The 61,226-nt window shown below is 24.1% G+C and overlaps 1 protein-coding gene across 2 annotated transcripts; it reads left to right on the top strand.

Moving 5' to 3' along the window:
- The first annotated feature begins 30,892 nt into the window (after positions 1 to 30,892).
- On the top strand, positions 30,893 to 38,506 carry LOC145844265 (uncharacterized). 2 transcript variants are annotated; one of them, XM_082951656.1, is made up of 9 exons: positions 30,893 to 30,989; positions 31,570 to 31,711; positions 31,831 to 31,879; positions 32,009 to 32,167; positions 34,462 to 34,572; positions 35,190 to 35,490; positions 36,749 to 36,936; positions 37,901 to 38,027; positions 38,246 to 38,506. In XM_082951656.1, exons 1-9 carry the CDS (start codon positions 30,924 to 30,926, stop codon positions 38,366 to 38,368), a joined length of 1,266 nt encoding a protein of 421 aa, XP_082807782.1. In that variant the 5' UTR covers positions 30,893 to 30,923; the 3' UTR covers positions 38,369 to 38,506. The 2 variants fall into 2 exon arrangements, with proteins under 2 accessions (XP_082807782.1, XP_082807776.1); XM_082951650.1 differs by having other exon boundaries at positions 31,819 to 31,879.
- Positions 38,507 to 61,226: the final 22,720 nt, after the last annotated feature.

Below are 61,226 nucleotides of genomic sequence, written 5' to 3'. Positions count from 1 at the left end.
TTAAGCTCAAATGATTCTACGATCTTAGGAAATTATAATATTATTATGTCTTTGATTTTTTTATTTACATACAACTTTATTTTATTTAAATGTTCTTTAAGACACTTTATAGAATAATATAAGTTTTATCTAAGTTGTGTATTTACAAAAAGTGTTTACACTAATTAAAGACAAAAATACTTGTACGACACAATTTTTCTTACTAACACACACATGATAAGTAACACCCTTTAGTTGAAATAATTATATTATTTTGTAAAACCTACTTGACCACTCTATTTAAACTAAAAAGAATTCGAAAAATTGCAGTATAATTTTAAGAGCTTTTCAAAAGTGTTAAAAGCGCTGGTGTATAATGTTTACTAAACAAAATAAGTTTAAGTTTTTTGTCTTACTTTTTAGTAAAACTCTAACCAAAATTTAGAAAATTTATACTTAAAGTACGTGATCGAATATACTTTAAAACTTTTATGAGATTAAAAATTTGCAAAACTTTTAGGTTAAGTTAAGTTTCCAAAGATATTTCAAATATGAAAAATCATATATCTAAACTTATAAACAGGATTTTCGTTTAGTTTATGTTATGATAGCAATATTACTGAAACTACACTGAGATCTTTTATAACATGCAAAACTGTTGCTTGCAGATAATTAGAATTAGACTTATAATCTAATCAAAATTTAACCTTTTTATATTATGTACTACATTCTAATTAAAAGAAAAAAAAAACTTTTTTTTTTGTTAGTTTTGATAACAAATTAACACGTCTATTTATTAAGCTTTTAAAGTTTTAGTTTCTAAGAAAAAAACTAGTTCAGATAATTATATATTATGGGGTAATTTAAACATAAACACAACTTAAGAAAAAATAAATAAATAAATGATATTTTATTTTATAGCTGCTACTAATACACTTTAAAACATACTAAAAAACGTAAAATATACTTTAATTTTGACTCCAAGAGGCTTTTTAGTTATAGTAATGAATATTACTATTAAAAGTATATGGCTTGTTTAGTCTTGTATTTTTTGGTTTTTTATAATCTACGTGTTTAAATCTTGCGCGTTATTAAAATAAAATTACTATTTTTTTTCTGTTTGTTCGTTAGTACTTTCAAAGAGCATGTTAATTTATTATTAATTTAAGAACTACGAGATTTTTTGGCGTCTAAAACATAACTAAACCATGTTACAGTTTTTTGATAAAAATAAAAAAAAACTGTTAAAAGTTGTTTACAAAACAGTGTTTTTCTTAAAATAAAATAATTTATATGGTATTCTAACGACTTTACATGTGATTTTAAGGCAGTTTGTCTATTGATTTTAAATATACATTTCCGTTGGGTAAAGTTACAAGTTTATATATGAACTTTAAATTAATGAATTAAAGCATCAAAAGACACTCACATGATCGAAGAAACTTTTATTAGAAATTTTTTTTTCCTTTTTCTAAAAACTATATAAGCTTCTAAAAATTTACTTTTAAATTATTTAAAGTTGTTAGTAATGGCTGTGAACCATTTGCTGCTTACCATGGTTCTCCTTTCCATGGTCTGGCAATCCGTTCAAGCATCGTTTAATGTTCAAAATGAAATCGTAGTTAATACAAAAAAACTGCGATTTAATCTTAAACAGTCGAAACTTTTATTGCAGGTTAATAAGCGTTAAAGATTTAAAAACTTAATTATAAGCTCAAACTTTTTTCATTAAACCAATATATGTATATGCATTTTTTAGAACAAATACTTAAAACAAAGCCTAATTTTAAAGATTGTAAGGTTTCTATTTTTTTATAGCCTCATCAGAGACCTGGAGGAAGAAACTGTGCATTTAAAGCAACACCAGGGGTTGATTTTTTATTGTTAAATTTTTTTCTTAATCTTTTAGTTAATGAAGTGCTTTATTTTTCATACAAAAGTATTATTAAATAACTTAGCGATTATTCAAATTAAAAAAAAATAACTTTTCATGTACCTATCTATAAGTTTAAAACTTCAATTTTTGCTAGTTTCATAGCTGTTTTTTCATTATTTTAGGACAGAACGTCTAGTCAGGTTAAGTACATTGAGTCTGTGTTGAGTAAGGTAACAAAATGCACAGACACCCACCAAGACATAGTTGTACATGTCATCGTGTTATTAAGAGAGTATAAAAGAAGAAATGTAAGTAAACAAATCTTTAATGATACTTTTAATGAATAGTTAATTATACTGTATTTAGGTAAAGTAAATAATTTTGACTATCGAAAGTTCATTTACAATCTTGTTGTTCATTTAAATTAAATAATAAAACTTTATCAAAATACGGCATCAAAAGTAAATATCTCTTTTAAAACAACTCATACTAAAAGCTAGCGAAAAACTAATATATTAACAATGAAAGTTTATTCTTTCAATAAGTTGCTTATTTAGTAATTATTAACTTAATTTAAAAAAACAATTAAAATAGCTTTATTACTCTTTATAAATAAGGAGTCGACAGCTTTTTATAAGTAACGGACCAATTTACCAAGAAAAAGTTGCTCGCAAGTCGTACTGTAAAGAAAAAACTTCTTCTGCTTGCAAGAGTTATTTAAAGCAACTTTAGTAATTAATAAAAAAAAATTTTTTACCGAAATTGTAATAAAGTAGACAATAATAAACTACTAGTAATTGGTAACTGTTTAAAGTTGGTCTACCTGTTATTATTCACCACAATTATTTTTTATTTTAAAAAGTAGATTTTTTTTACTGAAAAGTAAATCGTGAGCCGGGTAGACTTGTTGGCAGCAGTTTTCTAACTTCTGCTCTAAGTAAAAATATTAGCATTTTTTAACAAAGTTAAATGTATAAAATCGGGAAGTAGATATATAATTTTGGTTAATTATATTGTTCAACATAAATTCTTGTTGTAATTTTTACTTATTTTAAACCATTAAACTTGTTTCTAATACTTACTTTTAGAAGCTTTAAGCTGAAATTTTATTACTCGTTTTTAGTAGTTAAGTAGTAGGCCGTAAACACTTATAAATAAGAAGATCTCAAAAAAAACTTTGCAAGCGTTACACCAAAATAAACTGTTTTACTTTAAAGATTACTTAGCGGTACATTTTAATTCGTCTAATTGTATAAAATCAATAGATACATTTAAAGTAATCTAAAATTGGTTGTTGTACAACAAGTAATATTAAAAACTAAAATAGAAACCATCCTAAAACTTTATGTATGTTTCAATAAAACTTAACTCTAAATTTTATATTAAGTTTTAATAACAAATGTAAAGTTTAAAGGCTTGTAAAAATTTGACACAATTTGATAAAGTATGAAGTCTAGAGTAGATTATATTGTATGTGATTTTTATGTGTACACATTTGATTGTTGCAAACTAACTAACTGATCTACTTTAAAATTGAAAGTGTAAAAGATATTCTTGAGTTTTAGAATTTCATCAAACTGTATAATAAAGTTTTCACTTATTTAAAGAGTTTAAAAAAGGTTTAAATGAAACTTTAAATTTATCGTAATTCTGGGTTAGTTACCAAAAATAATAGATACTTTAGTATGTTTTGATAAACAAATAAAAATTAAAAAATCTTTTTCAATTCAACCTACTAAAAAAGTAACGATCTCTTAATTTAAGTTTCAAAAACCAAAAAAAACGATTGTTTGTTTATTTGAATAAATCTGTTTAAAAGTTTTAAGTGTTACTGATTTTTACTTTTTAGCTATTAATTTTAGTAAAAGTCAACATTTTTTAGTATTCTCCTCCTCCAACTCTAATGGCATCAGTCAATCAAGCTACAGTTATTTGTCAACTCCTTAAATGCGAGTAAAAGTTAGTTTTGTATTTTTAAATAGTACTTTTACAAAATTAAAAAAAAAATTTGGTTTTATTACACTTCCTTAATTTGATGTAACAGGTTTTATTTATATTAAGCTCTTAAAAAATAAGTTTTGTGTTATTTTTTTGATAAAAGATACATTTTAGTGTAAATTTTAGGGTTTAATACTAACGTTATTTTTAAATTTGGTATTAAAAAAAGAGTTTCTATTTTCATTGTAAATGTTTTAAAATTTTATAAAATATTCGAAAACTATTTTAATTAAAACACAAGACATTATAAAAATGCATATAGTAAACTCAATAACTTCTTACTTTAAACGAATTTCTGATTTATTTTTCTTATTAACAGATACTTCAAAGCTCCAATATGGTTATCTAGTGGTTTAAGTTTTTTTTTTCTACTTGATTTGATTGGAGTTCTTTCGATTGACGATTAATAAAATTTTTATGATAGGCTGTAGTTAACTATAAATTAAGTTTTGATTAAAACCTAAATAAAAATGTTTTAAATACTTTATAAATAAAATTGTACTAAATATCAGTGTTAACCGTTTTAATGAATTTATACAATGATTCATTACAATCGTTAAAAAAATACTAATACTAAAGAAAAAAATAAGGTTTTGTTTTAATAACATTTAGTTACATTCTTTCATTTAATTATTAGAATAAACAATACATCTTAGAAAACAATTTATATCTCATTAAAAAGAAATTACAAGGTGTTTTTCAAATAATAATAGGCACTTTGTTATAGATTTTTATCATCAAAAGATTTTTATTTAATATATTGAAAAACTTAGTGGTAGAAAGACAATTAGTTTTACGACCGATTATGAGCAACTAATTCCAATAAAAGTAAAAAAATATTTTTTGTCGATAAATTTCTATGTATTTCAATAAAATATTATTAATTGTTTTTCTAAAAACTAAAAATATGTTTTTATAGGTTTAACATTTTTTATTGAGTTTTGTTACAACAAAATTTAAGTTTGATAAAAGTAATATTTAGCTTAGTTTTTTATTTTTGTGTTAGTTCTTATCTAAAATATCTATAAAAAAGTGCATTAAATGTTTTAATTATTAAAATGATTTATATCACAAGCTTTATTAATTAAGAAACTTTGTTTATTTAATAAAAAAAGATTTAAGTTTTGTTAACCTACTTTGTTAGCCACATATAAGAAAAGTTAAACTTTTTTATTTTAAAGAACTTTGTTTTAAAATGATTTAAAAACATAGCCGCTTAAGTTTCAAGCTTACAAAAAATTCAATATAACTTAAATGAAGATAAATAATTTACAAAGGATAACCCAGTATTCGTCAGTTTGAATGAAACAGTTATGTTTACTACAACAAGTTATCTGTAGTAGATTTCGGTACGAAATATTTAAATTTACAATATAAAAAAATAGTTGAGTAAAACTTTATTGCTCCTGATTCTTACTAACTCTTTAAGTAAGAGAAGCGTTTAAGCTTAAAATTACAACAATGAGTTTAATTTAGGCTCTCTTATGCCTAATAGCTAAGAAGCAAAGTATGTTAAAAATTTTTTTTTATAATAGTTGAACTATTAATGAAATTTTTAGTAAGTAGACGAGATGAAAATTTTTTAAAAGTTATAATTATAAGTTTTTATATGAATTTTACGTATAAACAGTAAAAAAGCAACAATTTTTTCACTAAGTTTCTAAACAAACTTTAAGTATTAGTAACTTATGAAAAAACAACTTTAGAAAATACCTAAAATACAATAAAAAACAAAATAGGCAACTGTGTTCAATTTTCTATTGTGATATGTGCAATTTCCGACCAAAAAATTCATGTCCTCTTAAGAACTTATGCCGTATTTAAAATGTAGTTTACAAAGTAACGGTAATAGCATTAAAAAAAAAACTTTATGTCACAATAACGACATAAATACGCAAAGGTAAATACAATTTTATTATTTATGGACGAAACTATTTCATTATATACGGATGTAAAAAATAATTAGTTGTTTAGATGTTGCCGTTTAATTAAAAAAGAAAAGTGTCAGAATTTGTATTGAAGTAATTTGATTTGTCGTGTAACCATCCCTGGCATATATAAGTTTTGGCAACATATTTGAATTTAAAATAAAATTTTTAAACAAAAGTTGCAAAAATGTACAATAAAAGAGTTGTTTGAGAAATACATGTTCCCTACTTATTGACCTTAAAACTTTTCCTTAACTATATTTTATATATGAAAAAAACTAGTGCTTATTTAAATATCACTTTAAAAAGTATATAAAAACAAGATACAGAATTTTTAGTAATATGTAAAACGATTTTTTGTACATATCTAAAAAAAATAAAATTTAACTTTTACCATATACTATGCCCTTACATTCTAACAGTTCTTAAAATTTTGGATACGTATGTTCTTTTTTTCCCCGATTTTTGAATGCATACGGCTAGCATTAAGATAATACAACCTTTTTCAAATGGTCTCAAATAGAAAAAGGTGTACTAGTTGTTTTCAATTAAATTTGCTAGCCACACGTTTTTTCTATGGGAATTAAATATTTTTTTTTATATCAAACAGACTTTTTAATTAAGTATTTATTTATTTTGGTTCATTTCTGTTGCATATTTGCTTGTGTTAATACAACTATTTTTTAATTATCAGGTTGCTACAGTATGTATTTCTTATTTAAATTATTAACAAAATTATCTAAGTATATGTACTTAGTTTGTTTAACTAGAGTATTAAAAGCTAAAGATTTTCTTTATATAAATTTAAAATGTATTAAACATAGTTTAATTTATATAACATATTTAAAAACATGAGAAAATAAAGCTTCACACCTACTCTTATTTAAAAATGCTTAAAATTTAAATTAATTTCTTTTTTAATTTGAGCCGAGATTTTTTACTGTTGAATAAAACAGATAAATTTTGATTCTGTATAAACAAATTAATCAAGTTTTTATATTTATTTAGTATGTCAAAACTTACAATTCCTTTATAAACTACTTTTAGAATTTCGATTAATGACTATGGTCAATACTGATAATATTTTTTTAGACTTTTCATTTAGCTAAGTATATTTTCCTTGTTAAAATTCATTTAAACTATATTCCACTTTTTGTACAAAATGCATAAATTGATTCGTCTGAATATAAAAAATTCACTTTAGAAATATTTCCTAAACAACTATGGATATTACTTATAAAATTCAAATAAAAATACAACATATTTTAAAATTGCATAACGCAACAACTGTTTATTTTTTGTATCACGCTTAAAATGGTATTTTATTTAATGCTTCTACTTTAGCTCTTTCAATACAGTCTTGAGTACATTCTAATGTTCGACTACTTGGTCCGACACATTGTTTACCTCCATTGACAGGTCTGAAATTATTTTAAATTGTTAAACTAAATTGCTTTATTAAAGTATAAAACACTATTTAAAGCAAGGAAAATAAATCTCACTTTGGATTGTTACAAAGACGAGTTTGCAAAATTTTGCCATTAGCACAAGTGCTTGGACATCCGGGTTCTGCAGAATAAGAACCTTCATCATCAGTCCAACTGCTCCAACCTCCATTGATAACTTCCATTTTGTTTGTCTCATCAATGCATTTGTTGTTTAAACAAATCTTTAGTAAATTATAGTGTTAGTTAAGTTTTTACATTTGAAGTTTTACATTTTGATAATTGTTTTCTAAAACTAATGAAAATTCTTAAAACTAATTATAAAAACTGTTATGATATTAGATGAGTTCTTCGGAAATTTTTTAAATATGCTTATATTTAAAAGCTCACTACAACCATTTCGAAAAATAAAAAACAAAAAATTAGGTTTAAATTTTCAATATATATATTTATAAGTTTAATCTATACTTTTAATAAGTTTATCCAGTATATGTCCAAAAAGTTAAATAAAAAAAAAAAAAATTAAAGTGTTTAAAGTACTTGTGCATGGCAGGCCATTTTTTTTAAATTGTAAAAAAAAAGCTTAAATAACAAACTAAAAAGGAGTCGCTGTTTATATCTTTTAAATTAAATAATAATATTTTTATATTTAGCTTTTTATCTCAAAATAAGAGTTTAGGATAATAAGTAATCTTTATCAGTAGATGGTAGGCTTAAAAAACAATTTAAAAAAATATTTTTTTACTAATTCATATGTGGTGTACGACTTGATAACCGAAAGGTTTCTTTGTACACCAGGTCCTTAGACCAAACTTTTTGAGTGCTTTTTTGATCGTTCAATAAACAATAGTCATAACACAAATTTTGTTAACACATATTAATCTGAACGACAAAATACGTTAAAAAAAAATTGTAATTTTTCAAGACAAAGGTAACTTTAATATCATACTCACATAAATTGTAAATAAAATGATCAAAAGTATAGGGTATTTTGAAATTATAAGTTCTTCTACAAATAAAAAAGCTTTAGAAACTTTATAATTACAAAATTACTAAATAAAATCATAAGATATATAGTATAAATTTACAGATAATAATAACTTGTATATTTTTGTCGTTTTTTTTCGTAGTTGGTGCTCTTAGAAAAAAATAAAAAAAGAAGCTAGACGTCTATAGATAAATTAGTTAAAAAAGTTTTTTATAATCTCTAAAAATATTAATTTTTTGTCAAAAAAATCCAAGCATAATTCATATTAAAAGAAATATCCATTGCATTAAAATTATTTGTTAGCTTTTTAGGAAGTTCATTTTAAACATGGCTTGAACTAAACTTGTTTAAAAACTAACATTAAACTTTCAATTAAATATACATAGTTTAGGTCTTTCCGAGGACGAAACCACCACAAACTTAGTAAAATTATAAAGCGTTGTTAAATTTAGTACTATTGTATCAACAGCAACACACGTAAATAAAAATTTGTGACCAACTTGTTTTAGTAATAGCTAAATTTAAAAAAATTATTCGCCGTTGAAAAATACATAAGTAATATAAAAACTAAATAAATTAATACATTACCGTGAAATACCATAATCTTACTTATATTTAGACAAACAAATCCCATTTCACATTTACATACTTATTTGTATTTTAGTGCATGTCAATACATACATCAATAAGTCTAAGTAAACTTAGCTTGCATTTAAAATCTAAACTTATTGTACCTGCTATCAGTCTATAATTTACTCTACATATACGAATTAAGTGACTTATTTTTAAATGAAATAGTTATTCTGTTCAATTTATTGGAAAAAATATTAATCTTTCTTATTAAGTTATTAAAACAAAAACAATTAGTCTAAATCCAAACCGCATTTGATCCACATCTAGTTCCAGGTAGTACATCAGTAACTATACTTGTCTTTTCATAATCGGAAAAAATAGTCCAAGTTAAAAACTTAGTTTTTAGCTCTTCATAACTTGAGTTTGAAGCATCTTTTGTTTCACATATAAGTTGAGAACATTGATTAGTCTAAAAAATACACCTCTATAAAAATACCTATTGTTCTTGTATGTGTACGAGATTAAAACAAAAAAACTTTAAGTATAAAAAAAAATAATCCACACAAAAACGCATACAGTTTAAAAATGTTTATCAGAATTTATAAAGTTTCATTATTACTAAGTTCTGAACTACTATTTCTAAACATTTACTTTCAAACAAAAAAATGAATAAGTTTACTTGCATTATATATAGGTACATGTAACTCAACGTCTGCACCATAAAAACTTTCTCCAGCATATTTGCACTGCTCTTCAAGAGAATAGTTTGTTCCTGGGTGCTCTGTTAACGGTGACAGTCTATTTTGATCGCTTGTAAAAGTTGCAAGCTCAGCAAAGTGTTTTCTAAAACGTTACTACATGTTTAACTATATAACTATATTATAAAGGAAGAGAAAATTTTGTTCAAAGAAATTTATGTGTTTAAAAGCTATTCAGATAACAATATATGTTTTTTTTATAACACGAGGTTAATAGGATTCGAAATTTAGATTGAGAGTTGTATTTGGTCTATTAAAAATGAAGTTTTTATCTTAAAAAATATCCATAAAATAGCTGCTTTTTGTCTGAAATAGTATTTGTCATACATTACAGTGAAATTATAATACCTTTTGAAGATCTTAATTTTTATAGTAAGTTTATATATAATTTCGCAAATGTAGTAATCATTTGGTGTATCACAACTCAAAATCTATAAATACTATATAATAATAACTATAAGTTCAGGCAAAAGATACGTTTTAATATAAAATAATACCATGATATTTCTTTTATATAAATTTACATAATTTTAATTATTTTTCATACAGGGCTAAATCAAGTTTTAAACTTACTAAGATATATTTATTATTATAAAACTTTTTTTTTTAATAACTTTTATCGATTTACTACTATGAAAAGTTTTACTATTTAGATCTAATTTATATTATTTTCATAAATAGAAATAACTTTTAGAGATGTTGCCTAACGAGTACTTTTATAGTACTATTAACTATTTAATATTTATCTATTTATTAACTTTCAAAATTTAAATAGTTTTAGTAGTATGATGACGTAACAGCAATCACTAAATGTTAGTTTATGTTTTAAATTAGTTATACTTTAAGTAAGTTTAGCAAGTAACTGCAAGTATTAAAACTTATAAAACTAAAAAGTAAACAAAACTTAAAAAGTTTATTTTTGATGTGCTTTGAATTTTTTTTAAATATCTGAACTAGTTCATAGAGACCATAGAACATATTCATTTAAACTTACTGAAGGAAATACGCTGACATAACTCGGTTGCATGAAGACCAAGTGTGCTCGGCAAAAGCTCCAGAAGGTTGAAAATTATCCATTATGTATTGTGTACCATTTTCTCGAGTTTTTAATCCACATACTTCAAATGTGTGATGCAGTCCTATCCTTTTTTAGATAAAATACTTAATTTTTTTAGGTGGAACAAAAATAAAGATCGAAAAAAAAATTTTTAAATAAAACAAATGTTTATCTATTTTTCATTCATTTTGTTATATTTTTGTTCCTAATAACTGGCGTAGAAAAAGGAAACCTTAGTAAAACATTTTGCACAATCGAGTTTAAAGAAGTTTCAAAACTTTTAGAAGTATTTGAATGTATTTTGTAAAGTTTCTAAAACACATATAAGTGAAGGGTTAAGTAATTCTGAAAATTAAGCTTCAGACACAACTAGTTCAAGCTATATAGAAATTCGCTAGCTTAAATAAACTACTTTGTAAGCAAATAGTTTAGTTGGCTGATTAATGTTTTGTCAGGTACCTAAGGAAAGTAGAAAAATAATATTTTTATTATTGATTGTTTTTTAAGTAAATAAGATTATTAGAGTAAGTTTAATTTTTTTTTAAACAGTTTTAAGAGCTACAATGAACATTAAATTGAGTTTGGTTTATATTAAACTAAAACCAAAAAACAAAGTATATTATTATGAAAACCATGATTTAAAGATAAAACTAAAATTTACAAATGGCCTAATTCATGAGCTAGTGTTTTAGCACTCCAAAAACTATTTTTATTTGTCCCTACTCCAACAATTCCACAAGACAAGTTTGTTCCAATCGTATCAAGTTCAAGAGCTATTCCTAAGAAATATTACAAAATAAGTCTGTATATACTAATTGTACTGTAATAGAAATAAAATCTTTGAAACGAATAAATGTACAACTTCAGTAAAATTTTCGTTCAAACAAGTATAAAATTTAAAATATAAAAGAATATCATATACTAATAATAATTAACGCCAAAAATCTAACCGAGGCAGTTTTCTTTTAGTTTATAAAAATACTTAAAACTTATTGATTAGTTGTAACTTATGTACCCTTAAAAAGTAAGTATTGGCATTTTTTTATGTTTTTACAAACAAGTTAAACGATCATAATGTATATATGTTTCATGTATTATGACCAATATATATTAACCGCTAAAAAATGTTTCAAAAATATACAAAAAAAACTATTTTAGTATGACAATTAGAGGGTGTTTAGTATGTAGTTAGTAAACTTTTGTATATAGTTTTAACAGAAAGTTTTTAATGCTTTATAAACTTTTTAAACTTCTATTGTTTTATTGTTAGAAAAAATCTAAAATGAAGCTTATTTATTTACAGACAATAAGCTTGTTCTTATTCACATTTACCTCGTTAATTAAGAATTTATTCTTATTAGTTTTTTAAGGCGACACATACTTGTTTATAAATTACTTACCTTCGGTATTCATTGTTTCACTAGATAACAAAATGATGGCATCGGCAGTTCCGTTTTCGAATGATTTTTTTTTCTTTAAAAAATTATTTAAAACAAATAGTTGATAGTTACTCAAATATTGGCGTCTAAAAGATGCATCACCATCTCTTTTTACTTGTTCCTCGTCATAGCCATCAAAATAGAAATAGTGGTCCTCTTCTAGCTCTTCAATAGTTAGTCCTTCGAGTACTGAAACTGCTTTTTTCATTAGTTCGATATCATCAGTAACAAATTGTGAGGACTGGAAATAGTTTGTAACAATTAAATTGCAAAACAAAAATAATTAGGAAATACTCAGTTTTGAATTTTACTTTAAAACTTTATTTACTGAAAGAAAAAAATTATGATTATCAAAAATATCTAACTTTTAGTAAGTTTTAAAACTTCTATTAGCCATAACTCAAAAAAAAAAAATTTAACTGAAAAAAAGTTCATGCATTTCAACTTATAAAAAAACTTAAACAGTTATTTATCAAAAGGTGTTACTCGCAATAACTCAGAATTATTATAATTAGTGGTGCTGGAGTTTGAACTTTTAGAATTAGAATTTATCGTGCGACCGTTTTATGCAAAAAATGTTTATAGCAAAATAGGTTAAATTTCGATGTTATACGTTCTTACCTCTTCTTCAGTCAATAATTGAATATTTTCAACTGATAACTTTAGTGGATGACCGAAACCTCTGCTGAAATAGTAATCCGCCTGAAAAAGAACTTAAACATTAGAAAGTTTTAAATAATATTAACACAATAATTTATTGAAAAGTATAACTTAACTCAAATCTTATTTAATATGTTACAACATTTATTTTTTATTACTAATATTTGCTTTTAGATATAACTGTACCAGATAAATTTTAGCTAATTTTAGATAAAATTTACAAAAAAATGAGGAAATAGACTAACGTTCTTAAAAGATTAAAACTAAAGTATTTAAAATAGCGGTCATCTATGTGTTTAATATGTTTAAAAATAGTTTTGTTCAACATATTTATGGACTTTAATTCAAATAACAATGCGTATATGAGTTTAATTAAAGATTAAAATATCAAAGCTTATTTTAAATACAGGATAGTTTAAAAATAAATCGTATTTTTGCTAGTTTTTAAATTATCGCAATTCTTAGTTTGAAAACCAAAATAACTTTTGATATCGTAAAACTGAGTCGTTACATACATGTACATATTAATGCAATACATACTACAGTTTACAAATAGAAATGTTACACTGTACTCTTAGACAGAAAATTTCTTCAGATTGTTTGTTATATCTTAAAACAAAGTATCGTAAAACAAATCTTAACCAAAACGTGCATAAAATTAAGCAAAAAACTTTAAGGATTGTTACGTCGCTAAATAAGTCATTACAATATATACGACACTAAAAGTTTGCATAAACGTTCAAGACTATTTGAAATAAATGCTTAAAAATGTTTAAAAATGTGTACTAAAAAGTGTATTTCGTTTATTTAAAGCTAGATTTTAGTTTAGTTATGAGATTTCGTTTTTTTTATATTGCAGAGAGTGCAGCCAAGTTTTAAATGGAATTTGTATTTTGTTCGTGCTAAAATTTTCCTTTTAATTCTCAAATGTTTATTTCTACCTTTCAAATCCCAAACATATCTATAAAAAACACATTTTAATAAGTGGAAAAAGACTATTTAACTCAGAATTTATTTACTCATACGTTTTTTTTTTGAAAATTTTGCTTTATATCGGTATATTTAAAAAGGGGAAAAAGAATATTTCACTAAAAATTTATTTTCTCCTACGTTTTTTGAGATAATTACCGGAAACGATTAGGAAATGTTCCTTGCCATATTTAGAAAATTCTGTATAAACAAAGTCTAGAGAAAATGAAAAATAAACAAAAAAAAATCAGTTAGATTGTCTTTTTTTTACTTGTTTAATAATTTATTCTATTTTCATTTTTTTAAGCTTTGTTTATACAGAATTTTCTAAATATGGAAACAAAAATTTCCTAACCGTTTAAGGTAATTATCTCAAAAAGCGTAGGAGAAAATAAATTTTTAGTGAAATATTCTTTTTCCCCTTTTTAAATATACCGATATAAAGCAAAAATTTAAAAAAAAAATTTGCTCTAACAGGGTTAAATCTAGAAAGCTAATTTTTTTGGATTTTCTATTTATGTGATTTATAACGTCAAAAAGTTTTACTCAGCGAAATTCCAAGGTCGGGGCAACAGATGCAATCCTATCATATATACTGCATGGTTGTTTTTTTGTTAATCTATAACTAAAAATTATAACAACTGGTTGTATTATAATCATTACAAAAAAACTTTAAATTTATTACTCATATAGCAATATATATAACTGAGATAGACAATTTTTTATCTTAATAAAATTATATTAAATTAGTTATTCGCAACTGATTCAAGTATGAAAAGTAATGGTTAGTCTACTTTGAGGTGTTAGACCGAAATAACAAAATTTTAAGAAGTATTTGAGTTAAAATATATTTTAAAACATTAAACCGTTGTGTCAATAGAAGTCTCTGTTATTAGTTAATAGACTTATAAAAGAAATCATAAAACTAATACTAGAAACACTTATTTAGAAAAAAAAAATTAACTATAAAACTAACTTAATTACATCAACTCAAAACCTTTATCGAATTTATTCTACAGGTTTATGTTTTTCATTCTACAAGTAGATGTAGGTATAACAAATAAGTTTTGATTTCATTATTAATTGTTATTTTTTGATGTTAAAGTTGTAGGACTTCAACTAGATGTACTCATATCGATATAAACTAAACAAAAAAAAACAACACTTAATTAACACGTAAAACTTATTATCATATGTAGCACAAGTGAAGTTTTAATATTTAAAAAAATTAAACACTATTTTTTGTGTACATTTTTACAGATTTTATAAATTTAATAGTATTCTTTAAATGACTTATAAAATTGTTTTATTCATAAAATACGTTTCATTCACTTTGTAATCAATTGAATGTGTTTTAAACCGTTTTAAAATATTTTTAACTTTGATGTAGATATTTCAAAAATTTAGTTTGCATATTTCTTTCAAGACGTTTAAATGTTTGCCTGAAAAACCAAATCTTGACTCAATTCATAGAACTGACTAAAATTAAACTGTAATTGTTTTACAAACTTGAACATGGACAAATTAAATCAACAAAAAAGTTGTGTTTAATCTGTTAAACTTGATTTATGCAGAACAAAAGTTATTATTGATTTACACAGAAAGTTTCAATCGATAGTAAATTACTTAGAAAACCTTATTTCTAAGATGGTTTTTTATATGTAAAAAACTTGGTTTACTGATTAAATTTATTATTTTTATCTTTTAAACGTTAAACCAATAAACTAATGAGCTGTTTAAATTAACCTGCCCATGAATTGCAAATATAAAGTTAAATAGCTCTTCTTCAGTTTCATAGGCTTGTTGAGTTTTGTAGTCAACTAAGTATTTTATGTCCAAGGTAAGGGTAGAGTTTTGTTTTTCAAAAAACCTTTCTGCATTTTCGAGGTCCTCAGCAGTAACAAAATCAAACTTTTTAGCTGCAGTTGAAAGTTGTCGATTTTTAATAAAATAATGATTATGGTAATTTAGTATATATAAACACTTATACAAATTAACTTTGGTAAAAATATAGATTACATTAAATAGGACAAAAAATCGTATACTACAAAATAGCTTGTTAATCGAAATATTTTTTTATATTCATAACGTATGCCTTATCCAAAAAAAAAATTACAGCAGACAACATATTATACTAATTAAAGTTAAACTACAAACTTTTCAAACATATTCATAACTACAAAAAATAAGAAAAAAAACTTTAAAAAACAAGTTTAAAACAACAAAGTTCGTTTTACCGAGTATGATCAACTAAGTTGTTTTGCAATAACTTAAATGTATTTGAAACAACTTAAAGTAAATTGTTATATATACTATTCCCTATACAAATATGACACTTTATAGTATTCCAACTTTTTTTACTTAAATAAACAGCACAAGGTTTTTAATTTTTACAAACGCAGGTAATAAGTTTTAAAGATTTAATTAACAAGTTCTAAACCGAGGTTTCCCAAAGTGGGCCTAACATATACTCAGGGGGCCACGAACAGCAAAGGGGTCAGAGTGGGGCCATGAGCAGTAAAGGAGCCACATGGGGCCATGAGGACATAATTTGAAACTTACACTAAATATTCTTGAGTTGTAGATGAAGACCAGAAAAAATTGGTCTTAGGTGTTTTTCGTGGTAGTTTATAAAATAATGTTGTTGAAGGGAGCCATGGCTTTTTAAATTCCTTTTAAGGGGGCCACTTTAAAATAAGTTTGGGAAAACCTGTTCTAAACTTATATGTGTTCTGAACAAAGTTATAAACTATACTGTAAAACTGATATGTTTGCTATATAAATAATTTTATAATAAAGTAATTAATTTTTAAACTGAAGAGAAAATAATTTTAAATTTATGTACATGCTTAGAGGTAAATTTATTAGATTTAATTAGCAAGTTTAAAGCAATGCTTATTCATGTAGAACTATTCCAGAAATATGTTTGTGATTTAAATCTGATAAAAGTGGATTATATAAACAAGTAAAAAATACCATAAAAGAAAAAAAAAAGAATCTAAAAGAAGCATTCAAACAAAGTTACTTGTAGTATTAAAAAAAACTATCTTTTTACTGTTCCCCCGTATACTTACCTTTATAATGCTCACATATCAATTCAATTTCGAACAGTTAAAGTTCTAAAAATTCTGAAAAGTTTGAGATCATATCTCAAAAATTAATATTTCAAAAGAAAACTTGGAGATACTATCAATGTCTACGAGCCATTTTTCATTTTTATAAATTTATATTGTTAGATTTGTAAAATTACTAAAAAATGTTATATTTCAAAACTTGCTTTCGCCCTATTTTAAAAACAATAAAATTTGGCTAAATATAAAAATAACTTGTTTGTAGTTATTAATAAAACCTACATAGGTTTTTTTTTCAGTATATAACTTATTGAGATTTAGTCCATTAAACATCTATTTAAGTCAAGGTTTCCCAAACTTTTTTTTTCAAATTGCCCCTTTGAAGAAATTAAAAAGGCTATTGCCCCCTCCAACAACACTACCACTTTTTTTTGCTCTTCATCTGCAACTTAAGAATATCTAGTGTAAGTTTCATAATTTTAAAATTTCCAAAATTTAAGATCGCCCCACCCCTTTTGCCCCTTTACTATTTATTGCCCCCAACTTCTAAAATCGCCCACAGGGGGACGGTACCGCCCACTTTGGGAAAGCCTGGTTTAAGTGTTTAAATTGTCGGAATTTAATTTGTTCAAATTCAAATAAAGGTGTACCCCATCATATTATACAATTGAAAAAACAAATAATTGTCCTTTCGGTAAATTATTATTAACTGAATAAAAAAAGTATGTAAATTTTTTTTTTAAAACATTACCTGTTTCTGTAAACAATGTGTTTTCAGTATCAGTTTCTCTTCTGATCCTTTTGGGGTTCAATATAAAACTTTTGCCGTTGCTTGAATGTATTGCCTTACGTTTGTAAATAAAAAATAAGTTTATTAAAAAGCTACAATAACTATTTTTCTAAAATATTCTTGAGAGATAGTTTAAAAAAAAAATTGAAAATTTCCAAATAGTTTTAACAAATAAAAGTATATAAGTACTTTTTTTCTTTTTTAGCTTAGAATAAAAACTTTATAGACTAACATCAACGACTAGTTTCCAAAAATTCTGATTAAATATTTTGAAATTTTTATTATTACTTAAAAACTTTTATCAAAACTTAAAACTTATAATTTCGTTTAAGTAGTTAAAGTCAATTCAAACTCGCTTTTAAGTCATTGTTTTTAAGTTAAAAATATAGAATAAGCAAATGTTAGAACTTTTAAACCTTATGAATTTTTAATAATTCACAACTAATGTTAATAAAAAAATGTTTAATTAAATTATCTAGACAGCACTTTAATTGTTATAATGCTTTTCAGTACTACTTACTTTTAAAAAATGTTAACTTGAATTTTGTCAAAACTCAGTACTTACAACTTTTGGGCATAAAACAACTTTAACAGTTGTTTCCGAATCATCAACATATTTTCCATTGAAATTGCATGTTTCATTGTTTGAAGCATCTAATTGTAGAATAAAGGGTCTAGCTTGTCTAACTCTCACCGAAACATAAACTCTTCTAACCTAGTAAATAAAATGACTTTTGCATTTAAATAAAGTAGTACAATAACTCAGTGATTCAAAGTCTTTTTACTAGGTGCATACTTTTAGAAACACTGCTATAACTTGCAACTTTAACGTATAAAAAAATTAAAATAAATTGTTTAAAATATGTATCAAATTGAACATTTCAAATCTGAAAGTTTTTAACGTTAACTAAATATATTTACACATGTATATTATTACTTTTTTAACTGACAGTGAATTTTTTATATTCTAGTAAATCACAGATAATTAAACTCTTACTTTGAACGAACGGTTAAATTTTTCCATATAGTGCTGCTGTGTGACACTCTTAGCATTAAGTAAATCTTTACTAATCATCATTCCGTTTCTAGTTGAAACAAAAATGTCTGAAATTTCTTCATTTCTCAGAGAAGCACAAAAGACAAACTGTAAAAAAATTTTTAGTTATAAAAGCTTAAAACGTAAGCGTTTTTTGTACCTTGTTAAGCACAATATATGCACAACTAAAGACCTTTTTTCATTCAAGACAAAAAAAAGTATAATATTATCAAAAGCAATTAAAAGTTGTACCATTAATAACTTAAGCTTTTACCACACACTAAAGCAAAATACCAATTTAAAATAAAACTTCAGAAAAATTACAAAAAAGTCAAGCACTAATACTTTTTAATGGTATTTTAACTATCTAGCAATTATGTCATTTATATTAGCTTTTTATTTTTGTAAAACTTAATTCAATTTTACATTTCATCAAGTAATTTATAATAACTAAAATTTTGTATAGTAAAATTAATAAGCTGTAAGTTTTTTATGAAAGTTTATGCGAAATTTGTTCTAGAAAAATTAATTATTGGTAGTTATGATTTTTAATTTATTTCAGAATATATATACAGGATTGGCAAATTTTTTTGGCAAATTTACTCAAGGTCTTCAAAATTTCCTTTATATATTTAAGTACACATTTTTGGGTCTATTTTTAGTTTGAAAGTTATTTTAAGGTAAAAAAAACTGTGTTAAATAGAATAAAAACATTGAAAAGATACTTAAAAGATACTTTAAATGTATTTAAAAAAAAAATTTATGAGGACAAAAAAATTTTAACAATATGATAGATTTTTTGTGTCAAACCGAAATTTTATTACTTAACATGTTAAAATTGTTAAAAATTCCAGGGTTTTCTAGTTTTTTTTTCTAAACTTCTCAAATTCCAGGTTATTTAGCCTAAGTTTTCAAATTCCAGGTTAATCCAGGTTTCCAGGTTTTTTTTGCAACCTTGTTTATACTAAACAACTAAGGTAATAAATTTTTCATTAAATATGTGTGTTGAAAATAGTTTATGAAATACAAAATTTATTAATGTTCAAATTAAATTTAACTTTCAAACTAGGTCATCTTATTTCAAATTTACATTCTTTTAAATAAATGTTACAGTACTGTAGTATAAAAACGAGTGTCCAAAAAACTTACAGGAAGAAGTATTGCTGATATTAATAAACCAATGCTAACACGCATTTTGAAGATTTTTTAACAATAACACTCCAATAAAAAACTGCAAAATAATAAACAACTTTTTGTAAATTAATTATTTAAAACGTGTTGATTACGATGTTGACAACTTGATTACGATGTTGATAACTTAAAATTTAATTAATTAACTAAAAATTAAACTAATGTAACATGCTAAACTTTAAAAAAATATTTAAAAAATTAATATACTAGTTTAAATATAATTTCGATTAAAAAATATTATTTTACTTTTTTTGTGCACATTGTATACTTGGTATTTTATATAAATTAAATTAAATTATTTAAACATCTTTATAAGAACAAAAAAAAGATTTTAAAATTTTAATATCAAGTTTTGTTGAAATTATAAAGCATAACTTATAATAATTAGACGCAGTTTTTTTTTATATTTTACTATGAATTGCTAAATATTATTTTTTTGCAAGAGATTAAATATGAAAATTTCTGCAATTAAACTTAAACTTTATATAGTTTTACTATTGTAATTTTTAACTATATATAAGAAATTATTTTGTTTAGTATCCAAATAGTTATGAATAATTATTCCTTTGTTTTGATGGAAAAATCCAATTGTTTGTGTTTACAGACATTTTCTTAGATTCATTATTTTAAACAAGCATACAACATTATATACAACTACATACTTTAATATTACGCAATTAAATGTTGAAAAGTAGCTATTATCGAAAAAATAAAAAGATTGACATAAATTTATTTTAAAACCATAGAGGATCAAAAACTTCTTGCGGGGAACATACTTTAATTAAATAAATGTTAACTAATTCTTTTTAAATGCTAGTATAATCTGCAATTATGCATTTGAACTAAATCTTTAAGGTTACCCAATAATGTTTTACTCTAATTAACAATGGCTGTTTAAGAACTTTATAACGTTTAAGTTAAATGTCAAATTGTTTAAAATGTATAAAAACTCTAAATAAACTTTTGATTTGTAGTCATTTTCTAATACAAACCTATGAAACCGCAGTTTTTATCGTCAATTATCTTAGAGCTTTAATTTTTTTTCCAAGTTTTTTTTAGTTCATTTTTGATTTAGAGACTTTGAAACAGAATTTCCCAAATGTTTTCTATATGCCACCATTGATTAGAAAAGCAATGGTCCTCCCAATACGGTTACTTAAAAAAATGCCTACCTTATATTCGCCTAAGGCCCTTATTTGTATTTTTGCTCTTAAAATCAACTCCAGAATATCTAATGTAAGTTTCAAGTTAATTCCCTACGGCCCTCTATGGCCTCTTTACTAGTCACACCCAACTTTTTTGCCCCCCTAATTTCTAAATTGGCCCCCATTTTGGGTAACCCTGCTAAATGAAATCTCAATCAAATTTCTTTGCAACTTTTGAAAATTCTGCCGTAAAATATTTTTTGAGTTAAGAAAAAAAAATTGTTAAAAAATTAAAAAGGTTTATTTTTTAGTTTATTTTAAAAATAAATATTAAGTTACACTTATTAAAAATCCTGATAAAACTGATCTTTCTCTAATTTTGTAGAGATTAGACTGAAAATTTTTTAATAAAAAATTTCTCAAAAGTTTCAAGAAGAAATAGATTTAGAATTAAATTGATTAACACCTTTATAGCATGCTCCTTTTATTAAGGAATCTATAAAAATCTCCAACTTTGATCTTTTTTAAACATGAAACTTAGAAAAAAAAACCTTTTTATGGCCTATATTGATACTTTTATTACTGAAGTTCTACAAAATAACTAGTTATATGTTTCTTTATATAATATAGAATAACAAGAAAAAGAAAAATTAGTGCTTTTTCAATCAAATAAAAATACATACTTTATGTTAAAAAACAGTAAACATTTTTATGACATAAAAAAAAACTGAAATTTCATACAAATTTAAAATGTTATTCTTAAAAAGTTTTTAACCTACAGCGCCTGATATAATTGTATTAAGGTTTTTCAACTTGAAAATCATTAACAAGGCTGTAAAACAAAAATCAACTTATATTTTCAAAAGTAATTAGATAGAGTATAACTAATCAGTTTTAAAAATATAAGTTGATTTTTGTCAATTCTTTTTATTTATCACTTAGAAAAACATCATCTTCTTTTAAAAGCAAAATACTTAATTCAAATAAACTGCAAAATCATTACTAGAATGCAGATAAAAACAAAATGCCTTACAAATAATAATTCTGAATATTATTTTCAAATCAATTTTTTTAAGGACATCCTTAGGTTTATAAAATTAGAATGTGCTAGACCAGAACTTTCTAGAACTTAAAAGCAATATCACAAAAATAGTTGTTTATTTACAAGTAAAAGCCATATTGGTTCAAAAATTACAGACTTGAGTTAAACCTTAGCAGCTAAGGCTTAGCTTATTAAACTATGTAAAACAATTTTGTACAAAACTATTTTACTTTTTCTTATAGAAAAACATTATCAGAATTGCATTTTATTAAATTAAATACACAAATCTATCGTGATAAAAAAAAAGAACAAATTCAGTTTTTATTGAGTTTTGTAGTGCATTTTTATACCTATACTTCTTATCTCAATTAAATAGTACGTCGGTTCTAGTTTTCTTACGAATAATAAGGAATAGCAGGTAAACTATCATAAAAGATAAATTATAAGCAGAAAGTTCACCTCGACTTTATTAGTCGAGTTAAACCAAATTAAACAGTAAATTAGAAAACGCTCTTTTAGTTCTTAAGATTTATTGTATTGATCCTTTATTTTGAAATTTACTTAAAACAATCTGCAATACTTTAGAATTTCATCTAAATAACAAACTTTTTTATTAGAATTTAGGTGAAATACTTACTAATGGTTATTGAAAGTTAATGTAATCAGCTACTCTCTAAAAATTTATAACAGATGTCTTACTATTGTATGTTTACATAAATATGTAGTATGTACATACAAGTGTTAGTTGGTGAGAGACCAGAGTTTAATGTTTTAGCGTTTATTATCTTTAGTTCATTCTGGTATTTACCTGACACATTTTTAGAGCAAAGCCGTTATAAATGAAGCTTACGTTAAATCTATCTGTTCAAAAATATTTTTACAAAATAAAGTGTCAATATAAGTATAAGAAAATGTAGATATTATTTCAAATCCAGTAAATTTACGCTAAACTCAAGTTGTGGCAAGTGACAATTATAATAATGGTTTTATATTATTTTTCAATCATGGACGTATGTAAAAACAAAACAAAAACTTTGATATAACTTTAATAAATTCTTATTTCTTTTAGGCACAACCAATCAAAAGCTTTACTTTTGCAACTGCAATAACATCGCAACATTTTCACAAACTGTTACTAATTATCGATTCAAAACACACTCATACAATGTATATCAAAAGTCATTTAACTATTATTTCATATAAAAAAATAAATATTACTTTACAAACTTCAACTGGAACGGTGTTTTACAGCTAAAAATTTTCTTTTGATTTTTTATCAAAAACCAAAACAGTTTTCATGTTGTTGTTTAATTTAATATTATTTAGAAAAGTTCGCTTTGGTAAGCTACAAATAATAGAAACTACAATTTAATATTATATATAAAAATTCAATAAGATTATAGATTTACTATAAAAAAGTTTCAAATTTTATAGTGTTTTTATTTGTAAAAATAACAGTTTTATGTAAAAAAAAGATTCAGCAAGTTATAACGTCCTGGTCAAGACATTAAAAGGTATCCAAGTGGTGTGCGACTCGATAACTGAAAGGATCTTCGTGCACCAGGTCCTAGAACCAAATATTTTGAGCGTCTTTTTGGTCGTTTTAAAAACTATTTTTATACAAAAGTAATACTAATACTACAAAATTATTAATATAGGTTTAAAAACTAATATATAGACAGTTTTCGTACTAAAATATTTCAATATTATTTGTATCATCTGTAAAATATAAGGAATATTGTTTACTAGATTCTTAAAAGTTTGTTTATACAAAAATCACAGGTATCTAAGTTAAGCAATTGTTATATTATATTAGTTTATAAGCACTCTAACTATACGCGTAAAGTTTTTTAAACTTATTCTATTAGAAAAACTAACAACAGTTTTCGTTTAAAAGAAATTACATTTCTAATATGATTGTAAGTATTTAGTAATCTTTTTCACAATTATAATAGAGTTGTATCTAAAAATACTTTTTGTACAAAAACAAAATAAAAGTTAGGAGTAAAACAAGATAATATGAGCAAGGTAAGACTTACACTAAAAAATGTCAAAATAAAACTTCAACATGTAAAACAATCAGTGGATAGTAATTTGTAAGTTATAATTCTTGTTTTTGAAAATTGCTCATTAAAAAACCTTAGCTTAGTGTTTAAATTTTATAGTAAATTATATGTTTTAGTATTTTGGTCATTTTTTCTGCATATACAGTTTTCGTTTTTCTTGCTTAAGTTAATGTAAAACGATTTTTAGATCATATTTTGTTTGCTAAAACTAATTTTTTTTTCAAGAGTTAATTTTAGTGGTAGTAGTGATGTGATTAAATTAACTAAACTTTGTGCAGTATTTTGCAGTTTGAGTTAACAATTTGTTTATCTTTAATTTTTTGTCGAGCCCTTATCTTATTAATTTATACTATTATAGGTTAGTCAACGGTGGCTTGTTTATAATTAACCTAAACACATAAAAGTATTATGTAATCTTTTTTTTCAGTTGCTTTCAGCATTTATTTAAAGTAATAATTTAAAAAATTTTTAGAAAATATTTTAACTGTTTAAATATTTTGGCTTGTAGAAATTTACTTTCAAATATAGGTTGAAATATAAGGTTTACTTAAAAAACGGTTTATTACTATGATGATGAATTTAATAATAAAAAGGTACAAAAAAAAATCGATTTGAAATCATGACTAATTTTTTTTGGTATTCCATTTTTTATGTGTAGTCTAAAATTATCGACCGAAGCATGCAGCGTTTTCTATTTTAACCCATTCTCTTGGATGAGAAAGCATCAACACTATTTGATTAACAAGTAAGAGCTTTGATTTCAACATAGACCACACTCGATAACAACTTAATTCAAAACAGATGATGTGGTAGATTGCATCTCCTTCCTAAAAGTTTACAAAGTTAATGTTTTTAATTGTTTTGAACTTTTAATTAAGTTTTATACGGTGCTTTATTTTGTTAGTAGGTAAAAAGCTGATATTTGAAATATAACTTCACTTCTTTAAAAGTTGAAACCGCAACAACAGATTAAGTAAATCTTTATCAACTTTTATCTCCTCTTTAAAAAATGTAAAGATGACCTAAAAGACTAAAATACTGCAGGCATGATAGATCGAGATATTTTTTGTTGAAGATTTTTTTACAACTGGAGCTTATGTAATTAAAATAATTAAAATAAAAAAGTCTACGCAAATATTTCGCAGTCATTGATTAGTCCAAATAGAAAAAATAGTCGACCAAAGATAACATGCATTTGCTAAAGGTGTGGAAGTGGATTTCTTCACGCCACCCTTGAAATATTATAGAAGAAAATTAACCTTGTAAAATAAACGATTAAGAATTTTGATAAAATAACTTTTTTTATAATCTTTCTTATCGAGGTGACACATACTTTTTCATTATTTTCCTTCAAAGTCTTTTGATACTTTTCTTCTCGTTGCCCTTTCCTGCAAGCATAACTAAACTGCATTGATCGCGTAGTGCGTGCTTTTCTTAGGGAAACACTTGCCATTTTATTTTATTTGAATAACAAAATCTATTTGAATTGCAAAAACTATTTGAAGACACCATTTATTATATAACAAACAAATGTTTTTTAAGTATTAAATGTACAGTTGGCGTAGCTGAATTATTTTTTGAAAGTCCTGCCTAAGACAGTATAAGTTTACCAGGCATTTTATATAATAATAAAGTAATACTGTCAATTTATTATTCCCGCACAAAGAATCTGCACTCTTGCGGCAAGAGTCTTGAGCTTGACTCTTTTTTCTAATAAAATTTATTTTTTTAGATGTTTTATTTAAAATGATAAGAAAAACAAAGAATTTAGTGTGTTACTATAGATGCTACTTTAAAGAATAAACGTTCACATGAAGTTACTTAAAAGTTTATTTGAGAAAATATGTTATTTTTGAAAAAAAAAATGCAAAGTATAATCGCCTTTAGTGAATTTAAAGTGAGTAATTTTAGAGAAACAAAACAATTTACTTAAAAAAAGTCGATTATTAAAATTCTTGATGTTTTATAGATTTTACCTCTAGATTTTAAGGTTACTTTAATTTTTTTCTTTATCTAATATAGAATTTAACTTTTCCCAAAAGCAGTATCGTTTCCTTAAACTTGTTAGTATTTCTATTTTATATTTTTTTTACAAATAAAAATAGTAAAAAAGTGTTACACTCTATATATACATAGTTCACTTATTTATCTTTCAATCTGCGTATTGGTTTTTTGTGTAAAAAGTTAGAATATAGACTATAGATTCCTAACTTTGGAATGCGAAACTTTTTATTATGGTAGTAAATATCATAATGAAAACTATTTTTGGTTCCTCAGGAAATATAATTAAAAGACAATTTGTAGCCAATAAACAACACTTCAGTTGATATAGAATTTCAAATGCCATAGTTTGAAAAATTCAACTTAACTAATTTTATCAATTTTATTATAACAATTTATATATGCAACACAAACTTTAGAAATTATAGGTGGCTTAGAAAGTTCTTTAAATTAAAGACCAAAACCTAGTGGTCACCACATATATAGAAGAAAAAGGTTTTTATTCTTACTTGCTCTGTAGTAATTATAACTTTTCTAATTATTTATTTTGGCATAAAACATCTCAACTTTGTTGATGATGGCCAAAATAAATACTGGCTAAAACTGATCAAACGAGCGCGGACTATAATCTCACAACAAGCTGAAATACAAAGAGTAAATAAACATTAAATGTATCTACTTAATGATATATTTGTATAAATTAGGATTCTTAAAATGTGCATCATTGCCTTTTTTCGAGCAATTTAAGCAAGTCAGTGGACAATAAGTACTAAATGGGAAAAAATGGAAGTGATTATAAGTTACAAGGGCATATTTTCATTTATATTTTGAAAATATAAGCTTTAAAAGCAAAAAGTAAACTTTCAAAAGAAAATAAACGCTTTAATTAATAGTTTTTAATTGTATGCATAATTTTTCTAAAATTTTGATTGTATACATTTTCTGACACTAAAAAGCCTTCTATTTAATAAAAGATTTATTTGATATTTTAAATTGTTTATAAGACTGATTTTTATTTTAAGCTCTTAAGCATAAATAAAAATAAAAATCAGTGTTATTTTTGTTTGCTTTATATGATGGTGTTATACTTAAAAACTTTATAATACTGAAAAACTAAAGGTCCTTAGAAAAATTTGCTAAAAAAACTGCTACTTGTTATAGCTGACAATGCTGACTAAGCATACTTATAATATAAATATAGTGATAACTATAAAAATATATATTTACAAGAGAAAAAATTGCTTTTTATAGAATTTTTAAAGCCTTTTAAGAAGTAAACAGTTTTAAATTTTAGATGCAATAAAATTATGTTGTTCAATATAGAAATACTATTAAGATTTTAATGAAAAGTTGTAATAGTTTTGTTGCAGTGAAAACATTATTATATAAACACAGCAATAAGTTAGCAATATAAGTCAAGGAGTTTATAAAACTTTGAACTATGTTATTGTGTGGCTTGGTGTCATTGGGGTCAACCAGCTAGTCACACGTATACTAGAAAACTCATTATATAAGAAAACACACCAACTGAAAAATGTCTTAAATATTGAAGCTTTTGAAAGTTAAGTAATAAAGCAGATGACTACCAAAATAAAATAGTAATAATGGTAACCTAATTGTGTGATCTTTTACTCTAAAGTTAACTTACAATTAGCTACTGTTTTTACACTTATAAAACAGATTTTCAGTTAAAGGACAAAAGGTTCTGGATATATCCAAACATAAGCTACTTTAAAGAATAAATACAGTTTTTGTAAAGTTTGCAAAAAACTTATACAAAAAGATTACAAATTTTTTATCAGTGTCTTAACTATTGTGTTTACTAAATTTTGTATGATTAGGGTGGCTACTTTGTCCTGGTGCTAGGATTGCCACACTCTTAAGATAACTCTTTAAATTTTGCAACTTTTGAAATTCTTAAAGTAACTCAGTATACTACGATTTTTTAAAACTCAAACTGACTCAGAATAGTTTTGTTTTTATAAAAAACTCAAAAAAAAGAAAATTTTGGTGAAACCTCAAAACAAGTTTATTTCTAGATCTTAAATGAGGATAAGTTGACTCAATTTCAATATTTTGTTATATTAATAGGCTTGCCACACACTCAGGATTCCTCAGGATTTTTATAATTTCTATAAAATTTAATTGTAACTCAGGATATTTTGACTCTTTTTTATTAATCTAAAGATGACTCAGGACAGTTTTTGTTTTTTACAAAAACTTCAGGCTAGTTATAAATTTTCTAATAGTATCAGGACATATTTTTTTAGACTAAGAACGAGATTTAGTCGATCCAGTTTCAATATTTGTATTATACATACTCAATTTTGTTCAATATATTTTTTATAGATTTTGAAATGCTTATATAATTTATTTAACCTTTCAGTTATCTGTTTATTATTCTTAGAAATAACATTGCAGTTTTTGATTAAAATCTAAAATTGATTTTAGTCATGATTTGAGTTTATTCATGCAAGTGAGTACTTTATGCTATAAGATTAAATTTAGTCAATTAAAAAAAAATCTTGTAATATATAAAATTAACTAACATGATTGCATAAGATACTTATTTCATCTACAAACTTAGTTTTTTAACCTCAATTGGTTTAAACTTTTGTTGCTAAATTTTTGAAAACATTAATTCCATAAGTTACTGAACATATTTTGCAGAAGCATACATATACAACCTTCTATTTAGTTTTTGAGAAGAAAATGAACACGAGCTATAAGTTGTTTGCTCAAAAAGCAAAAAAAAAAAAAGAATTAGAAACAAAACTTAGGATGACTGACTTAAGGCAGTTTTTTTTGACTCAAAGAGTGGCAACTCTGTTTTAAAGATAATTATTATTTTAGAATAAAGAATTTTTTTAAGGTTTTAAAAACTTAGGATGACTCAGAACAGTTTAAGATCTTTAAAGATAGTTTATGTTTTTAATCAAAATTAGGTAACTCTGTTTAGCATAAACGTTAAAAAAAAATTCAAAATATAAATATTTTATTTTTATAATTTTGAATTCAAAAGCTTTTTAAGATGTATTAAAAATAATTTATACTTTTCAATATTAATATTTTAGAACTTTCACTCTTTAATTAGCACAGAGGTTGGCAGGTCAAAAAAGGAACATTTTTATTTTTTTGAAAGCATATTTTTTACAAATTTTTTTAAACATAAAAATTAGGCTGCAGATTATACTTTAAAGATAACACTAAGTTTTTGAATTTTTTTTTTGGATACTAAAATTTACTTGATTAGTGAAAACTAAATTTATTAGGCGGCCTTTTGGCTGCAGTTTGCTGAACCCTGAATTAGCACCTAGTTATCAAAAAAAAAATTATTAGAAGTTTTCTTAAGGTTCAAATTTTACAAAGTTCTTAAAATTTTTAAGTTAAATATATATAAACTATGTATAACTATCATAGTTATGGCATGGTTTTATATAGTTTTTACAATCTTTATAGTTTTAAAAAGCTTAAGCTGTATTTAGTTTAGTTGTTTTGAGATTGTTTTGATAAAAAGTTAGCAAAGCTGATTCTTATTATATCTATAAATGAGTCAAGTTTAAAAAAATGTTTATACCTTAAACCATCTTTTAATTTTACTTTCCCTGCATTCTTCAAAATCTTTTAATCTAGTGATTATTAATATGGAATTTAACAAAATATTTTTTACTTTAAATACCTTTCAGTCATAACAAAAACACCATTTACAATAAAACAGTAATATAAGTTTGCTATACTTGGGTAAATTTTAATGAACAAATAAACGTCAACAGTTACTATAAAGTAGAGTTTAAATGAAAAAAATTTACAAAAGATATATAATCTAAATAAGAAAGTTAGTTATTTACAACCAACTAAATTACATTTAACTCAATATTAGACATTTAATTTAGAAGTACTGTACTATTCTTAAGTATAACAAAATAAAAGTCTCATAAAAAATAATTATGAAGAATAAGAAAAAGTATAACATTAAAGTTCAACAAATATAGTAAAGTAAAGAAGCTAAAATAAAAATCATTCAAGTATGGTATGAATCGCAACATTATACCACACACTAAAAATGTTAACTTTAGTTAACACATTTTTTACAGCTGACGTGTGTTAAATCTTTTCTTTAAAACAATTTTTTTAATAACAAAAGTACTACGCAATACAGATATAAAGTTATAAAATCAAATAAAAAACTTACTTATGTTTGAAAATCAAGATACCATTAGTTTTTCTTAAAACTTAAAAACAAACAAAAATATTTACAAGTTTAAGAAAAGTATAATCATAAAATAAAAGTTCAGATCAGGGTTGCTGCACACTCAGGATAAATCAGGATACTTTTAAATTCTTGAAAGTCTCAGGATGACACAATATAACTCTGGATATTTTGAATTTGTTTTTTTAAACAAGCTTACTGACAATAAATTTTCTTTTTTACAAGACTCATGATAATTTTAAACTTTCTGAAAATCTAAAGCCAGTTTTTCTAGATCTTGAATGAGATTTATTGGATTTAGTTTAAATATTTTGTTATTTTATAACCAATTTTGTTAAAAACTTGTTTTTTGTTGATTTTAAAATGTGTTTTTTTTAAGATTTGAAAAAGGACTAGGAGAATTTAAGTTAACTCTGGACAGGTTGTGGTCACTCAGGACAGTTTTTGACACAAAAAGTGGCAATTGTTCCACATTGATAGAGAAATAAAAATAAGTTTGTCTAAACAATAATTTTTGTTTGTAAAGTTTGATAAGAGTAGCTGAAGACTTTTATATCAGTAAAAACAAAGAATAAACTCAAACTTAATCAATTTTTTTACAATACCATAAAAGCTTACAAAATAACTAATTTTATGTTATTGATTTATTATTATATTGTTATTAAATAAGAAATTTCTGTTACAGACTTTAATATAATCTAATGGCGTTTGACAAGTCTTTAAGAAAAAATCATAATAACATTTTAGAAAGTTTAAAAAAGTCTCAAGTGAGTTAATTAGCAAGTAAAAAAAGTAGTTAATGACAAATAGTTATAAATATTTAAAGACTAATGACAAGCATAAATACGAATAATAAAGAAAGTATAAATTCTTACTGCTAGAAGAAGTTTTTTAGTTGTTTTAAGTAAATTGCTTAAAATTTTTCAGTAATAACTTAATATTTTTAAAGTTTATACTACAAAAATTTTCATAAAAAAAGTTAAACTTTTAATTTTAACTAATTAGTAACAATTTTAAACAAAAGTTTTTTATCCATTGATTTATAAAAATTTTTACATTAGTTTACACAATAACTTAGCAACTATATATGCACAAGATGTTTAATTTAGAATGAAAATATATTGAATATAACTTTTAAAATTTATCGTATATATAATACATTACAGTTTTAATACTTTTATTACCTTTAAAACTTAAAAAAAAAATTATACTACTTGGTTCTGCATTTTATTGTGCACAGAACTTTGTAGTTTCAGTTATTATTTATGCATAATTTAAAAAAAAATTAGTAATTAAAAAAGTAGTATGATAGTAGTCTTTAGCACAAAAAATATATTTAAATTACAGGAGCAACTTTCAAAGTTGATAATAACAACAAAACATTCAGACTATGATCTTGTACCAAAAGTATTGAAAAACAAAAGCAAAGTAACTTCTAAATATAATGTTAATCGAGTCAAAAAATTTACAACTGATGATGAAGATTATGGTTTGATTTTGTACCAATTTCTTTAATGTATTTTTAAAATATTGCAAGTATCACAATATGTAATTTGTTATATAGATTGTATAAAATTTATTTTTTTTGTAAAACAGTAAACATTTTAGAATTTGGAAGTGGAGATTTTATTCGCACCAAAACAGCAAAAATAAACAGGTGAAAACTCAGTCTTAGTCTTTAGAATATTTTGTAAAAGTTTTATTGTTAAAATAGTGTAATAATTATGAAAACTTAAAGTTGATATTCAAAATAAAATTCTAAAAAAAACTAGAATATTTTGTTTAGGATAAAAGAAGAAGTTAAAAGGATAAGTAAACCAATAAATAGAAAATCAACTCTACTGCCAGATAAAACAAAACAACCAACCAAAAAAGCCTTGTTATTTAAAGATGTCAACCTTAATAAGAATCAAACAAAACTATTAGAAAACTCAGACAACTTGAGGTTCTTTATTTATATTTTAACTATATCTTTAAACATTTTTTTACATATTTATAGGTTGAAAATACATATTACATTTAACATATTTAGTGCGTAAATTTGGTTTTAGTTAGTTATACAACAAGGTCTTAAAATTATGTTTTTTATTTAATCTACTCTAATTCGCTCTTCTGAATGCTTTTTATTTATTTGCACCACTAAAAGTTGTCTTCACAGCAAAACACTAAAAGTTGATTAGAAACCCTACTTGAAAATCTTGTTTTATATATATGCTCTCTTATCATAAAGTATTGAACATGTAATGATTGAGACATTTATCTATTTTAAAAGATTAGTTAGTTAGGCTATACAGTCTATTGTACATTTAGATTTGCTATAATAAATTTTCTAAAAAAACTCATTTATCGCATTATTTTTTTCAGCTTTCTTAAGCTTACTCTTTAAGTTTTACGTTTTTCTATATTTAATAAGCTTAAAGTTCAAAAAAAAAATTTTTTCTCGAAATCAAACACTTTTTGTGTAAATTTAGTAAAGTATGTTCTTAAGCAGCAGTTCTTAATATTTTTTCAATTTTTTACCCCTTTTTGGAAGGTAATCACTAAATTTTTCCCCCAATATACAAAAAAGTGTTTGATTTCGAGAAAAAAAAAAGTTTTTTGAACTTTAAGCTTATTAAATACAGAAAATCGTAAAACTTAAAGAGTTTATTTATTTAAAAAAAAATATAGTTAAATACCAACTTAAAAATTAAAAAGATAATTAATAAACATTTATTTACATAAATTGTAACAAATGAAATTTACCCCCTAAAACAAGGGAATTTACTCCCAAAGGTGAATTTACCCCAGTTAAAGAGTTACTGTCTGTGGTTCTAAACATTTTTTCATGTTTAAACTCTTTTTGGAAGGTTCGTACCAAATTTGGCCCCAATATACAAAACAGTGTTTAATTTTGAGGAAAAAAAATTCTTTAAAATAAAAAAATTTTCAAAAATATAATATTTAAAGAGTTTATTTGACTTATAGACTAGAACTTTCTTTTGAACAACAATTTTGAAAACAAGGATCTCTCTCTCTTTCAGTATTTTTTCCTAGACCTAATAAATACAAATTACATATTGACCTAAACATGGAATCTGCTAAATATGTCTTTGAAGCATTAAATGATACAGTAGTAATATTTTAATATTAAAGTCATGTAGTATGTTTTTTATAGTTTTAGAAAAAAAGTTAATTTGTTTGTATATTTGCTGATAAAAATCTGCATTGCAAAGGTGTTTAATTAATTATAGATTACTCTTATTCGTGTACAACTAAGTTTATTGTATTACTTGTTTATATTACTAAAACATAAACTTAGTTTATTAGAAGTCTGTAAAGCAATTTTTTATGCAATTAATTTCTTAGTATATAAAAATTTATAGGTTGAAAAAATCTACAAGTATTTTATTTTATATCGCTATTTTGCTTAAAGTATTTTTAAAACCTTCATCAGAATGGAAGAAAAATATTTTTTTATGTATATGTGTTAAGTACAACTTTTTATTTAGTTAAAGAATGATAAAGACAAAAAAAAAACACAAAAAAAAAATTGGCATACCAAGAAAATTAGAGAAACTTGAGTTTAAATTTATTCTAATATTATTACTGTAGTTTTAGTTCTATAACCACCTTGACTAAGGTTGTTTTAGATTTAAAAGTTAAAGCACTCGAAACAACTTCAGTAATTTGTAAGAAAAGTATGACTTTAAGTTTTTTTTTTTACTTTTCTTAAATTATATGCTTAAATGATCAATTAAAGTTGTCGTATTTCTTTTTTAAATCCTGTATTATATTATACTTTTTGATAAGTTTTATCGAATATTGAGAAGTAAGTATAAATTTATCAATTGTGTTTTAATTTTGTGTTAGTTGTTTTTACTTTTTATATAAAGATTATAGAAGTTTAAAGTTTACAGTATTGTAGCTAATTTATCATCAAGTGTTTAACATTTTAAACTTTTCAAATATAAAAAAGTTACTAATTATAATTTATTGTTGATTTTCTTAGCTTATATTGCATTGACTTATTGTTTTAGATTTTGTACATGATCTACCGGATTAATACAGTGAAAATATTCTAGTCTAAGAAACATTGCCAGTTTATTTTGTTTTGCACATCATATCAAATCATCATATTTTTAAATTTTAAATATAACAACATATTTTCAGAGAGATTATTTTAAAATTCTGTATTCAACAAAAAATATTCAAAATTACATAAGTTTTTAGCTTATAAAGTGAAAACATCTTTTTTAGGCCTTATAACAATCAAACAAACATCAAAAACAATGTAAAGTCTACCGAATCAATACTAAAGGAAACTCCTATCAAAAATTCAAGTGATGATTTGGACTGTGGGAGTGCTCAGTCAGTTGTATTATTTAATATTTAGTTTTCATTTTTCACAATAGATAAATCTAACTATTTATTTGTTTTGTTTCAAATAAATATATACATTTAAGTAAGAAGATTAAGTTGGTATTTTATCATTACTTTAATCAAATTTAAAATTAAGAAATTTTATATGTGTGTTTTTTTGTTTAAAACTGTATTTGACTTTTTATTGGATAAAACAGTAAAGATTTATTTATTATAACATTAAACTAAAGTTAAATTTTATTTATTCTTTTTAAAACTTTTTTGACTTAAAATTTTTACAAATTTTGTCCCGCCATTTCAAAGAATTTTTCTTTTAAGAGTGTGTGTTTGAGTATAAGTATTTTATAGAATTTCAAAATAAAATTAAGAAAGATAAGTTATCTAAAATAAAGATTAAGTAAGTTGAACTCTTTAAAAAAAAAAATTTGCTGTGTGCAAAGTAAATTTATGTGAGAACAAAGTTTTACATTTTTAGACCTAATATTTTATATAATGAGAGTTTAATAGTCTGTTTGTGTTTACAACATCCTATCATTATTTTTACCCGAAGTTTTTTGTCTTCTTGTTTATGCACTGATAATTACAATAAATATTTCAACTTCAAGTGAAACTTCTAACCCACCAAGTGACGAAAACAAGCCATTGAAATCACTGGGCGAACCAGTTGAAGAAAATGCCAAAATGCCGCTGCTCGGCTACGATTGGATAGCTGCGAACATGGACAACCAGTCGGAGGGTCCTTGTCACGGCCACGTGAGCGCCGTGGAAATGCCTGATGACGTAATCAGGAAGATCGCTGAGTTCAGGAACAGTCACAAGAGGGAGTGTCAGAGCAGAGGAAGCTGGGATCTTCTGGTGAAAACACCGAAGAAAGCGAAAGTTCAACTCGCTAAACTTCCCAAGCTTGTAAGTTTTGTTCAAATTTGAGTAGTGGTATATTTTTGATAGTATTAAGGGCATAGGGGTGAAAACATCCTTTTTTGGTTTTTAATCTTATTTTATATAGTTTTTACTAAGCTACAAAATTCTTTTTACAGATTTTAAAAATTCAAAATAATTTTTGAGATATAGCCGGTTAAAGTCGGAGGCAACAATAGGATCCTTATGGGAGGCGCAAACTAAAACGGCAAATAACTGGAAATCACTAAAAATCGATCTTCTTCTACGTTTTTTGAGATAAGTACTATAAATTTTCAGGAAATGTTCCTTGTAATATTTAAAAAATTCTGTTGGAACACAATATCAAGGAACATTTCCTGAAAATTTGAGGTACTTTTCTCAAAAAACGTAGGAGAAGATAGATTTTTAGTGAAATAGTCTATTTTTAATTATTTTTTTAAACTGAAAAGTTTTTAAAGTGATAAAAGTGTTTCATAGCTGAAATAAAGTTCTACTAAATAAGAACAACTAGTAAAAGGTGTACTCCTAGACATTTGACTTAAATTAAACAATAAGGTTTCTGGCTCAACTCTTTTTTTTTTTTTGACAGTATATTTAGTAGGTTTAAATAAGAATAATTTTTTAACGACTTGTTGAAATATATTTATAACTAATACAAGTTTTTAGTTTCTAATATTAACCTTGCGTAAATACTCATACTATGAATAATATCTGGTAAGCTAGACCAGTGTTTCTTAAAACCTACTGGTTATATATGCACATCACTTATGAACAGATGCATACTACAATGCACAAGTGCACACTTCAGGAAACACTGAGCTATAAGTCTTTAAATTTATTTTACGTTATTATAAGTTATAAAGATACGATTGTAAGGATTAGTAATATAAAGTCTTAGTTACGAGATTTAGATAATAAGATAATAAAGATTATATGAAATCTTTTGAATATTTTTTCTTTATTAGTATCCCTGGTAAATAAAAAAAATTGTACAATAAAAGTTTTTTAATTATAAATTTATATTTTTAAATAAAGTTTTTGGCTGTACTTATATAGTTACTAAAAAAAGTTATATTTTTATAAAAAGGAAATCCTAAATAGGATGTAACGCTAAGTAACTTACATGCTATATTTATCTGTTTTTTAATAGTAATATAATTTTTTTTACATTAAATTTACTATTGTGTTGTATATTTTTTTTAAATCCAGTTTACCGAGATCTAACTTTAAAAAAATGATATTTACGTTGCTTTAACCCGACCAGCCGGACCAACCCAAAAGAAGTCCGGATCCCCACAACATATACGACAGCAGAATAGAGAACTACACGCTGAACAACCGACTGTTCCCGATACCACTCAACTTCACCGATGATGGCAAAACTGCCACCAGGAAGTCTCCCAAATACATCCGGGTCAGCATTCCAAAGAAAGCCATCAAAAGCCCTCACGTGTGAGTTGAAAAATTCTTTTGATTTTATGTTGTCGAGTTATAGTTCTGGTAGTTGAAAACTTAAATTGTTATTGCTACTGTAAATTGAAAATGTTTATTGGAATGCAACTTTCTTTTCAAAATGATTGTCTGGAAAGTTAAAGTATTAAACTGTTTTATTTAACCTAATCATTGTTATTACATCTGTACCTTTTTGTATGCACACTAATAAAATATCAATATAAGAATTACTAGATATAAAATGGATCTCACGAAAGTTCATGTCTTTTTGAGCTTTAAGTTAGTCGGTAAACATTTAATAGTTGTTTTTCTTTTAGAATTGTTAGTAAGTATTAATTTTGTCTTTCAGTGTGTTTCTTAGTGCAGGGTTGGAAAAGATTTGGTTGCTAGGGCCACAAGGTCAGGAAAAACTAAAAAAATTGACAAAAGTCAGGAATTTTTTTTTTTTAATGTCAAATAAAGTCAAGAAATTTAAGAAAAAGTAAGATATTGGCAGTTTAATATTTACAAGATTCCTTATTTCCTAAGCATTTAAATGGTAAAAATCAATTAAAAATTCTTATGTAGACTAAAATTTCAAAAATTTCCTAGAAGTTTTGTTATAAATGGTATTTACTTTAAATTTCTCGTAACCATACAAAATAGTTTTAATATTAATACAAAAATACAAATTAATATTTTTTCCCATGTATAAACTTTTTTTTAGTTTTAAACAAAATTTAGTAAATATATTGTTACTTATACTTTTAAGCAACAAAAAAAAAACACCTGTTTTATTTGCTGTAAATCTTAGACATCTTGAATATCATAGTTTACTTCGCAAATTTTAGAATTTATTTTTTATTCTTATGGTTATTTTCTTATAACAATATTTTTAATTTTATTTTGTTTATCAGCTTTAAAACTTTTAATATATACTGTTTAGTTGAACTTATAATTTTAAAAAATTTGAAAGTAATTGCAGTTACAAGGCGAAACGCAAGGAAGAATACAAAGGAGGCGCTGACTCGCTGGCACTACCCGATCACTGTTTGCAGGGGTGGCAACACCGAGTTGGCAAAAAAACTAAGAAGAAAATAAGTAGAAATCAAGTTAGAATACACACTTTTGTTACTTTATGTGCCGCAAGTTACGTATTTTATTATAGCTAAACTTCGGGCACTATTTATGACTGAAAATTTTGAGGTTTCTTTTTGAAAACCAAAACGATAAGTAAACTGAAAAAGTTAAGAAGCATTGTTCCACTTAGTAAAAAATAATTTACAAATACGACAAGTTTAAAAAAGGACTGAATAGAGTATATTTTCAGGACCATTCTCAAGATGACAGCAGCGTTGGTCTCGACCTGAGGTCTTCAATTCGCCCCAAGGACACGCTGTCCAAGCTTCAGCTAAATGCGGGTCAATTTCCAGACAACGGAGCTTGCGACTGAGTGACCGATGACGACAGGAACGTACTGGACCAGTCGTACGCTGTCCAGTTGGCCAACCAAAAACTGCACAAAGAGTGTGGCGCTTACTGAGTCTGTTCCTTCGTCAGTTCATATTTCAAAATGTGTGCTTTTAAGTATTGTAGCGTTTTTAGAATTTACGTTTTTAATTTGTTTGAATTGAACTTGTTTAGCTTCCTTCTCACAATACAGTTGATAATGACTTTAGATATTAACCGGTTGTATTAAAACGGATATATTTCTTTCTTGAGTAATTCAAAAACATAAAAAAATAATTTATTTAAAAATCAAAGTAATATGGTGAGAAAGAATAAATTACACACATTGTGATTAATAAAAACTTGCAAGATAAATGTGTCAGGGTAAAATTAAGTATTATTAAAATTACACTAATCAAAAAAAAAAGTATGCGTTGGAGCACAATTTTTCGATAGAATTATTGACTATTTTAAAGTCTAATAAACTAATCACATTAAAAAAAGCCACAGATTAATAAAAATTGTAGCTGTATAAAATTAAAATCTGTAAAGTTACGAAATGTTTATTAAATAAGTCATAGTTACCACACACTCAGATATCTCAATATAACTGAGAATATTTAATTTTTTTATAATTTAGACTCAGAATAGTTTTTATTAAATAACTCAAAATAGTTTTTCCTATTCCTAAGATTTCAGGCCGGTTTTTGTAAATTTTGAAAAAATTAATTTGTTTTATTTATTTATAACCAGTTTAGTTGAAGAACTTATTTTATAATGATTTTGAAAAGATTAAAACAAATTAGGACATTTTTTTGACTAAAAGATTGGCAAACCTAACAAGAAACAAATGTTTATTCTTATAAAATTTCTATGCACACTTAATCTACAGAACAAGTAAGTATATATAAAATAAAATTGTTTATAAATGGAAACAAAAGATTTTCGTTGACGCTGTACTGTTGCAGTTTTGCATTAAAAACTTGAATGACCAGTTCTAATTTCAGCGACAAAACTGCATTTGAGAAAATATTAAATTTTCAAATTATACTTATTATTGTACCATATTTTTAAATGTATACTTTACTAAGTTTAAAATATTACTTAATATACCCTGTCAGAAATCCAGATTTGAAGAGCATACCTTGTCTACCTCTGTCATGAAATCTTTTTTTTTTCAGTTAATGTCTACCCGGTAAGCTACAAATTTGTACAGACACAGTTACAAGTTTAAAATGTTTCTATTTAACTAAAATGTAACTATTTAAAAGAAAATATTATACAACAAATTTATGTATATTGCTCAGGAGTATAAAAGTTTTATATTTACAGCTTGTTTGTTCTGAGATACTAGGCTTCAACACAGAACTACTCCTTAAAGAAATAAGTTATTATGTATATGTTTGAAATAATTAAAAGGTTACTCTTTTGATAAAACTTACTTCAGTTATGTTTTAAAATAATAACCTTCAAATTTTTAAAAAAATAGCACATTAAAATACAGTAAAACAAATTTTTTGCACTTTAAAATATAATTTGTGTGCAAAAAAAACACCATTTTTCTATGCATTCAGAGACCTAAATATGAATGTGTTAATAATTTAATTTATGGTTTAAACCGCTTTCCTTGTAAATAAGACAAAGAAAACACATACTTCAATTCAATTTTTTTCAATTTAATAAAATTTCTGTGACAGTTAGCTAGTTCTTATACGCAATACTGTGCAATACATCCCTGAGGACCACTGTTATAATTATTTAGCCGATTGTAAATTTTGTTTTTGATTTGTGTTTTTATCTGCGACCAGGGGCGTCGCGCGGTGTGGAACGCTGTAGCTGTTGCTGCACCTAAAAAAATAAGAATAAGTTGTTTAAAAATATCAGTTTTATAGTTATCAAGAATTCTGTGCACGCTTTAGCACATAGTGACACTTAAGCACGTAGTGACGCTTTAGCACGATCGATACTTTTAGTTTAATAAATTAAATACTAACTAAAAATATATTTTAAAAACTGTTAAAAATTAAACTTTATATAGTCAGCATCCTGTTGATTACACATTTTAGGTACTTTAAAGTGTGAACTCAAGAAGAAGTATATCTGTTAAAGTTATTTTTAGTTAAAGTTGTAGTAAGGAGTAAACAGTCTACATGTTACATAATTTAGTTTTAGATTTTTAAACAAACAGTAAAAATGTTATGTAAGCATATACAAATAGTGTCAGTCCAACCTAAAGTGTCGTTCCGTGCTTAAGTGTCTTCCCGTGCTTTAGTTTCAAATCTTATTGAAGCAAATGAAGAAAAATTCCTTTAATTACAAATAAAATTTATTTTTCACAGAAATTTTAAATTTTGTTCTCCAGAATTTTTTTAGACTAAACTTTAAAATATAAAATGAATGATATTAAAGAAAAGATATTCTAATCTTTTGATAAAGGTTTCATAACGAAAATTAACAGATTAAATTAAATAAAACTTTATGGTCCTGAGAAATGTCCAGTTTTTTTAATGATAAAGTTAACGAAAAAGTACACTGTGCTGCTAAACCTAGAGTTATTTTTACATTAAATTCTATTTCTGGTCCTAATGGTAAATACCTTTATCTAACAAACATAAAAGTTGCGTGCTTTACACGTATAAATGCTGTTGCTCAAACCTCTAGGCACCTTGAAACCAGATTTAGAGAGCATATTTTTAAGTGTTTCAGAGAATATTTAAAAATCAGCCAAAGATAATTAGTATATATCAACTTCAAATGCAATGAGTAGCTCTTCGATATCAGAACATTTAGTTAAAAATCCAATTTGTGGAAAACGTTACAATGAAATAAAATTTTACGTATAAAGAAGTGTTGTATCAATATTCTTTAACTGGTTAAAGTTCAAACCATATATATTCATTTGAATAAACCAAAGTGTGTAAACAGAGAGAATTATTCGTTATCTTTGTTTAGTTAATTAGTTGCTTTCATGTTATACTTGGTTATATTTTTTTTAAAGTTTTAACAACATTTATGTTTTGATTTTTGATTGATTAGCTAATTTCTGATGTAAATATATGGCTATATAAGTAAAAAAATGTTCTTTATTTTGTTACAATTGTGTCACACTGATGACAATTTGTTGGAATATATCTGTGTTGAATAAAAGACTTTGTTTGTTTTTAATAAAGTATAATAGCAGACTAATGTTCAACATTATAACTTACTGCTAACTAATTAGTTAGTCTCTAAAAGACTTTACTTCAACAAATGGAAAATAAAATTAACTTATTGAACAATTTTTAATAGTTGCTTGCAATACTCAGACTTGTATCAAGGCTTATACTTATATTTTGTGTTAATGTTGAACAAATATAACCATTTCTCTGTCTAAATTATATTTTTACCATGCACAAAAGTTAAGACTAATTTAAACTGTATATCATTAAGTTATTCTATTATATGATATTAAAGAAAAAATGCTTCGCGCAAGTTATCTTACACGTATTTTTAAATTTTAATATTTTATAAAAAAAACTATAAGTTTAATAGATATATTTTTTTATCCGATAGGTCCAAAAGTTTTGTTATGAGATCAAATGCAATAAATTGATAATGTAAAAATATGCTTTTTTTTACAATTTAAAATGAAAATAAATTGTTATCAGCCATTTTAATCATTTTAAAAACAAAAAGCTTACATATAGAATTTCAATTAAAAAAATATATAAGTAAGTCAAATATTGTTTCCTAAACGACAAAAAAGCGCTTTACATAGTTGGTCTTAAGACCTGGATCACGAAAAAACCTTTTGGTTATCGAGTCGTACACCACGGATACCTTTTAACGTATTGTCCAGGTCAAACAAACCAAAATAAAATACATAAGAGTAATTTTGATTGATTTTCATCCGGTTATAAGTTGCTATATACTTAAAAAAAAATGAAGTAGTGCTATAACATTTATTAACGTTTTAACGATCTTAAACACATCTTACACATAATGTAAGTTAAACTTTAAACATTAAATATGGTACTCGGACAAACTTTATCACAACACGGTGAGTAACAACTTTTTATTTACTTAGAATATTTGGAGTTCCTGTATGTTTAAATAAAATTCAATTTACTTCATTAAAACTTTAAATAAAGTGCAAATATCATAATGTTATACGAAATTGTAAGACATGTGTATTAAGTTATTGGATACGGTCAAAAGCTGTGAAAGGTTTTTATATTTTAAGCTCATACAAACGAGTTTGAAAAACTAAATATTCAGTTTGAACTAAAACTGCACACTACTTAAACTAACTTACCATTATTAGCTTAATAACTGAAAATGAGCAAAAATTTAGTTACAAAGTAAATAACCTAGGTGAAAGCCGTATTTTTCTAAACTATCTACGAGTATAACTGCTTCACTCTTTTAAGCCTAATGTAAACCTTATTCCATGTCTGAGTACGATATATGCTTTGAATGTAATATTTCGTTAGTTTTATTATACTTAAGTTTTTTAGAAGTATTTGTTTAACAAACTAAAATAAACTTTATAATGCAATTAAAGCAAAAATGTTTGAGGTTTTAAAAGCATATGTTAGTTAATAAGATACTTTTAAAACATTTAAATATAGTTTGACTAACAAATTTATAAACTTCTGTTTTGTATTTAGTCTAGTTTTATTAAAGCCTTTGTACTAAATTAATGTTTACACGATTCTAACATTCTTAAAAAATATTTCAACATGTGAATATTGTGTTATTTTTATGTAAATTTCCGCTTGAAAATTTATTTGAACTCGTTATTTTGAAAAGTTTTCTAGTATTATTCCATAGAAAGTTCATTCACATGATTTATTGGCATGGAACAAATGTTTATGTTTTATTAACTTTTTTGTTTCTTTTTGAAAATATTCAGTGTAAGTTAGTGAGAACACAAACTTAAAAAAATTTTAATGAAGATGTTTTTCAGGCAAATCACTTTATTACTACTCAACTTTGCTTGTTTCCATTTATTGGTTGATCTAATAAATATTTTAATGAACATCAGCTAATTATTCAGCTCAAAAAATACACATGGTTATAAAATGTATCTAACTGTAAATTAAATGGTAAGAACTTTTCTAGTCAACAATTTAAGTAATTAATTATTATTTGAAAATCGATAGATATTTTTAGCCTAAAATTAAATGTTAAGTTTGACAAAAAGATATTTAAAGTTTTTTTTAAGTTTTAATCGCAAAGTTAAAACCTATTATTAATGTATTTTTTAGACATTCCCTATTCATACACTATACATACTCTCTTTGTAGAATAGTTTTTTTTTTCATCTTTAAACAAAAAATTTCCATTTTAAGTAAATGACAAGCGTTTTTAAGTTATAACCATTATACCATAAAGTCAACAATTTTAAACCATATTTTCGGGAAGATCTTTAAAGAAACATTTTGGTATCGATATGAAGAAAAAAACGTAAATGTATACATTATGGATATGAGTAATAAAAATATAAAATATATCTAGTTTTGATTGGAATTTTTATAAGAAATCAGGCATAATTTTACACCATAATTGTTTTTTTAATTATTTGAAAACATTAACAAACTATGATAACTTGCGCCAAATATACTTTGTTTATTTAAATATATATAGATTAACTTTTTGTAATATATTCTAATTTTTTTTTTTAATTCTAGTTAAAAGTTTAGTTGAGATAATTATATTGTTGTTTTTTGGTAAACTAAATTAGAAAAAAAAACATAAAGTATATTTAACAATAAATTAAATACCTTTTTAATTGGAGATAACCTATTTTTTAAGAAGTGATAAGTTAAACTAAAACTTACTTTTGAAAAGTGTTTGAGCAAATTAAAAATCACAGTTTAAAAAACTAAATATCCAGTTTGAAGAAATACTGTACTGAACTTTATTTTAACGAATAATAGTATAAAATATAAGTTTAATTACTGAATACAAACAATACTTAAAGCTACCATATTAATTATTTGAGCGGACGCGGTTTTTTTGATGCAGTATCAACGGATACGATTGCTTCATGTACAAGCCTACTTTATACCATAAATTTATACTACATTTATTAAATAAAGTGAATAAACTGTATAAGATATAATTATTTTTACTTAGTGTGAAAATAATTTAAACTAGTCATTTACTAAATAGGAGTATTTTTTTAAAAATTTGATTAGTGCTATAATAAAGCTGAAGAAAAATTTAAGTTAATAAATTTAAAATTTAAAAATATTTTCTAAAACATTTAAATGTAGCTATAATAATAAAATCATATAAATTCAGTTATTGTTTTTGGTTAAGTTAAATTTCAAATTTAGTGTTTAAACGATTCTAACATTGTTAAAAATATTTTTAAACATGTGATTTTGATTATTTTCTCATTAAAGTAGAAAAATTTATGTTAATTTCCGCTTAATTTTTTTTAATTTTTATATTAAATAATTTTTAACTATTATTTTTGATAAGTTCATTCACATGACTTATTGACATCAAACAGTTTTGATTTTTCATTAAAGTTAAATTTTTTCTTTTGATTATATAGTGAAAACACTAATTTATAGCACATTTTCTTTAAAAATGTTTTTAGATCACTAACTTTGTATGTACTGTTACTTTTTATTCTCCCGTTCCATGCTTGTTTAAAGTTTGACAACAAATACAAGTTTAATTAGTTACAGTAAGTCTTTGTTGACATTTACCAAACGAATGTTTAAACATTTATTTATTGTAAATAAAATATTACAAACTTATAAAAAATAGTTTACCTTTCTAAATTTTCTGTGAAGAATAAGAAAAACTCTATGCACACTAGTGTGTGTATATATGTACAGCTCATGAAGACTAAGAGGCTTAATAGTTTTTTAATCACGTTATATAAAGCTAAAAGAAGATTTATTAAGATCGTTTATGAAAGTTTGTGAAATTGATGTGGTAAAAAAAAATTAATGTATACATTATTGATATATATATATAACAAAAATAAATTTAGTTTTGGTTAGAGTTTTTATAAAAAATCTGACATTAACTTACGCAATAATTGTTTTATTAATTACTAAATAAGGATTAAACCAACGATAACTAGCGCGATATAATTTTTTTTTTTCATATGTATTAGAGTAATTTAATGTAACATTTTAAATTAGGTTAATTTTTTATGCTAGTAGAAAAATTATTTTAGACAAGAACATTGTTGTTTTTTGGTTAACTTAATTACAAAATAAATATTAAGTATATATAATAACGAACTATATGTATATTTATTTGAAACAAGCTACTTAATTAAAAGTAATGATTGAACTTAAATCTAATTTCAAGTGTATATAAGCAAGTTAAAAATACAGTTTAAAAATATATCCAGTATAAAGGAATACTGCAATGCCACTATTTTAAGTAACGAAATTAAAAAAAAAAATTTAGTTATTGAAAACGAGCATACCTTTAGCTAAAAAATTAATTGCTTCATCCAACACTTTATTTTTAATGAAGTATCAACGGATACGATTGCCTCATGTACAAGCCTAGCTAATACCATAACTTTACACTAAATTTTAAAAATAAATTTAACTTTGACTTTATTAGGTTTTAATATTTCTTACGTAGTGAAAAAGTTTTTAGAAGTAGTCGTTTAATATTTAAATTTTTTTTTAATTTGATTAAGCGGTAAAAAAAAGCCTAAAAAACATATATTTTATAATATAATACTTTAAAACAACCTTAAAAAATATGAATATAGCTTTACACAATTCTAACGTTGTTAAAAAACATTTTTAAGATGTAATATTTGTTATTTTTCTTTTTAAAGTAGATATTTTTTAGATGACTTCCGCTTAAAAGATTATTACATGTTTTATTTTAAATATATTTAAAATATTATTTTTTGACAAGTTCATTCACATGATTCATTTTTATTTAACAGTTTTGATTTTTTATTAAAGTAATATTTTTTTCTTTTCTAAAGTGTACATAAGTTAGTGAAAACACAAAATAAAGCACATTTTCTTTAATGATGTTTTTCAGGCCACTAACTTTGTTACTACTGTTACTTTGTTTGTTTCCATTTCATGCTTGTTCTAGATATGGATTTGACAACACGGTAGTAATTGAGCTGAAGAGGTTGCGAATTGAACTGAAAATGTCCAACTATCAATTAGATGTGAGAAAGTTTTCATACTAAATAACCTTAAATTTTTCTTTCATGCAATAACTGTTAGATATTTGACAGAAAATATTTTTCTAGTTTTTATTAATATGTTTAAAGTTTTGTTTTAAGTAGTAGTTGTAAAAGTAAATCTTTTATTAATGTATTATTATAGGCATTTCCTGTTCCTAAGCCAGAAATCTGTAGGTACAAAAAAATCCATAAAGTTAGTTTCAGAACCGCGTTTAATAATCTATTTATATTTTTTATATATTTTAAACAACATATTTAATAAGTTCAAAGTTTTTGAATTTATTAAAAAGTTTATTAAGCATTAAAAGTTGATTACAAACAGTTTTAAAATATATACCTAAACAGATCTGTTTGCATGTGTAACTGTTTTATTATTTTTAGCCCAGGCTTAAGAACCAAATCTCATACATCAAAGCAGTTTTGAACGACGTTGAGAAAAATACGGAAAAGGATTTTACCAGTCGAGCCAAACACTATGTTTTCGAGTACTGGAGAAGATACGTAAGTTAAAAATAATGAGAATCTTTGCCAAATTTTATTGTGTACTCTGTATCTTTAAAATACGAAACAATCTATAATACAAGACTTAAAACGTGTTTTTATTTAATATTTAGCTTTTTTTATTTTTTTTTTTTACACAAAAATTATTGATATAAACTAGAATATTTTGAAATTGTATGTTTTTGCAATACTACAATACGATGCTTAAACTGTTGTTTCAGAAAGTTTAAATTTATAACTTTTTTGCTAGACTATTTAGTAAGCATAAACTGTCTAGTATGTTATATACTTTGTTTAAAGGTAAAACAATATAAGTGTTATTCAAAAAAAAAGTATTCATTTTTAAAGAGACCATTTTTAGTTATGACTTATAAAGCATTAACATGAAATATTAGTCATTCAGAGTTATCGAAGAAGTTATACTTTTATAAATTTTTAGTAAAAACGTGATAACTTTTACTTTGCAAAATTTTATACTTTATGAAAACCCAAGTGACTGAGTTATTGTATTTTAGGCCGGACAACGAAGAGACATGCAAAGAGGTGTCGAACAGGCTAAAAAAATGTGCATGCTCTTAATTCGAAACTGAGGTAAGTATTTCATACATACTCATTGACAAACAGTAATAAATAATTCTTGTAAGTGAATTAAATACTTCACCGACTTGTTACTATTACTAGCGATTCAAACTTATATTATTATACCTTTTAAACAAGCTATGGTGGATTATAAAATGGAGTTATTCTTGATATAAAACTACTTTATTTTTTATAACTAAAAATTGTTTATACTTACAATTTTGTATTTTTAAAACTTATTTAGTTCAGTTCAAAGTAAATGTGATTGTATGCATAAAAACATTTTTTATGTTTACATAGTTTAAATAAAAACTATCTTTATTTATTACTTTATGTAGACATAGAATAAACTACAACTTTTAAGCTGAACTCATAGAATTAATACAAAAAAATAGCACTTCGTTTTTATAAATATAACACTTTAAGCATATGCTCGATTTTCTTTTAAAAACGTTGCAAAAGTTTTAAAAAATAAACAGTTTTGTTTTTTTTAAGTACAATTGGTAATATATACTTATACTTATTGTTTTAAAAATTCTAAAAAGTTTATAGTCTCAATCCAGCTACTATTATTTTTTTTGCATTGAAAAATCAAATGAAAGAGTTGAACTATATTTTTAGTGTTTATTTTTTGATTTATTCATAGTTTTCGAAAACAATTTTAAGAAAAACTTATTCCCTTCTTTATTATGAGAATATATGTTTCAAAAATAAGTGACATGAACAAAAAGTATGTAGTTATTAATTAAAAACATGAAAATTAAGTTAATTCTGCAACTATAATGTAAATAAATACAAGTGTTTTAAAGGTTTTAGCTCTTTACTAATAATTATTATATTTGACATAACAGTAATTGACAATAATTTCATATAGGTGTTTTAAGAAGATCGCTTACGGATGATTTTAGTATCGATGTGATTCAAAAGACGTAAATTCTTTAATTACTATCGAAATATATAATAAAATAAGTTCAAAAAATTGTATTTTTTTCTTATAACTTTAAAATATTAAGTGTGTGTTGAAATTGTTCTGCTATATTTAATTAAAATAACTAAAATATTTTTCAATAGCTCTAAGTAGAATAGCCAGTTGACATCCAAAATAGTTTTTAAAGACTTTGTTTTCTCTGATTTATCTCAGTAACCAAAATTTATTTAGATGTGAAAACTAACATTTTTAAACGTAGTATACGTTTCTATATTTTTATGACATTTTATTTATGATTTTTATTGAGCTTTTGTAAAAATTACAATAAGTGCTATTTGGGATTTATTAATAAGTTAAGTATTTAAAATACTTATTCCGAGTTAGATTTTATTATTTGAATTATTTATAACATGTCGTGGTTTTAAACTTAAGTTAAGTGTTTTAATAAAATATATATAAAGTGATAAGTTACAGTTGTACTAGCCAAGGCAAAAGTAAACATTGAAAAAAAAGAATTTTTACAAAAATTGTTTTTTTAACCTCTAATGTTACAAAATTCAAAAATAGTTCTTGAAAATATTTTAAATTATAATACTTAAAACCAAGCATAAAACAGTGTAAACCAAACTATACATAACACTGTGATAAGTTTTAAAAACATCAACAAGTTGGTAAAATTAGTCTAAATATTTTAGTGCTGTATAATTTTTATGTAACATTCAAAAATATTGAAATTTTTAAAGTTCATAATTTATTAAATAAAAAGGCGAAACTTAACAAAAAACATAAAACATATAATCTACTCTAGAAGTAACTTATTTTGTAAGACCGAGTACATAATTTTTAAAACGAAAATGTAAAAGTTATCTTAAATTATTTTGAAACTAAATAAATTAAAAGTTAATAATCTTTTTCACTATTCTTTTTAAACACTTTTATAAAATTTTTAAGTTTTTTTATAACTTTATTGTCATAAATTTTAAACCAGTGTTTGATTTTAAAATAGATGTTTTTTAGTTTTAGTTGCCAACTGTAACATTTATCACAATATAAAAAGTATTACAAAAAAAAAAACATTTTTATTTAAAAAATAAAAGTCAAAGGCAAAAATAAAAACATTTTAAAACTTGGTATTGTATTCTTTTACATAGCTTTTTTACCAAGTTAGTGAGCTAAACAATAGAATGAAGTGTAAAGAGTTTTAAAATCCAACCTTATAACTTACTTACTAACTATAGAATAGCAAACACAAAATTATAGTGTAATAAATAAACAAAATATGTATATTCTATATCTAAATATTTAAAAATTTTGTTTATTAATAAAAGTTTAAACCTGTATTGTTTTAGCGAAAATAAGTTTGTCCGATAGCATACTTAATGTTTTAAATTTTGCTGACATTAGGTGAAAGATATAGTTAAGATTATAAATTGGTAGTAAATGTTATAGAACTACTTCATCATTCTTTAAGTGTATAGCAATTTATATATTTATGTTATCATTCTCATGGCTGAATGAAAATCAATCGAAAGTACTCTAACTTAATTTTATTTTGATTTGTTTGACTTATTTATTAGGATTTATAATCGGCATACCATATGTAAGCTATTTGATTGCAAAATGATTTAAAGTGCTAACTTAATTTTAATTTGTTTTTAAATTATCAATATATATATTCATAAAACATTAGTTTAATGCATTTGATATCAAAACAAGTTTCGTGGCTATTGAAAAAAAAAAACATTTTCTAAACTTATAAGAGTTATATATATAGACTATTAAAAACTAAGAATATGTTTAAGATAACTAGTGCAAAGTATTTTTTTTTGTTTTACTTCCTACAAAATAGACTAACTTAATGATAAACAGTTTAAATTAGTTTTAATTTCTATGCATGATAAATATTTAATTTAGACAGAAATATTGTTATATTTAATCAATATTATACAATAATATAAGTATAAGTCTTTAAACAAGTCTTGGTGTTATAAAGAATTTGCTAAAAACTGTTCATTAATTTAATTTTTTGTCCATTTTTCGAAGTAAAAACTTTAAGACAATAACTAATAAGTTTGTACTAACTTAGCAGTAATAACGATAGTTATTTATAACTTTGAATATAGTCTTCTATTTGCTTGATTAAAAATAAACAAAGTCTTTTATTCAACACAAATATATTTCAACAAATTTTCATCAGTTTGATACAATTGTAACAAAATAAGGAACATTTCAAAACTTAGATTTAATAAGAAAAAAAAATGTTCTTCCGCTGCTTATTGTATTTTTTTAACTAAATTTATTTTATTTTTTTTAAATTCAAATTTGCTTACTAGCAGTGGCGTCGCCTGGTCTTTTTGTAAGGGGGTGCTGCTGATTGACATTGTCAAATTAAAAAATCTCCTTGTTTGAAACGTTAAGATTAAAATCATAAAGGTAATATAAAGAAATAGCAAATTTTTCAGAAAGAAAAATTTAAGATGTTTGTTTAATTAAATAAAAAAAAAAAAGATTTCAAAAAAACATGTCTAACCTTTGTATATCATCACCCTTTCTGAACGACTATAGCTAATTTTGTTTTTATTTATATCCATGTAAGTTTCTGTATTTGAAGAATTATAAATTTACTAACTTAGTTTTATGACTTGTCTGACTAGTAATAAAAAATAAGTTTATTCCTTCTCGAGTTTCCACTGCTCGAGTTGCTCCTGCTCGAGTTGTTTCTGCTCGAGTTTTTCCTGCTCGAGTTTTTTTCTGCTCGAGTTTTTCTTGCTTAAATTGCCCCTGCTCGAGTTTTTCCTGCTCGAGTTTTTCTTGCTCGAGTTGCCCCTGCTTGTGTTGCCTCTGCTTGAGTATTCCCTTCTTGAGTTTCTTCTACTTGAGTTTAAATTGTTGAATTGTTCTCGCGTTGTAGAAAATTTTAAACAAGGATCATGATTTAATTCACATGGTACTGAAAATTCACGCAGCTCCAGAATTCAACTTTTAAAAATTTTTGTATTGAAAACTTGTAAACATTTATGATGCAGCTGACACAGGTTGAGCTTGCAGCTCTTATTTTACGTACATTTGAACATCAAATATAAGAACTTGAAAAGTACTAATTTAGCAGGGAAAATAACGATGTTCATGTGCACTTTTGGCTGTAATTTTTGTTGAACTTCATGACAACTAAACTATCTTATTTTTTAAGCTTGAATAAAACGATATTATAATATTATATAATTTAAAAGCTCAATTCCTCTGCTTTAAAATAAAGTTACTTTGACGTAGTTTGGGGTTGTACAGCTCAAGCAAGGGCTCATTTAAAGCAACGTGTTTAAAGGCTTAAACTCTAAAATAAATTAAAAAAACATACTTTTTTATTTTATTAGGGGGAGCTACAGCTCCGGCGTTCCATCCCACGCGACGCCCCTGCTTACTAGTCTTAAAATCTTTAAAGAAAAAGTGCTTAATAGCAATCGTTTTATTAACAATACTTATAAAGCTATTTTGTTCAAAACTATTTTTCTATTTCAAGCCATTGTTACATCCTTCTATTAAGTTTTCACCAACCGTTAGTAAAACATACTTAACATACATAATTAATTGCTATTATTGCGCTAAGCTCATAGCTTAAATTTACTTTACATTTTAGGTTAAACAAACAAACGTTCATTACGCATTAAGAATTTCCGTTTCCTTATACTTTATAATATAATATTCAGCAATAACTAATGATTGATTTTTCTTTAAATTCTAAAATCTAAAGTAATTTAAGCCTGTAGTTTGCGTATTTTATTATTTTAAAAACAAATACACAGCACAGAATAACATCATCAAATACAAAGAAAGCCTTCCATAATAAATAACTTGCTATAGAAAAAATCTTTGGTTTTTTAAAGTACGACCTTTTATGGTCTTTTAAAGTCTTCACTGTGCATTCTAGAATAACCGAGTCTTGATAAAAATTAAAAAACCTAGAAAAAAAAAACTATAAACTTTTATGTAAAACCTAAATGTGCAAATTTATATAGTTTTGTAAATGTTTTACTTTTACGAAAATATATTTTGTATGATAAATTTGTTTTAACGTAAAAGCCATACCAGTTAATTTTAAAATCTTAGTTTTTTTGTATAGTATCTTATATTAATAAAAGTCTACATATAGTGTTGATAGCTTTAGTTTTTATAACTTAAACAATTATTATAAGCTTGTTGTCATGACTTTTTAAGTTTGTAGGCTATTACTATTTTCAACTTGATAGCCAATATTTTATTACAATCTACTTTTGTTTTTGTATTGAAAAAAAAACATTAGGTTTAGTGTGTTTTATAAACATATATTCATAAAACTTTATATACACTTCAACACACTACATCATGGTTTTTAATTAATAAAAACAGTTATGTACTTTAATAATACAAAACTATTGGTGGAAAATCATATAATGCTGTAAAGTTATATATAATGATAGCCTTTAAACTTAAAAACCATTAAAGCTCAATATATATATGTATATATTTTGAATACAAAGTATATATTTCTTAAGAAATTAAAATATACATATAAAGTAAGCAATAAAAAAATCGGTTTTAAGAAGTAAAGTGAAGTTTTTATTTTGTTTGATAGTTAAAAAAAAATTGGTCTCTTGAAGATTTACAAGTTATAGTTTTTTATTTAAAATAAGTTTTGCTATTAGACCTTTTCCTGATAAAATTACAGGTTTAGAATAAAATGTTTTTATTAAGTACTATTCATCCAGTTTAACTAAAATTGGATTATCTAACTAATACATTCATTATATTGTTTAACTTTTTTTTAATGATTTAAGTATTACTACAGATAACAAAAAATTAATATAACATTTTAATTTTTTTGTTTTTAAGTGCACAATTTAAAGAAATTATCAAAAGTATGACCAAAGAATATTGTATTTATTAAGAACAAAAGCTAATTATAATGCTATAGTAGTATAATTAAAATACATTTATTTAAAATCTGAAACTAAGTATTTCCATTTATGTTTATCAAATGTAAATATCATATTTTAAATTTAAGAATAAGTAAATTTTCACAGAATTTAATCTAAAAGTTTTTTTGAAAGCTATAAATGAACATAAGATGGATACCTTTTTGTTTTGTCCTGCTCATATAAATTATAGAAAAAGTATAAAAAGAAGCAAACTTTAGTTTTTATCACTTGATTTTGTTTTAATAACTTCAACAAGATTTAATTATTTTATGTTTTCTAATTTTTTTTTTTGATCTTCTTGTTATGAAAATTAAAGTTTATGAAAATTTATTCTTAATATGAAAAAAAAAAAAACTAACCAGGTAAAAAAAAAATCCAATTTGTGGCTATTTTGGCTATAAAGGGGCAGTGATCAGAAAGGGGAAAAAAACTGGTCGTTAATTTGTAAAGGGGAGATATCTAATAAAAGAAGTTGATAATTTTAAAAATTTCTGCCAAGGGCGCACTTATGAAAATTAGTTTAGGAAGTCCTATACAAGAGCGATAACAATTGTATTTAAACTTCTTAACTGTTTAGTTTGTTTCTGTACCACAAGTTGCAATAATAAACATAATTTTAGGCTTATTTTATACCAGGTGTTTAGATCTTCCAGGTTTACTTAAAAATAATTTTCCTTGGCTACACTTTAAAGGAAAAGTATTGCCTACCATAACATTTTTGTAAAGAAATACATAGATAAATAAAAAAATTCAAAGTAAAATATTTATGAAATTAACCTAAAACAGGCTAAAATATTTACTCACAAGCATAAAAGAGCATAATTGTAAGCTATCATAATAAGAAAGCACAAACATGATTTTTCTGTGTTAGCTGTTTAATGGCTAAAACACGTCTTGATCGAAAATTTTCACTTTGATGGTCAACTTTGGCAAAAGCGCCACAATGTTTTCTGTTTAAAATGTGGTAATAAGCTTTTTTGTTCATGGTAATATTTTTTAAACAATTAAAAAAAATACTTATGTTGAAATTTGACAATTTTCAACTATGACAAAGTATTAGCCTTGTACTTATATTGCTTAAGTGTTTACTTAAGATCATTTACAGTAAAAGCAAATAGTTTTTACTACTAGCTAAAACGTTTACATATTTTATAATTAACTAACTTTTTTTTTCAGATTTATAAAAAAAAATTCAGAATGCGTCTTACACTTTTACTATGGATGATAGCAATCGGTCTACCTGTAAGTTGTTTAAAATTTTAACTTAATTAACTGTACCTATAGTTTAATAGTAAACGTCCTACAAATCTTTTAAGTTGGAAAACTGAAATACTGTTTTAGTTTTTCATTAGACTTTTTCACAAATAATTTAGAATAAAACTTAAACATGAAAATACTTAATTAAAAAAGAAAAAAGTAAAAAAAAAGTTGATAATAGTTAATACTGGCAGAGTTTTTATTAAAACGTATGTAGTCAGTATCTTAGTTTTACTTGCAACTGCAGTGTTTAGATTAAGTTTTTAAAGCTTATAATTTAAAAAAAAATTCAAGTTACAACAAAAGTTAGTATTTTATTTTAATTTTGGTATTAGTTAGTAAAAAAATAACGCCTATTTTATAAAGTGTAAAACAGACTATACTTTAATTATGGAACGACTATAGATAATCTATTTTAAGATTAATTTTTGATAATTTTAAAAAGTTACTTTACTATTACTTACAAAGAATATTATTCATTTCTTTGAAGTTATTGGAATCTTTAGTGTTAAAAAGTAAGAAGATAATTAGTTTATATTGTAAAAAGTTTTAAAGTTATTTTGTTCCTTAAAACATTGCTTCAGTTAATTAACTTCATACAAAACTTTATTTTGTAAAAGCTACCTACAATTGTTTTTGTTTAAACAATTTATTAGTTTCTATGACTATAAGTTCTAAAGGAATTAATACTTGTTTGTGGTTCTGAAATTGTGACTAATAGTTTTCAACAATAAAAATTTAAATTTTCAAAAAAAAAAAATTACAATTGTTAAACTTTATTTGTTTAAAACTTAAAATTAGAATAAGATAAAACAATTAAGTTTTCTATTAGATGAGAAAAACTGTATAAAAAATAGCAGTAAAATATTCATCATGTGGTACAAAATTACAATTCCAGTTACATGACAATTCAAATTTGGATAGCTCGAATTCCGATAGTATTTTTTCTATTAATATTTAAGAGACCATATTTCAAAAAGTTATAAAAGTTTGAAATAAAATAATACGTAATAAACGTATGTAGGTCTTATTATGAAAGTGTATATAAAAATTACAATGTTTAAAAACTAAATCAGTAACGTCTCAAAAAAATTTCAAGTTTTTGCAGAAATAAAAAGTATCTTATAGATATTAATAAGACTAAATGTGTTTTTTTTTCAAGTATATGTTACTTTTTGAGTTGAAGCCCTTTAATTTTTTCAAGAAATTAAACTTTCGGTACTTAAAAAAACGTTCACTTTATAATGCTAGAGCAATTTTTTTTAGATTCTATATGAAAAATTTGAAAAACACAATAATAATGCTAAATTTTCAAAAAAATTAAACATACTTTGTTATAAAGCTTCAAGAAAAATAAGTTTTTTAGGTAATATCTCTAATATACGTAAATAAAGTAATATACGTTTAGAAAACGGTTATAAAATCTGATGTAGGGCTAGGTGAAGCAATGTTTATTTTTTTAGACATTTAGTTTGTTTTTGTTTTAAGATTTCATTGCAATTATTAAAACCTAAGTGTTAAAAATGCTTTTATTCAAAGCATTGATGTATGTTAATTAGTCAATATTTATTTCGGATATCATCAAAAAGTTGGGATGTTCGCACCATTTAATTAAGTAAGACTATACTTAATTAAGTACATAAAAATTAGTTTCAATATAAAAACTCAATATTAAATATTTTTCAACTTAGATAGCTACATACTTGTTTAAAGTTTGATATTAAAATATATGTTTTATTAAATTTTGCTTACAATAGTTTAACTAGGCTAATAAATTAACACTAGTTAAAATAATGGGCAAATTTTTAAGTTTAACTTTTAAACTTTACTTGGTATTAATGTTTATGAAAAATACGTAAACAAAGCTTATCGTCTTCAGTATAAAATTTTAATTTCAACAGTTTTTCCAAAATTATTTTCTGGAAAAACTATTTTGGAAACTGTATAAACAATCATATTAAGTAATTACTTTCAATAGTTTTATTTTACTCTTATAATTAGTAAATGTACGAGTTTATTGTTAGAAAGAGCGAAAGAGTTTATTGTTTTTTACAGTTTGTCTTTTGTGCTTCTCTTAGAAACGAAGAAATTTCAGACATTTTCGTTTCAACAAGAAACGGAATGATGATTAGTAAAGAGTTGTGTAATGCTAAGAGTGTCACACAACAGTACTATATGGAAAAATACAGCCGTTCGTATAAAGTAAGATAAAATACTTTTATAATAACTTTGTGTTGTTTATTTAATTACTGTTTTGAACTTTTATGATAGTTTTATATTCACCTAATAGCAAAGATCAGTCTTGAAAATTTGTTAACAATTTATATTTTTAGTGGGACGAAACTTTGTTTTTTATATGAAAATAAAAATATAAAAATCATTTATTTAACTTGCTTGTTTACAATAAAATGTTTCAAATTTGAGTAACATTTATTTAATTTCAAAATTTTATATTACCTTTGTTTAAATTGGTACATAATTTTATTTTATTTTTCAAACTTAATCAACTCTCAGGTTAAAAGCATTTTTGTTTCGGTAAGAATAGATAAAAGAAGACCTTTTATTTTACAATTAGATGCTTCAAACAATGAAACTTGCAATTTCAATGGAAAATATGTTGATGATTCGGAAACAACTGTTAAAGTTGTTTTATGCCCAAAAGTTGTAAGTTTATGTTCTCAATTAGTTAATTATAAAATAAATTATTATAAATGTAAACATCATTGTTTGTTAAGTAGTGTATTTTACCGATCGACCTATGGTTAAATTGTTACTTGTGTTTACGCGAACCTGGATATTAACTGACTTAACGCGTTATAACAATATCGGTGACGGTTACTTAAATGTTTAGAATTGATTTAGCTAAATAACTCAGACTATCATTTAAGCTTAGCCTAATTAAGTAGTAAGATTGTTAGAATGCTAAAACTAATAGTATATAAAGAAATCGAGTCTTAGAAACAAAAAACTGTATTACGATGAATAGAAAATGCGATAAAAAGTACAACAACTGCTGACTGAAAGGTACAAAATAAGCTACTTTAATTAAAAACTTCATATAAAAAACAGACGCTTTACACGTAATAGACTCGTGCTCGACTAAAGTCACTAAAACTAAGTCAAAAAACAAGCGTGTTTACTGACTTTAAGGTAAATAAATTTGAGAAAAAAGAAAGAAAGCCACTTTCGACTGCGAAAAACACTGTTAAAGTGTTACAGCATTTTATAATTAATCATAAATAAAAAAGAAAGTCCGATACATTTCAAAAACTCTCAACTTATTTTAAAATAATTCCTGTGATTATTTAAGTTCCTTTGAATCATTTATTTAAAAAAAGATATATACGTATTACACTACGAATGAACAAATTTTATTCAGTAGGCCAGATTTACAGGAAAAAATCTTTTGCTGGCCTGACTCGTCAAAAAAAGTCTTTAAAGACTGTGTAATATGAAATTTATTCTAGAAAAGTCAAAAATATTAAAAAAAAAAACAAAAGTGTAACAAAACATTTATTAAATTGACATTATTATGAAAAGAAAATAAAACTTGAGACACTTTTTTTTTCGTTTCTTAAATAGATTCTTGATTTTCTATTTTTAAACAAGTTACTTACAAGGTAAAAATATTTTGCAGACCGGATATGGCCCGTTCGCCATACACTGCTCAACTCAAACTTTATCATTAGAAACAAATTAGTTTTATTGTGACATGCACTTTAAAATTGATTATATGACCAAAATATAAGTTGATTATTTAATATTTGCCAATTATTTCTATCAACAACTAGTTAAAAAACGATTTAAAATTATAACCTAATAAAACAGTTGAGTTTATATATCTATTTTAAAGACAAATGTAACAATATTTAATAATAGTTAAGGAAAATAAACTTGTTGTATTTAAAAGTATAAGCAAACATATTGATAGAGATATTGAAAAAACATTTTTTTTTACTAAGATAATACATACAAGCAAAGGTGAAAGTTTTGAACGGAAGCAAAAAAGGTTTAGGAGAGAATCTGGTACAGAAAAAAACTTATTTACTGAAACAGGTAATATTTAGTTTTAAATCAACTTGTATTTACTTGTATAATTATTAAAAACAAATTGAGTTTATTTGTAAAAAATTTTTAGCCCAACTTATTTTAAAAACAATTGAAAAAAAAGTATTTAAACAAACTACATTCATTTATACTGATGAACTGTTATTAAAAACTATATAAAGTATAAATTAGCAAACTTTTATTCACTAACTTAAATTTATATACTTTAAATCAAGTAGCTTATATCACGTTTTCAGAAAGCTTTAACTTTAACGTTTTTTAGATTTAATATTTACCTTTTATTGGTTTTTTGTTACAGCTTAGTAATAAAATAAAACTTTTATACATTCTAAAGTGCTTTAACTACCTATTAACTGCTTGTTACTTAATTTTTTAGTTATATCTTGTCCTAGACAAGACGTTAAAAGATATCTGTGGTGTACGATTCGATAACCGAAAAGTTTTTCGCGCATTAGGTCCTAGGATAAAATACTTTTAGCAATTTAATTTTTGTCGTTCAATAAACTATGATAATTATAAATCTTAAAATTATAAGTTTTTAAAAGTTATAATTTTAGTCTTTACATTTATAGTGGTATTTTATATTAACCGTTTTTTTTTATTGGAAACATACAAATTATATGATAATTAATATTTTATAGTAAAAGTAGATATTAAACTTTAAAATTTTAAGTTTTAATGCAACAACTTAATTTTAAAGGAAGAAAAGTAAGCTTTTTAACTAAAGATTACTTCTACACTGGATACATGTAAAACCTAAGAGTTTATATTCAAAGTTTTATTTATAAGTTTTGCCTAATTTTTAATTTTCAGCCGAAAAGTTTGATTTTGTTACTGCTGAAGACCTTGAAAATGCGGACAAGTTTTTTGAAAACAAAAACTCTACGACTCTTAACTTAAGCGTTAAATACTTGGTTGACTACAAAACTCAACAAGCTTATGAAACGAAAGATGAGTTGTTGAACTTTATTTTTGCAATAGACGGGCAGGTAGTAAACATACTATTACTTTTGCATAAGCTTTATAAAAAGAGTGTATTTACTTTGTAACAGGAATTTGTTATATTTAGAATATTTTATTTTTTGAAATGTACTTTGAAAATTGATATAATTTTTGATTATCATTCATAGTTTTCAATGGGAACGGATCAAATATGTATCAAGACATTTTTGCACGAAGGGCCTAATATGAACGAGGATTCACTTTTGTAAGCAAAAACTCATGAACGGAGCGTCACTTTTGCACGAAGGGTCATTTTATCCAGGAGTTAAAAATAAAAAAAATAAAGTAAAAACAAAAAGATAAATTAACAAAAAAAAAGTTACCGCTCGAAGGCAAGGGTTAGGGGTAACAGTGATAGTAAAAATACAAAAAAAAAAACGAAATATTTAGAGAAAACTAAAACATAAAAAACTAACATAAAACATAAAGAAACAAAAAAAGAAGTTTCTGACCGAGGATAAGGGTAAGGAGTAGTAGTGATAGAAAAAAATCTAATAAAACTGTTTTAAAAATTTAAAAAAAAAGAAAAAAAAAGTTATAAAAAATAAATAAAAAAAGAAAAGAAAAAAAACCAACCGAGGGTAAGGGTTAGGAGTAATAGTGAAAGTAAAAAAAAACAATTTAAGTTAATAAAATAAAAACTAAAAATTTTCAACTTATGAAAAAGTGACCCCTCGTGCAAAAGCGTCTTCGTGCAAAAACGTCTTTGTGCAAAACTATCCCTTCATGCATATTAGACTCTAATCCTTTTTTGATACTTATTATAAAGGTTATGATATATAAAAATTATTTGCTTTTAGAACTGTAATAAACCGACTATGCTTTTTTGCGAATGCTAACAAAATTTATTATATGCATTTTATACGAATTTATGCGAAATTTGTAGAAAATTTTAATTTATTTTGTAGAACTATTTTTTGAATATTTTTTATATATAAACACTGATTAGCCTTCTTTGGTGTATTTTAAGCAGAGCATAAACTAGTTTTAAGTTTTCAAACGAAAATTTAACTTTTTTTTATCTAATAATGTTGTTTTTATATATTAGTTATGGCACTTAAATTTGACGTTCGAATTTTTAAAAACTTGTTATTTACTCTTTATGATATGTTGCAGAATTTTTAGTAATTGATCAGCAAAGTATATTTTTCAAATAAATTTTAACTATATTGTATTAACTTTGACAAATGTTAGAATATAAAGCTAGTTCTAACTTTTAACGATTTTGAAATATATTTAATAGCGTGAAGTTACTTTTAAGATTTTGTTTTTGTGTTTTTGCATTAGATTTTTCACAATGTAGATAAACATTGTGTCACTAATTAAAATAATTTATAATTGATATATTGCATTTTCGTCAAACTTTCTTCTTATACCTCAATATTTAAAAAAAATTATA

The sequence above is a fragment of the Thalia democratica genome, chromosome 1 (genome assembly GCF_965202585.1).
Source record: "Thalia democratica chromosome 1, ktThaDemo2.hap1.1, whole genome shotgun sequence".
NCBI lineage: Eukaryota > Metazoa > Chordata > Thaliacea > Salpida > Salpidae > Thalia > Thalia democratica.
The sequence above is the reverse complement of the archived record's forward strand: the minus strand, read 5'-3'. Positions and strand labels throughout refer to the sequence as shown.

Coding starts and splice junctions, on each gene's coding strand:
- LOC145844265 (XM_082951650.1), top strand. CDS start 30,924: ATGGCGTTTGACAAGTCTTTAAGAAAAAATCATAATAACATTTTAGAA. Junction 34,573..35,189: donor TTGGACTGTGGGAGTGCTCA/GTCAGTTGTATT, acceptor TTCAACTTCAAG/TGAAACTTCTAACCCACCAA. Junction 38,028..38,245: donor AGAAAATAAGTAGAAATCAA/GTTAGAATACAC, acceptor GTATATTTTCAG/GACCATTCTCAAGATGACAG.